Source organism: Phasianus colchicus, chromosome 1 (assembly GCF_987193195.1).
Source record: "Phasianus colchicus chromosome 1, bPhaCol1.hap1.1, whole genome shotgun sequence".
In the NCBI taxonomy this organism is placed as follows: domain Eukaryota; kingdom Metazoa; phylum Chordata; class Aves; order Galliformes; family Phasianidae; genus Phasianus; species Phasianus colchicus.
Window position 1 is genome coordinate 170,986,287 of NC_143436.1, and position 72,089 is coordinate 171,058,375.

At 44.7% G+C, this 72,089-nt stretch overlaps 1 protein-coding gene and 1 long non-coding RNA gene across 2 annotated transcripts; one reads left to right on the forward strand and one right to left on the reverse strand.

Moving 5' to 3' along the window:
* The first annotated feature begins 22,869 nt into the window (after positions 1–22,869).
* On the forward strand, positions 22,870–44,878 carry LOC149920237 (uncharacterized). Its single transcript, XR_016462199.1, has 3 exons — positions 22,870–25,259; positions 40,681–40,872; positions 41,104–44,878. It is a non-coding gene; the product is annotated as an uncharacterized LOC149920237 (long non-coding RNA).
* On the reverse strand, positions 28,146–36,638 carry DLEU7 (deleted in lymphocytic leukemia 7). The gene is made up of 2 exons (XM_031615758.2): positions 36,150–36,638; positions 28,146–28,522 (listed from the first exon to the last, which is right to left on the reverse strand). The coding sequence occupies exons 1-2, from the start codon at positions 36,627–36,629 to the stop codon at positions 28,316–28,318; spliced, it is 687 nt and encodes a 228-aa protein (XP_031471618.1). The 5' UTR covers positions 36,630–36,638; the 3' UTR covers positions 28,146–28,315.
* Positions 44,879–72,089: the final 27,211 nt, after the last annotated feature.

Consider the following 72,089-nt stretch of genomic DNA (forward strand, 5'->3'; position numbering starts at 1 on the left):
TTTTTTCCCCTCTTTGATCCAGGCAGACTCCATGTGCAGCCATCAGGCTGAGCACTGAGTAAACTGCCCCATGGTCTAAAAAGCCAAAATTCCTGAGGTGGCACTAGCCTCTTAGCCACATATTTATCAGATAGGTTTTCCTGGTCTTCTCAGTATCCCTTACTGCCACTGAAGGGACGGGGAAAATTCCATCTGTACTCATGCATCATCCCAGTCTGCTCCCAGTCCTCCGAAGTGCCTTTTGATAGCCCTTAGGATACTCTCAGCAACTTCATTGCTGCCAGCCTCAGATATCACTAAGGGATAACAATCAGCGAGGTGAACCAGGCTAGGGAGTCTCTTAGTAATGTCTCTGACCCAGGCCCCAGGGAGGCAGCACATTTCCCTACAGGTAGGGTCTGCACAACATATAGGGCCCTCTGTTCCTTTCAGAAGGGAGTCACCTACAGCAATTACCCTTCTTTCCTTCTTGGCAGAGGCAGTCTTGAGGTGTGGGGCTGATCTTCTCACTCTAGACAAACTCCTGAATGGACCCTTCCACCTCACCTCACTTACCTGTCACTTGATTTTCAGAGCCTCAAACTTAGTATGCAAGGCACCTGGGAAAGCAAGATAGGTAGGGAGGGGGTTTGCCTGCCATGCCAAAATGAGATCTGTCTCCATTCTTCCCCTCCTCTTAAGTCCCCTCTCTCTGCCTGGTAGCAACAGAGCAGGGGGGCCCCATTATTTGAGGTGTATCACCCTGGTGCCTCATATCTGAGCAAACTTGTTTTTATGATCAGATAGTCATCCATCCAAAACATCTGTAGTCAGGGCTGAATAACCTGAATTAATGGAAGTTGAAATGTAGAAAAGATATTGCCTTTTCTTTATTAGTCAGAATTTCTACTTGGACTGTATTGTTTGATGGAAATCTGTATTTTATTTACTTAGACTATTTGAATGTGTGGTTATGAATATAGCATGAAAATTTTGGTAATATTCTATATAGTAATAAAAGCCCAAATGTTTTCCTTTATGTCAGTGAAATTTCTGATAATTAATTTTGACACCCTATATTAAAATATAAATAGAGAGTCCTTAACAAACTTCTTAGCCAAAAATGTTGGCTTAAGGGATGCTTGAGAATTCTCAAGCTGACAGGTTTTCTATCAGAAAATGTTGTTTGATTTGACCAAATGGAAAATTCCCATGGCACCTCACTAAAACTTTAAATGCAACATTTTATTCCAGCTTTGAAATGTCTGTAAGTTATTGCACTCCAGACTATTCAGAACCTCTGAATTTTGAACCAAAATGCCAAATCCTTGAATGACCAAGGTGGAAAAGCTGCATAAGACCCCTTTCTCACTCTCATCTAGGACAAGAACTGGGAGCAGGAAGGGCAAGAGAGAGTCCGACACATCTAGAAGACATTGGGTTGAAAGCAAGAAAAAGGAGTCTTTTCAGTTGTAAACTGAGGATGTCCTTCAAACAAGAAGTTATATATACTCAAAGTTCTGGGCACAAATCTCTTGAGCACACAAAGACATTAATCCCAGCACAGAAATGCTTTGAGCCTTTTTTTTTTTTTTTTGTACTCTCTGAACATATTTTGATGAAGAAGCACTATTTGCTTTTTGTTTGATGTTTACTATGACAAGTCTGGTTCTGGTCAAGATGTATCTTTGATCTTATGTCCCCAGGGAGGTAGGAAGTGGGATTTCTGGCGTGCTCTGGTAGAAAAATTTTGTCTCTGTGCAGTTTCCACCCATTTGTTCTATCTTCATCTTTTTCAGCAATAAACCAACAAACAAAACATACAACAGTATAGGTCTATTTTGAATAACAACAATGTAGCAACAATATAGTTTTACTGCAAATGATGGAATGTTTTACAGAAAGAAAACAACTTTTACTAATTTTTAAGTTTGATATGTACTTTAAAAGAGTGATGGACAAAATAATGAAGCATTTGAGAGAAACTCCCACTCAATCTCCTCTAAAGCTGCTACCAGCAGGCACTAACAGGACCAGACTTCTTTTTTTTATTTCAGACTAACACTTTGTCCATAATTCACATATAGTAATTTCTGCAAAGTGTACCCTGCACTGTATGGTAACACACAGAGCTGCTGTTCAATAGCCATGAACAATTTACAGTCCTGAGTTCCTGCTATGTAAGTGTATAATCTGGAAGAATTCAGGGCAGGTGTACCCTCAGGTTTCAGAGGAAGGGTTTCATCCATTTCTCTCAGGGGATCAAAAGAGGCTGAAGAGCATGAAAATTACTTAGCTGGTGTTGAAGCCTATATTGGAGATGTCATCTTTATTTTTTTAATGTCCTTGGTTTTTCCTATTGGCGCAAGAACAACAACATTTTACTGTTTTGGAAGGTTTACTTGCTATTATTTTAATACAAGTCTGAAAAAAAGCAGCAAGATTAATCACTCTGGGACTAAGCATGAAAACTTTCAGAAGGAATCTTTACAGTTTATTAAAACTCTTACTAACTAATCATGTGAACATATAATATTTACTAACCCTTTAAAACTTAGATTATTTTTCCAGCATACTGGAAGGTCTTTTAAGATTTGTTGCAATCCAGTACTAAATAATTGTTCAAGGAGACTTCATATCACAAAATATTGAGCTGTTCATCTGTAGGCTATTCCTGATGCATACATGTAGCGAGTTTGCAAGTTTTACGTTGTCATGAATGTTTCTTGAGAAACGGCCTTGGACAGAAGTCATTATTCTAAATTAAATAAATATGTTGGTCTTGATTTTCCAAAACACCCAAAGAAACTAGCTCGCATTCTAGATCAGTGGCCTTCAAAATTTCACTTTGAAATACGATGACATCTTTTACTTAGTGAAACACAAAAATATACCTGGAAACAAAGAAACTCTTTGCAGAGGGTCTGATTCTACAAACTTTACCCTCATGAATTACAGTTCTCCAGATGAGTTTTCCCATTGACTTTAACAGAGCTGTTTATCTAGGTTTTCATGTTAGCTGAGGTGTTTGTACCATTACGTGTTTGATGCTCCATCTTACTACTACAGTTGAATGCACCATTAACGTTGCTTTGTAAGTAAAGCATACAATAGATGCTTTCCAGGATAACTGAATTATTAAAACAAATCGATGGTTGGCTGTTTTCTTGAGAAAAGGAAAATTCTGGTCCTCTAAATGATTGGTTTTCGAGGGTCAAATTCTGAACCAGTTTTTACATGATCCCCAAATCTTTTTCCATGCTGTTGTTTGTATAAATTATGCTTACGACTGCAAGTTAAGAAGTGTATGGGTAGGAAATAAAACCTTCTGAAGGCTCTGACAACTCTAAGGAGAGCAACTCAAACTGAGCCAGGAGCTCTGGGTACAGCAAGCTGCTGTGGACACAAATTTGGGCTGCATGAGGTCTTTCCTGAGTTTGATTCAAACACACTGACTAAAGCCCTTAGGAACCAATGGAAAGAATACCATTGATTTCTGGCAGAGTCTGGATGTGGTTTTAAACGAGCACTTTGGGATAATGGCTTTGTTACAGACCAGGAACAAGAATGTCACAGGATTTTGTTGCTGCGATACTGCAGCATGTTGGAAATGCCGAGGCACAGGTACAGATGCAGCAGCCCTGAGCCATCACATATATCCTCTGCGACAGCACTGAGGCACTGAAGGTGAAATGGGCTCTAGGGTGTTTATGACTTACTGTTTGCTTGCAGTTATACATTGCTTTGGCTTAAATTTCTCTACAAGCAGGACTTTGTCTTGCGTAAGATCCGCTTCTTGTTAGCTTTGGCCAGAGCTCCACAACTACCTCTCCTCTCAGTCCTGTGCCAAGAAGGTAAATTGGATGTGCAGAAAGACTTGGGCCAGCTTCACAGAGTCTTATCCATAGGAATAGAGTCAGAGAGTCATACAGATGTGTACAGAAAGGCTATTAGATCATCAAGCCCCACTTCCCAGGATAAAACAGACCATGGTTTTGTATTTTTTTAACTCAAGCTACTTCCGTGTCACATTGTCTACCTGTAGTTTCTCCTAATCACAGTCTTCCATACAGACATCTGGTCTTGAGGTGAAGACTTCTGGTACTTTGGGCCAATAATTTAAATTATTCCAGCTTTCCAAAACATCTGCTTTATTTCTCTTATGAATTTCATTTTTACTCTCCATTTCTCAGCACAGTAGTTTTCTCCACTTTAGGTCCAGAGCAGTGCCTTGTGCTGCAAGTACTTGTGGCATATTCAAATTACCATTCTTCATCTTTTTGATCCGATCCTTAGGTCTTGCACTGCGTAGATTTATTTTTTTTTCCGCCCTTTGAATACTTTTCCTGGCTCATTTTCTGCATCTTCTTCAGTTTTTCAACATATTTTTATAAATACAGGACAGCCAGAACTGTACATAATGTTCCAACATCTGTGTCACTGTAGCTATGTGCAAATGTAAAATTACATCCGTATTTCCACTATTTGCTCCTCTCTTTTTACATTCGGGGCTTGCTTTAGCTAAAGCATTGCCGTAGGAACTCTAACACAGCTGCACATCCATGAGTCCTAAGCCCTTCTCAGTAGTGTTGTTTTCCCAAGCCCTGTAGGCATCCCTGCCTTCCTCTGTCCTACATGCAGAATTCACCTTTTGCTTAATATTAGAACCAGTGCTCCTTGTGGATCAGCTTCATATCACTGTGTATCAGCCCAGCCCTCACCACTTTGTACCACTCTACCAGTTTTTAAGTCATTAAGATATTACCAGCAGTAATTTATGTCCCCCTCTAGATTATCAACACCAACATAATCTAGCATGGTGCCCAGTACTAATTTACACAGAGTGAAAGTCTGCATTATCATCTGGTTTCCTGATGAAAATGCTACTTTAGGAAGCTTGTGAAGGGTTTGAAGAATACACCCTATGAGGAGCGACAAAAGGAACTCAGGCTGTTCAGTTTGGGGAAGAGGGGGCTGAGGGGAGACATTATTGCTCTCTTCCAATATCTGAAAGGTGCTTATAGGTGACAGGACGAGGGGAAATGACCTCAAGTTGTGCCAGAGTAAATTTAGGTTGGATATCAGGAAACACTTCTTTACAGAAAGGGTTGTTAAGCACTGGAATAGGCTCCCCAGGGAGGTGGTTGAGTCACCATCCTTGGATGTGTTTAAAAACCATTTGGATGTGGTGCTCAGGGACATGATTTAGTGGAGGGTTCTTAGTTAGAGCAGTATGGTTAGGTTGTGGTTGGACATGATGATCTTCAAGGTCTTTTCCATCCTGAGCAATTCTATGGTTCTGTGATTCAGTTTGTTACCTACTTCAGAAGTGCTTCACAGATTCCATATTATGTAATGCTGTATAGACACATGGTTTGATATTAAACCAAGCAGCTTTCAGTAAGCATTTCACATCTGTTCAATGCCTTTTATCAGTGAGCCAATATCAGATGGTGAAACTAGTTTCTTTTACAAGACTTATTTTTCTTTAAGCCATCTTGTCTGGCAGCGTATTCTCACCTGTTATTTCATATTACAGCCAACTGAGCAGTTTCCTCAAGCCTTCTTTTTCATGTTGAAAAATGTAAATGAAAATAGAAAAAGATGTTTTCTGAACATGTGTTAATTTCCTCAAATTAAAAGAGAGAATGGCCTTAAGTTGCACTAGGGGAGGTTCAGTTTGGCTATTAGGAAAAATCTATTCTCAGAAAGAGTGGTGAGGCATTGGAACCCCGGGAGGAAGTGGAGTCACCACTTCAAGTGTTCAAGAACCGTGTAGATGTGGCACTGAGGGTCATGGTTAGTGGACATGGTTGGGGATGGGCTGATGGTTGGACAAGATGATCTCAGTGGTCTTTTTTAACCTTAATGATTCTACGACTCTATGAAATTATTTCAGTTGAAAAAATGTGTATCTGTTATATTGATGGATACAGGGAGAATATGGAAGGAAAAAGGATTATTTTTTAAACAGAGTTTCTAAACAATTTTAAAGACTGTTCATTCTAGAATCTGCTTTAGCTTTATTGTAAGAATATTTTATAGTTGAAAAACAAGATATCTCTTTGTGAGTACGAAAAAGAATCTTCTTCAATCTCAACTTTTGTATTAAATATTTGCTTCACTCTTTTCCTTCCACATGTTGTATCCTGTCACAATTACTTTATTCTCAGTTATCTTTTTCTACTCCTTCCCTGTATGTGAAATTGAAGTTCTTTGGTCCACAGAGTAAATGCCTTCTAAACAACCCCATTTCTCACTATGCTTTCTTCTGCCTTTTCTTTCTGATCAGTGAGGACAAACTGTGTTAGTAATTATTCTGAAAAAGATAAACATTTTTCATAGCTTCAAAGAACCATAGAAATGTTTAAGTTGGAAGGGACCTTTAGTGACTAGCTGATCCAATTCCTCTGCAATGAACAGGCACACCTACAGCTCCATCAGGTGCTCAGAGCTGCTCCAGCCTGACCTTGGTTGTCTGCAGAGATGGGCATCCACCACCTCTTTGGGCAACCTGTGCCACTGCCTCACCACCCTTATTTTAAAAAACCTCTTCCTTACATCTCCACTTGTCCTATCACAACAGATCCTGTTAAAGAATCTGTCCCCTTCTTTCTTGCATCCCTTCTTCAGATACTGGAAGGCCACTCAGTTCATCTCACAGCTCCATGCTGAACAGCCCCAGGTCTCTCAGTCTGTCTTCATAGGAGAGGTGTTCCATTTCTTGGATCATTTTGGTAGCTCTCCTCTGGACACAATCCAACAGGCCCACGTCTCTCCTGTGCTGAGGACTCCACATCTGGATGCAGTACTCCAGGTGGGGTCTCACAGCACAGAGCAGAGGGGCAGGATCATGTCCTTCACCCTGCTGGCCACACTGCTTTGGAAGCAGCCCAGAATATGGTTGGCTTTCTGGGCTGCAAGAGCATGTTGCTGGTTCATGTCCAGCTTGCCATCCACCAATAGTCCCAGGTCCTTTTTGTCAGGGTTGTGCTCCATCTTTGCACCCCCAACATTTTACTGATAATTGACAATGGTGGCCATGACCCAGTTACAAGACCTTGGATTTATTGAACCTCATGAGGTTCTCCTGGGCCCACTGCTCCAATCTGTCCAGGTATCCTTCAATGGCATCCCCGTCCCTCAGGTGTGTCAACCTCACTACACAGCTTGGTGTAATCTGCAAACTTGCTGAGGGTGCACTTGATTCCACTGTAGAAGCCATTGATGAAGATGTTAAAGAACACCAGTCCCAATACTGACCCCTGAGGGAAACAACTCGTCACTCATCTCCATCTGGATACGGAGCCACTGACCACTACTCTCTGGGTATGATCTCATAACCAGTTCCCAATCCAGTCATCAAATCCATATATTTCCAATTTTAGAGAAGGATGTTATGGGGGACTGTGTCAAAGGCCTTACTGAAGTCCAGATAGATGACAACAGTAGCGTTTTCCTTGTCTACTGATGCAATTACACCATCATAAAAAGCAACATTCAGGCAGGCAGGATCTGCTCCCAACACTTTTTTATTTTATATTGCTAGCAGAACTGCATACAAAGCAAGCAAAGCTCACAGGTGTAGCTCAAATTAATAAGGGGAGTCATGGGGAGAACATAGAGTCATAGAATAGAATCATAAAATCGTTAACACTGGAAAAGATCTCTAAGATCATCTAGTTCAACCATCCACCCACCACCAACACTGCCCACTCAACCATGTTCCCAAGTACCACATCTACATGTTTCTTGAATATGCTAATTCCAAAGCTAATTTTTTTTCTAGCTATATTAATTTTCCGTGGTAACGACTTGCTTTTTTTGCCCTAACATTTATGGTTTAAGGGACTCACCACAATTATTTAGGTCACCAACTCTGTCCCATCCCTCGTCTGCTGAGGGCAACCCTAGCTTTGGGAGAGGGCCGAAAGTCCTCCTGTTCCCCATGCTCTCATGCTGGCTAATAGGAGTCACAGCCACAGCCACGGCTGCACAACCCACATCACTGTCACCCTTTGTGTTTGTGCATGACTTATCACAGTGCCAGCACAGGAGAATGCAGCTGGCTTGGAAGAGTGTTACAAAAATCAGGAGCATTGCTTCACAAGTATGATTTCATCGCAAAGAGGAAGAGTGTCCAAACAAAAGTTAACTTCACTGACATTGGTGGGAAAAGCCCTATTGTGTGGAGCTGAGTGTGTAAATGGTAGCTAAAATCACCTCTAACAAGGAGAATCTTAGTACTTAAATAATGGGATCACAGGGTCATACAAAATCCCCTCTAAGAAAGTAGAGTCTTTATATAAATCCTGGGAGCATAATCTCTCCAAAAAGCTCAACTAACAAAGAGGACTCAGTACATAGACGGCAGGACCACAGGTCACTCAAGTTTAAGTCCCTTCTATAAAAGGGGAATTCAATACTTTAATACTGAGAGAACAGTGTCATTGTGTACCATCATAACAATAACTAAATTATTTTTAAGAGGGAAATATGCAACCTCTTTTGCTTCACCATGGAAGACTGCTGATAATGTGACAACACTCAATTCTATGTATCTGTAAAGCAAGAACTGCTTCATAGTCCTGGCCCTTTCCCAAATTATGCTATTGCATATTAGGAAAAACTTCTCTGAAAGAGTGGTCAGGCACTGGAGAAAAAGGTTGCCCAGGGAGGTGGTGGAGTCACTGTCCCTGGAGGCATTCAAGAATCATGTAGATGTGGCACTGAGGGACTTAGTTTAGTGAGCAATATTGTTGGTAGGTGGGTGGTTGGACTAGATGATCTCAGTGGTCCTTTCCAACCCTAGTGATTCTACGATCATGTGGTGTGCTTTGCTAAGTGGTGATCCCCATTTCTGAAGACACGCAGGGCATTTCTTCAGAGGCCTCAAATCAAATTTTGGATTGCATTTACAAGAGGAAGGAGCTCTTGTCTTATCACCATGAATCATCCTGCCATGCAGAGTATTGCTTCAAAAATCACTATGTAGAGAGCATTTAGGCTAAATTTGCAACACACTATATCGTAAGAATCAGATTTCACACAAATATTCTTCCATAAAATGAAGTAAAAGTATTTTATTGTGTGTTCACAGGCAAAACATTTTATTACATATATATAATGCAGTCCTGTCTACATTCATATGTGCATTTAGGGAGAGAAGAGTAAGTCCCATTATGGATGTAACACATACATCTCCAACTCAGATGGGCCCACTTGCAGAGATATAAATCTACTGAGGAGCACGTATTCTGGCAGGCCTTTCATGCGTTCTCTCAGAAGTAGTATATCTGCCTGCTGTAAGGTCAGTGAAATCTTTCCTCCTGAACAGAAGTTACACAGTTGTAATTGAATGTTAAGATTCCTCTCAGTGTTTAACAGGGCTCCATGTCATTATGTGCCATATATATTTCTAATAAAAGCATTTATCTTGGTTTAATTCAATAAAGATAACTTGCACTGGCACAGCTGCCCAGAGAAGCTGTGGGTGCCCCATCCTTGGAGGAGCTCAAGGCCAGGTTGGATGGGGCCCTGGGCAACCTGAGCTGCTGGGTGGCACTGCCATGACTGGGTGGGCTTTAAGGTCCCTTCCAACCCAAGCAATTCTGTGATTCTGTGAACTGCAAAGAAAAGCCAGGGTTTCCATTGTTAAAACCAATACTGACTTCTGCTGAGTTCATAATCATTCTGCACAATTCTGGTGAAACAGTAATAATAGGAACAAAAGTATATGCATGCATGAAGTGAATACGTGTGCCCATATATACACAATATATACGTACTCTTCATATAAGTCCTTCTGAAAGATCATCCAGGAGGCTCAGTGCCTGTGAAAAGGCACAAGTACTTACTGACTTTCTAGTTCTCTCTTAGGCTTGACACTGAATACACTGAAATCAAAAGCAGTGATTTCCACAGTGTAGAATCTGGCCTGCTCTGCAACTGTGGCTGAAAGATCTGAATAAGCTTCACTGGATTAGAAAATAAAGTGGCAGGTTCAATGTGTGGGGGTGAATTTTAAAGTTAATTTCACTCATATAATAATCATAATAGTCATAATAAAATGCACAATGTCAGTTCAAAAAATGGAAAAATCAGGCTTTGGTAAAGTATGCAGGCATGTGGATAACATCTCAGGGAGCAAGCCCATGCAGTGACTTCAGCACATACTTAGAGTTCAGGTGTGTGCTTAAGTGCTCTTTGGGCTGTGACTGATGACTGCTTGTTCGAATCACATGAAGTGGCCAAGGATATGGCAGTGTAATCAGCAATTAAAGAGATGATAAGGAGCACTAGCTAACCTTGTTTTACTTCAATATCATTTGGCATTTTCATTATATTCTAAGTTTTCTCTCTTGTGATCACCATTTCAAGTTTCTGAGAGAAATAATTTTCCACAGGTGTAATCAGAGTAGCTCTGGACTTTCCTATTTCTCTGAAGGAGTTTAAATCAGTAAATCTCTAAGGAAGGCACACACTTGCCAAGATAATGGTTGTGCCTTGGTTTGAAAAGAAGCTGAGAGCACAGTTAAGGGGATGGATTTGGTTGTGTGTCAGAAAGGTAAACCAAATTTGCTCATTTTTTCCCTATTTCTGAACAGGGAACAAGAAATCTTGTTATGATACGGGAAGCTCTGGCCCACATGTGATTTGAGATGCAGCAGCCGTGATCCCATCAGCTGCAAAAATTGCTTCTACAGCACTGAATTTAGAGTATTTTTGTTGCCCACATCTCCATTTCCAACATCTGACCAAGTTTATGGGCTTAATTTTGTTGTCCACTGTAGACTCGATCTCCCATCTCAGTCTGAGAGAGCATTAAACACATCTCCTGGCAATGTAAAACAATGGTATCCAATGTCCTTCTCCCTACAGAAATGTTTTTATATCAAATTTTTGAAACATTTGGGGGGGGGGGTCTCTTAGTCTTCTGTGTCCAACAGTTGTATTTTTTTGGCATTTATGTTGTTTCAAACATACTTGTTATAAAGACCCACCTGTGATGTACTTAAAGGGCACTATGTAAATTAATATGTCGTAAATCATTTCAACAAAACATTTGCTCCTTGGAGCAAAATCAGACTCAAGAGAGGCTGATACTTGAAAGTACATATACATGGGACAATGCAGAGAGAATCCCATTTGTCCTGCAGGAGGCCATTACCTCCTACCACCTGTAGCCTGGGAGATGCCAGGGCCCACCACCCTTGGGTTCTCAAGTGGTCTCTCATCCACATCCCATGTGGGTCAGGGAGACTGAAGGAGGCCAACATTTGGAAGAGAAAGACTACTGGCACAAGTCCTCCCGCCTCTCCCATTTGGATGTGCAACTTTCAGGCATAAAACTATTGTTTTGTTTTCTGGGCCTTCCACGGCGGCTGGGCCAAGCTTCCTGCTAGGAGTCAGGATCTGCAACCTTATGAAAGTTGCAGGGCCCGGCAGGCTGTTGGTATTTTCATCTGGATCAAGCCCAGAACAATTTTATTTTCATCAGAAATGTTCCCTAGCCCTACCACATGTGCAAGCCTACATGAAACCACCAAGGAGGCTCCCTCCCCCAGCTATCTTATTTAGCTCAAATTCAGCTGCCCAGCAGAACTGTTTCTTATCCAAGCCCTTAGAGACAGGAGAGGAGTGCAGAGATTTAATTATAATCTTTCTCTCTCTCCACCTCCCACAGTACACTAATGCTTTTCATTAGCTAAAGCCAAAACCTTGCTTTATAAGCTGCGAGAGCTGTCTTTAAAAAAAAAAGTCCAGCTTTAAAGGAGTTCTGATGGAAGTAACAGCAGCCTAACCTCTTGTCTGCAGGTGTGGGAGATCCACTTGAGGACTGTTGGTAGAGAAGCAACTTTTACTGGAAAGACATCTGATTCCTGATTCTGTCCATTGGCTGATTACCCCTTGTGTTACAGCACTTCTGTGCCCACTGACAATTTCACATTCATATCCAAATGAATGAGAGAAAATCTCGTCATTCAGGAGCTGTGGATGATTTTTATAAGTATCCAGATGTTTAGACTTCTATTTGAAGCTTGTCCAAAAACATGAGGCCACTCCTAGCAGCAGCTTGACAAATATCCACAGCCAATTATTCTGTGTGCATGCATGTGTGTAAGTCTTGAGCATATATTTTTATGGACCTCTTAATGGCATGAGCACATCTGTCACCCACAGAAATACAGAATCATAAAATTATTAAAGTCTGGAAAGACCACTAAGATCATCTTGTCCAACCCCAGTCCATTTGCACCATGCCTACTCACCACATCCCTCAGTGCCACCTCTACACAGTTCTTGAACACCTCCAGGGATGGTGACTCCATCACCTCCCTGGCAGCCTGTGTCACTGCCTCACTGCTCTTTCCGTGAAGAAAATTTTCCTAATATTCAGCCTAAACCTCCCCTGAATATTTTAAAGTCATTCTCTCTCATCATGTCACTATTAACCTTGGAAAGAGGCTGACCTCCACCTTGTTACAATCTCCTTTCAGGTAGTTGTGGAGAGCAAAGAATATATAAGAATGCTAAATTGAGATTGAGATTTTCGACCCACAGTGTAAGTTGAGTCATCTAACAGATGGGAGTTGGGCCAATATGAGGCACTGACTGAATTGTTGTCATTGTCTTAAGGAAGACATAAAGTTGATTTTCATCAATGAAAAATTTAGATGCATTTCCAGTGCTTCCCCAGAACAAAACTACCCTGAGGTCAGGGAGCACTTTGAGGAAGATGGTGAATGGCTTTTCTTAATGACTGATTTTCTTTCTTCTTCCTTTCTTCTTTTTTTTTTTTTTCCTTAAACAAAACAATACTTTTCTTCTCATTGCTTGTGATCTGACAGTTCTAGTGGTGCAAATATTAAAAAGGACCTTGGCAAATCACTCTGATGGCTTCAGGAGTGTTTGCTTTTGGTATCCAGTAGCACTTGGAAGCTCCAACTGCAGCTTTGGTGTGCAGGGCTGTGCAAACACAGTGCAGGAGGAAATTTTGATGTGTGAAGGCCCAGGGTCTGCTTGGGGGGACAGATAAAGCCAGCAGTATAACAAACACCTGACTGCCTGATAGAGGGCAATCACGTGGGGCCACAGGATTACACAGACTGCAGATTGTGCTGTTGGTCACACAGATTAACCAGGCAATTAAAGGTGGCAGGAATAATAAATATGCTTCAGATAGGAGGAGCTGCTGGCTGAGGTGGGCTGCAAGCTGAATTTAACTGTTCCCACCGTAAGCTGGTTTTTCCACAAACACAGAAGCACAAATGCTGAAGAAGAGAGAAAGAAAGCACTTTACAAGCAGTCCCATGAATGGGACAGGCTTTCTGTGATTCCTCGAGAAATTTTACGTAGCTCACTGTTTTTTGGTTTGTTCATTTTATTTTATTTTATTCTTATTTATTTTTCTGTGTACATTTTGATGGTTTCTTATCTTATATTTTAAGAGGAAACCTGCTGAATGTCTGCAATGCCTTTTGGCAGTCAGACGTTTTGTTGCTGATCCCTGTGATTTAAAAGCAGTTTAGCTTATCACGAAGCTTTGGTGTAGATCTGATGCGGTGGGTAGGTTCATTTGGTTTTTAAATGCTTTCTTGTGGATCACTTTTAATCATCACTTACATCACGTATGGCCATTTATGCACTGACAGGTTGATGGGGACTTTAGCATACATAAAACTTGCTCTGTCAGGACTTATGACTCTCTGTCAGATTTTATCCTGCAGTAGAGAGGGTTCGTGTGCAGTTGCTGACAGACACAATAAGCTCCTCCAGCAGCTGCAGTCCTGCCTCCCACTGATCTTTCTTTGCCTGCTGCAGGAAGAAGTGCAGCCTCAGACCCAGAAGATGCTAGATCCCTTGCAGGAGGGTGACACCACCTCTGGATCTGATGTAGATCCTGTGATATCTGGTATTTTCTTCATTTTTCTTTAACCTTGGCTGCAAGAGAATGGCATCAATGAGGAAAAACCTTGAAAAATTTGTGACTTTTCAACCCTGCAGAGATAACTTAAAAAGCAAGGAACCTACTGAAGATCAACAAAACAAATAAAAATATCAGTTTAAATTAACAAATCACTGAAAAACTGAGAAACCACAGGAATTTTAAGCTGATCCCATGATCGCAAAGACTGGAATCATGACTTGAAACTCTTCTGTTTGAACACAGTGCGATTTGGAGGGCAAGCACCAAATGTTTCATGAGCCTGGTGCAGTCACAGGGCTGAGATACACAGATATTAGGTCTAATACTGAAAGCTGCCCAGCATCTGTCTTTCCTACAGAAGCCAATGGAAACGGCAAGTACTCAGCTCTGAAGGATCAGGCCTTTAATCATTAATATGTTTCCAGATCTATAAAAAAAAATGTTTCCTAAAATACTTTATTTCTGCAAGAAATTCCCTGTTGGCAGGAGAATTTTCATAGCTCCTTAAAGACCTATAAGGAACTGTGCAAGAAATAAAGTGAGGCTTTACTTATGGAAATCAGACCTACTGGAGAGCAACTGGAAATGTTTTTTATGAGCCTTCATAATGGAACTACAGTAGCTGCTCCATGTTGATTTTTATTCTAAGACCCTCTGGTTTTTTTCTTCTTCTTTTTTTAAGCCAGTTTTTTTCCCACCTGAAACTCACGTGTGGTCTTTTGGCAAAGAAGAGTATTTTTGGAAAGTTTCAGGCTGATCTGATAAGCCTTTTTAAGCAACAAGATTTGAAAACATAGAGGTATTTGACTTTTAAAAAATCTTCAAACCTTTCCTTGTTCATTTAGAAGCTGAAAACTGCTTATACTAAAAAATTTCCATTTTGTTTTTATATTTGCCCTTAATGAGATACAGCTTATGAACATACTTTTAGTAATTTCAGTGGCATGAATTTGGGGATTTGATTAAGTTCCCAGGAAAGATAACTTCAAAAAGTAGAACAAAAATAGCATAAAAACGAGATGGAGGTGTTGTATTGATAGAAGAGTAAAATATTACACACCACTGCATCACCTGATGTGAAGATATGATGCAGTACAGACACCAAATACAGATAAATACATACTAGAATCCTGGAAAGAACTCTGATGGTAATTTGTATTAAAATTTTAGAATTTAAAATACTTTTGAGTGAAGTTCTTGAAAACAAGTCAAGGGATTTTTATGAGGGATGCACTTGTGATAGATGGCCCGATCACAAATGTTACTGCAAGTGAGCTCCATTCTCGACTGCTTGCTCTGAGCTTTTCTCCATAGCCATGGCTGAGGCCATGCAGCCCCCAGGCATGCTTTCTTCTCAGTATGATGGATTGCTGACCCCTCCTCCTCCTGCCACTGTTTTTGATGGACTTTCAAGTTTCAGCCCACAGAGATTTTGCCTCTATTTCTAAGTCTGCTTCTGGTGAAATTTTGTGCTCTATGCCACTTTGCTTTGTTAAAAACAAAGAACCATTACTGGAGATAAAGTGATTCATTTCATCTCTGGGAAGAGTTTTGAAATAACCTTCTTCCTAGTAGACAAGTAACACCTTTACCATCCGGCCTCTCTTCTCCTTTCTTCCCATTCTCTTCTGTTCTTCCTCTCATTCATAAAACCACTCTTGTTTTTTCTATTGAATTTCTTCAGCAAGGAATCTTCCTCTTCCTTCCTTCCTTCCTTCCTTCCTTCCTTCCTTCCTTCCTTCCTTCCTTCCTTCCTTCCTTCCTTCCTTCCTTCCTTCCTTCCTTCCTTCCTTCCTTCCTTTCCTTCCATCTCATACCTTCCCTTATATTTTAGAGCGATTTATACCCAGAAAGGAGGAAAACCAAGAGGCTTCTCTTCTGATTATGCTATTCCACTTCTCATGCATACAGCAGAATATATACTCAGTTTTTCTCAGTTATAAATCCGTCTAACTCTCAACCATATGCAAATACACCATGCAGATTTGGGAAGGAATTGCCCGCTTGTTGACTTTAAACTTTTGTCTATGTTCAGTGAAGAGCATGTGCAGTAGGGTCTCCTTCCAGGTGTTCAGTCACCAGTATGGAGCTTTCTTGTTCTTCTGCTTTCTTTCTGTATGCTGCTCAAGGGACCCAGGGCTGTATATAAATTTTTTCAGGTCAAAACCTCACTTCAACAAGAAGGCAACTACTGTAGGAGAAGATGTTATATCCATGATGACAGTAACAGCAACTCTATTTCTGTGACAGGGAAAGACCCTAACCACCAACACCAAGGGCAACTTTAGGAAGGCAGACTATAATCAGTATGGTCATTCCTGATAGGAGGGTTAACTTGCACTCCTGTTCTGAGCGAAATACATTTCCACAAAACTGAATCAAGCATACTTTTTCCTTTTTATGCACCTTTGCGTTTATCACAGTAATATGCATGTGCTGCAGGAGTTCCAGTGTCTAATACAAAACTTTTTTCTTCCACCAGTATTTCTGGCACAGCTAGCGAAGAAAATTATAAGCAATCTCATTAGAGTCTATTTGCATAGTTTTCATAAAACTTTCATCAGTATTTAATTATTTTAAGTGACCATGACTCAGATTCAGAGTTGCCTTTTTTTGCTAATCACTGCTTCTGAGATTTGTCATGTCCCCATGTCATGGGTGAAGAGTCTTTTTATAACATGGTGCTCATGGTGAGGCAATGCCATGCAATACATTCCATGTACTATGTGCTTTAATGCCCTCCCATTTCATATTGCATTAATTTCAGTGATTTTGTTGTTAGAAGGCAGGTCTAAATTTACATCTAGATACATAGCTTGTAATTGTTTTTTATATTTGAGTTGAAGGATATGATGGTATATAATAACTGGAGATATAATGTCCTTGTGGATCATCTTTTGATATTGAAGTATTCCTTATGGGGTGCTTTGATTGCACCTTTAAAAACATGATCTGTCTCTCAGGAATATCCTTGTTGAGAAATAATCTTTCTCAGTTCATTAGGCTGTCCACAGTAGAGTTCTCCAGAAGGCAAATGTGGTTGTTGGTAATATATGTGGGTCTGACTGCATTACCAATTTTCTCAGATGTCTTGTGAGTATTGCTGTAATGGCCCAGGGATAGCCATTTTTTATGTTATCCATAGCATCCAGAAAAATGTCAGTTGGAAATCTATCTCAGAGATAAGAGAATAGCCAGATAATGATTATCAAATCTGTGGCAGGAATTGATATGGAAATTCAAGTTTCCAGCTCAAATGATGACGATATCACCTTTGGTACATGCTGGACTTAGTGACAGAGTTTCTGAATGTACTCAGACACTCTTCTAACCTTTTCTTCCATGAAAAGCTTTTCCTATTGGGACTCCTTTTTACTCTCATGTCTGTAGCCATATTCTAGAGGAAGTCATAGGATCATAAAGGTTAGAAAAGACCACTAAGATCACCTAGTCTAACTACCAACCCATCACCACCATGCCCACTAGCCATGTCCCTCAATGCCATGTCTACACGTTACTCGAACACCTCCAGGGACAGTGACTCCACCACCTCCCTGGGCATCCTATTCCAATGCACTACCACTCTTTTGGAGATTAAATTTTTCCTAACATCCAGCCTGAATCTCCTTTGCCCTAACTTGAGACCATTATCTCTCATCCTATCACTACTGAAAATGAAACTGTGAGTGAGGATGAAGAAAATAAGGTTACCACTCCTTCAGGACAGTATGCTGGATAGTGGTCCAACTCAAAAATACTCAAGCCAAGTTTTGGTGTTATCATGGTCTTTACTGTTTATATAGAAGCTAGTGAAATATCTCACACTTCACAGCCAGTAGCGTATTGATGTAGAGGTTGTTTTTGTCATGTATTCTATGTCAGAAGTCTAGAGTATCCTAGAAAATGGTACAAGTAAAAGATATTAAATTAGTGAGGGATGCTGGAGATGAGCCCACACGTTTTTCAGTACAATTCTGCTGGTCATATATTATCAGCCTGCCAGGATTTGAGACTCTCAACAGAAGAACAGGAGATGAGATGTCAGATTATATAGCTTTTTCCTTTTCTTTTTCCATAATGTCTCATTAGATAACTTGAGGCAATTTCTGAACTCTAAAGCAAACACATGGGATTGTTTTTGACTTTCTTTTACTAAGAAATAGCAGGAGGTTGTCTATTATCCTCTTTGCTACAGGTGGGTTTTTAGGTTCAGAACTGCTGTATCTCCTCTTATTCTTTGGCTTAACCACTGATAAAATGGGTCTGGTGTATTCTTTGGACTCAATGGCTACTATTCTCTAAGGAAAGTAGGAGTTCTGATAACAAAAGTATTTCAGGTGTTTTGTACGGTGTTCATCTCAACAGCTTTAGCCATTGAAGGGTTTGATTTCTACTGTTCCAAAACAGATGCGCAAATGAGATAGAGGGGACCTAGGAGAGCAGATAAGATGATCTTTGGGAAGGGGGAAGGGGATACTGTCATGTCCTTCTGGGCAAAGACGTGGTAATCTGTCAATTTATTGTGGTTTTACAATTTATTCATCATCAACTGAGCTACGGTAATTGATTGTGTGCATGTTCCTAGCCCACCCCAGTTAAGTGCTTGCTTTAATCATTCTCTAGAGACACTCATTAAGCTGCGGTAACTTAATCACCTGTGAATGTCTATTCAGACCTTCATTTTTCAAAATGCATGTTCATATTCACCAACTTTGTTCCAAAAAGCCATCTAAACACTAGCTAATACTGTGCAGACAGACAGAGACACACAAAATTAGAAAAATGAGAGAAATAATAGGTCCACAGTTTTTCTTCTCATTCCCAGCAAACCTTCCAAACAAGGAGCAATTCAAACAAATGAAAGTAACAGCATCTAATGTTCCTTTTGGTGTAGAGCTGACTTTCAGGAGGGAGAAAAGCAATAAAGCTATTAATTAAAAAAAAAAAAACAAAACCTTAACGGCCATATTATATTTGTATGTGTTTTCAAACAGGAGCTGTGTGGCTCTGGGAAGGGCTATACTGACCTTTCACTTCTGTGCTCTCCAGCTCCAGTGCCGCCGCAGGCCTGAAGTGAAAATAAGCCTACTGGTCTCATCCAAACCCCGGCGCATGTTAGCCCACAGTGCAAAACACCAGAGAATTTGGCACAATCAGCAGTTTTTGCTCAAGAGAGGCCGAGAGGCCCAGAACTGTAATAGCAGAGGTGTGAGAGATCAGGACTTGGGAACGTTGGTTGACTTATGTGGGAAAGCAAAATATTCGGTCTCTCGCCTTCATTGGGACTGCGTTCACTTGCACAAAATAAGCATACTATGTACAATACAAAAAATATTTATATCACACCAAATAATACTTATGAATAAGGCAAACAGCTCATTACCACCATTCATCCAAAGGTCACAGGCTGCTTTTTACACAAAAATGTAGCTGTGCTGGTGAAACCTTGTAACATCATTCTTATTTTACAGATGGAAAAACTGAGGCACACAGACACCTTTCCCATCCAAGACCACACAGGAAATCTGTGGCAAGACCAGCACAGACTCCTGATCGCCCTGACTGTCTAAGGGTTTGGAGAGGACCACGGAGCATGCTTGCTCTAAAGACTTGTGGCAGAGATGGAGTTGAGGAGCACCCAAGTGAGAGGTCAGCACATCCCTTCTCTTGATCACAAAGCTCCAGTCTGAAAACAAATATAAAGACAATGAGACTTTCCTGTTTTTTGCTTTTTTTGTTGTTGTTGTTGTTGTTGCTGTTGTTGTTGTTTTAATTACTTCGGTGGTACCTTATCTCTATCCCCACAGAATTCAGTTTTGTGCAAAAAAATGTTACACACTGTTAGTTCCATGTATTTACACCATCTTTAATTTGAAGGGCTTAATGAGAAGAAGAAAAGCTGCAGAGCACTGGAGCCTTAGGCTGATGTTGTCCCCTTAGCACCAAGTCATGTCAAACTGTTCCAGCTGAAATGAGTAAGTGCTGCCTTCTCCCTCTTTATCCAGGTTATTGCTTTCTTCCTGATTAGATACCCGCATTACTTCCTCTTCACATCAGCTTAGCTGTAAATTAAATTAGACACTGCTTTGGATCGTGGATTTGTGGCTACAAAAACAGTTGCCTAGAGAAAAAGCTACCATTTCTTCTCCAAAAGTATGCTAAAGCATTGGCACAGGCTGCTCAGGGATGTGGTGAAGTCACCATCCCTGGAGGTGTTTGAGAAATGTGCAGATGTGGCACTGAGGGACATGGTTAGTGTGCTTGGTGGGGATGGTCAGCAGTTGGACTGGATGATCTTAGAGGTCTTTTCCAGCCTTAACAATTCTATGATTCTATTCTATGAATGACTTGGATGCTTGCCAATAAACCACACTGCATTTTGGTGAGTACTGTGAAGTGGGATTACTGGTTGAGGATGCAACCATGCTTGCTAAGCATTAACATGATGTTTACAGTGGCATGGAGCTCCAGAGATTCTCAGGTCTTCCAAGTAACCCAGGGTTCTCTGACAGTCTTTGGCAAGGGAACATTCTGCCAGGGGCCCAAAAGATGCCCTTTACACTGGAAATTGCACTGGACAGCATATTTCAGCGATTTCCCTCCTTCTGCCTGTAGGAATGGGCTGAGAAGCAAAAGGAAATTGCAGAAGTCTTGTTGCAGCAAACATCAGCTAGTTATGGAGTAGCTTTGGTCTCCAGCACTTGCCAGCTAACCGTGGTATCTCTGGCCTGCAGTGTGGAGCACTGGAGGGAAATACTACAGGGAGACCTCCAGGAAGAAAACAAATGAAAGAAAAGTCAGTCTAAGTAAAAGTTTCTTAGTGCTGAAATATCTTATTAACTTCTGAAGCCAAAGCACGGAGGTAGCATTAATGCTGCTCAGGGTGAGGTTAATGGCCCACCTTCTTACAACAGTCATGGGAGACCGAGACAGCCTGAAATGAGAAAAGTTTCCCAAAGGTGAGTTCATAGATCACAAAATGTGGAGATGGAAAGAATCTATTCAATCATCTATCCCATCTCTCTGCCAGTTCAGAATTACTCCCCATGACTGCTTTTCTCATTAAAAAAAAAAAAAAAGAGAGAGAGAGAGAAAAAAGGTTTTCTATCAAACACTGATACTAATTCTAGTGCCTGCTGTTCCTTTCTTCAGATTAGTTCAGCATGTGCCAGGGTGAAGAATAAACCAGTATGTCCTAGAAGTACTCTTCCACCATCTGCCACATCCAGCAACTGGAAAAACCCTCCTGACATTTGTGTTGCATCTGCATTTTCTTAACTGTATTCATTTTTTCCTCCCTTTGCATGAGTTGTTCTTCCATGGTACTATTCTATGTGGTTATAGACTTGCCAATCTGGAAAGCACCAGAAGTCCCCCAGTTTAAAATATTACATGCAGACTGAGATACACCTTTGCTAAAATAATGGAAATAAACCATTAATCTAAGAAGTGGTCTGGACAGTGCGGTTATGAAATAAACCATCCTAGTTCAGCATGGACTTTTGCACCTCTAACGGAGGATTCCTTGACACAAAGCTTAATTTTTTTTGCCTGTTTTAATTTACCTCTTTGTGTTGCAAAGGGTAAGTGTGGTTCAACACCAAAACCAACACCCCTCGCACAAGTTTAATCTTGCACTCTCACAGTCCAGATGTGCTGAGGCTGACACAGTGTCCCATCCCTGGAGGCACTCAAGACCAGGTTGGATGGGGCTCTGGGCAGCCTGAGCTGCTGGTTAGGACTGCCCATAGCATGGGGTTGGAACTTTAGATGGGCTTTAAGGAGCTTTTCAAACCAAGCCGTTTCATGATTCTACCATTCTGTGATTGATTACGCAAGTATTAGAAACAACACTGTTCATGAAAGCAAAGACAATTCACCCATTTTGTCAACACTTATAAATGGAGCTGTGGGGTCTCCTTCTTAGGGATCTCCCAGAGCCGCCAGGACGTGGCCCTGGGCACCCTGCTCTGGGTGTCCCTGCTGGGCAGGGGATGGAGCAGAGGGACCCAGTGGGTCCAGCCAGCCTCAGCTGTGCTGTGACTGTGTGGGTAACCTGTGCTGGGAGCAGGACCTGTCCCAGCTGACTGGCATAGATGCTGCAGCAGGATCAGTGTCAGTAAGAGCCTGGAGTCCATCCATTTCAATTTTGCAAAACATCAGCTACAGGAATTACAGATAACTACTACGCACTGCTGAGGTGTGGAACACCGGTTGTGAATGTATTAACAGCAGTTTTAAAAAATAACAAAAATGTTCCTGTAACGACAGACCGTACTAGAAAGTCTCATTGGGTTCTGCAACATCAGAGCTGACAAAGCTGCACTTTGTCAACTTGCACTACAAAAATGAAAAGCTTCTTGCTCTGTTCATCTCTGAGATTCCTCCCAGAGGAAGGAGGGATGCGCAGAGAAGAGTCGTGTAACAACCCGACTCCTCTGCTTCACACGCAATGGCCCACACAAGCAAATTTCCTACTATACCAGCTTGGTATTTAAGATTAGTTAATCAAAGGTTGGGAAAAGCAAGAGATTTATCTTTCCCCAAGAAAACTGCAGCCAGCTCCAGGATGGGCCTGAGTTTTGACAGCAGAGTCTGCCCACAGACATAAGGTATGAATTGCTTAATTATCTGTGAGGGCTGCAGGAGCCATGTCACGCCTGACTCATCAGGAGTTATTTAAAAAGGCAAAAAGAAAAATGATGAGCAGCTCCTTTAGGGGAGAGGCTCGATCTCGCCTCCATGCGCACATCAGCGCTGTTTATTTACCGGCCGCCTTTTTACCCGCCCCATGCACGGCGGCCCCACTCCGCGCAGCCCGGCGTAGCGCAGCGCCGCGCCCCGTCGGCGACTCGACAGCGCCACCCGCTGGGCGGCCGCCGGAACTGCGCCCCGCGCAACCTCCGCGGCTGCGCGCCCGCTGCGTTGGGCGCTTCGACGGCACAAAATGGCGCCCCGGGGTCGGAGGAGCTGCGCGCCTCTCCAGGGAAGGGCAGGGCCGAGAAAGCCCGGCTTATACCAATATAGAAATATATGCCAAAATCATAGGATGGTTTGGGTTGGAAGGGTCCTTAAAGCCTGTCGAGTTCTATCCGCCCTTCAGGAGCCTTCAGGGCAACGGTTTGTCACAGCGGAGGGCTGCTCCGAAAATAATGCCTCCTATTTTATTACTTTGGCCCACGACTTCAGAGGCAGATGTTGGTGATTTGGCAGCAGAGTTTGTACCTTCCCACCAACGTCCCATTACATTTTGTCGCCGTATGACAGAGGGCAGGAGAAGGGCACTCTGAGAAAAGGGTGTCTCACATGGAGGCGCAGTATGAAAATGGCACCTGTTGACATTCATCAGAGCTTACTGAACATTTATGTGTGGGCAGTGTGGTGCCGTGGAACAGCGGTCACCTCCTCTGGTTCACATTTTTGCAAGCATGGCATGCAGGCTTGTGTTCATTACTGGTGAAAATGCACAGTTAATTGGTGATGGCTATGCTGAAAAAACAGTGTTTTGTAGCCAAGAATTTGCTCAACTGAATAGCATTACTGCACTCTTTGTATCTGTTGTAATTTCCCTGGAAATAAATAGGAGGCACTACTTTTGGAGCAAGATACGTACTTGCACAATGCTGATGTGAGGAGTGAACTGGAGGAACAGCAGGAAAAGGTATCTCTGGCAGCTCTTCTTCCCTTGCTTGCTGTGTGCCACCACCATAACAGTGCTCTTTGCACACTGTCCTCTTCTGTAATTGCCACAAAGGAACTGGAGAGAGAAACCTGAGCACGGCAGGCTGCAGCTACAACAGACTTCTCCTAGAGCAGCTTGGGAAGCGCTGCACTGCATATTTGTAGCATGTGCCAATTTGCACATTACTAAACACAAATGTAGCAACCTCTGAATTGTCTGAATAGACTCAGAGTGACTGACGCTTCTGAGAAATGGTGTATTCAGCTTAAACTTGTTGAAAATACCCGATTTCTAACTGGTGGTGGTCCATCAGATATTGCACATTTAGGCTGGCATCAATCTAGGACTACATATTCGGAGCTGGCTGTGAAGGAAACACACTTCCATGTTTGACAAACAAAACAGCTGCACTTTTTTGAAACTGCTTTGCAGTTTGGAAGGCAAAAGCAATCCCAGAATTAGGGATTCACAAGCACAGGTGTGTTGCTCAGAGGTGAATGACAGATGATATTTACTACTGGGACATAAAAACATTACCTGAATGTGGGACTGGTGCAAGCAAAAACACCTTCAGGAAAAAATGTTCCAAGGTTCTTCTCTGTTTTAAATCTCAGACTATTTCAAGCAGCTAAAATAAAATGCAAGGCAGTCAGCGTTAAGTTTATTTAGGGAAAAAAAATCATCTACTCAAAAATCATTGACCTTCCCTTTTAATTTATTTTTTCAGTCTTGAATTTTCATCAATATTTAGATTTTGGAAATAAAATTCAAGTACTCCTACACATGTAATAAAAAGGGTGTGCATGTACATTTTTATTGCCTCACTACTCATATACATTTTTTCCATTTTCCTGGACCACTTTGCCCCGTTTGTTACCTGAGCCTCAGGTGCTGGGTATAATGGGAAAATGCTTTTATCAGATAGAACCACTGACACCTTCATCCTGAGGGCTTCTTTGCCAGTTCACCTGCTTGTTCACTAATTTCCTGCTGCAGCAAGTGCATCTTGTGCTCAAAAGACAGTGTGCTAGTGAAGAACATGCTGATCCTTCAGATGCTGCTGCAAAAAGACCCAGTTGGAGCAACAGAGCCCATCTTCAAGCAAGGGCTGCTCACGTGGATAAAGATTTGAGACATCAAAGCCCAAAAGGACTGTTAAGGAGGAGGAAGCTGTTCTATCAGATGCCTGGTAGCTGGAGATAGAAATACACAACCCAGCTGAACAGGCTGGCTTTTTGGATCATATGCACAGCAGTTGTGCTAAATTGGGTGGTGGTATTTGGAAAGCATAACAGAAAAGACAAGACACATATGGAGGGCTGTAAAACACAGATGCTCAGGAGCAGGATGTCAAGTTGGTTATGTGAAATCCCAGAGGTGTGAACAGCATTCATTCACCATCAAAACCCAAAGTAGACTATCTAAACTTAAAAGTAAGCTTTCAGGTTGACTGTAACACATGATCTGGTGATATAGCCACCACTGAGCAAAGGCAGCTATTGGTTCTTATGCACCATCCTTGCTTCCCATGTTGGAGGCAGGAAAGGACATTTCAGGTTTTTCTTTCCAATGCTATTATTTTCACCCACCATGTAGCAGAGGACATACTGCAGAGAGCAGCTCAAGGTTGTTTGCTGTGCAGGAATCCACCACAAGGCGAGCTGTGAGGTATGTCAGATGTTAATATCTTCTACCATGCTTCATCTTGATTAAGGCATGATGAAATGGGGCCTCGAGCCTCAAATGTGCCAGAGGGTAACCTGATATAAATGTGCAGCTGCACTGATCTCCTGAAAGGGGGTGAGTTGCACATTTTGCAATTAGGGTGAGCTAATTGTATGCACACAGGCAGTTGCCACAGCTCAGCTGATGGGTGGTAACATATTAAACCACAGTAACATGAGCACTTTAAGTTATGAAACCATACTCAAAGCGTTTGCAGATTCAGAGACTGAGAAACCATTGCTCTCTGGTTTAGAAGGACCATCGTCTTGAAGACAAGGAAAGGGATTGAAAACCTGTGCTGTGCAGTCAGATGCAAGATGACGTTTCCCAAGGGATTCTTAAATTTCTAGCCAGAATTTCAAAGAATTTAACAATGTTTTCTTTTTAAATGACCTTGACTAAAAATATTCATTTTAAGTGGGAATGTTTGGGAAAGAAAGAGTTCTGGAAATTTTCAGCATAAACAGTGATTCTCGTAAAATAACATGGAGAGTAATATTCAGAAGACTGAAATATCCCCTAAGTCTCTGGGTCTTGTGCTTCTTACCTGCTAGGGATCTCTTCAGGCCTAGAGCCATCCAGTAGGAAACCTGTCCAAATTGGTGGAACTGTGGATGGACTTTTTTTTTCAGATGTAACGTACTTTTAATATATAGCACTTGCTAGTTTCTTAGAAGCTTGAAGAGAAAATTACCTGCCAAATACTTTTATACCTCTGTACTTGGTCATTAATTTTGTGCGCACATGCATGCAGCTGAGCAAAGAGTGTTGAAATAAGCCTGATGGGTTTTTTCAGAGCTTTCCAGTGCCAACCACGTTAGCAGCCCTGATGATGTCTCCCTGATGAGACCTTGATAGCATAGCTCTAATTCTGGCTCTAGGAAATCCAGTGGGATTTTGCTTTTTCTCTTCTTCAGATCAGGACTGCCATGTATTGGAGTAGATGAAAGTGATGGGTGCAGAGAGTTCTTGTGAAAGCTTTTCTTTTAATGGTTTTTTAATGGTACTGAAGATAAAAATGTTAGTGTTCAGGCCTAATGCCCTGCTGAAGGAACACAAGCACTGGAATATAGTGCTTGTGCACAAGAACACAAAGTAGTAGAAACAACTGTAGAAATCCAGAATGTGGCTTGCCCAAATGGTGGCTCGGTTTTGGTGGCTCAGGGTTCCAGCTGGTGGCTGTCACACCAAAGCAGGGTGATGGCAGCCCTTTGTGGAGCATAGGGGAAGAGGAACTCAGGGTTGGAGCTGTCTTCATTCAGAGTCCTTCCACCAGCATCACTGTTGCCCATGAATCTCTCCTCTGAGGGATCAACGTGAGGAAAATGGTCTCAAGGCTCATTTCACAAGATTTTTTCAGGCTTCTGTCCCCTTGCTGTGAAGAATGGGCCAGTGACAGCAGATACATGTTCACCAATACTGATGTGGGGATGCAGGTAATACCTTTGTATGAATCCAGCCTTGAGATCCTTGGTTTGTTTGCTTCTTGCTTTTGGGCTCAGAGTTGCCCTGGAAATCACATTTCAGCAAACACTGCTGTATTCTTCTACCGAAAAAGCCCTCTTTCCCATTTCCTTTGGGGGATGGAGTCACATTTAAAAGAGAAAAAAAAAAAGAGATATCTTGTTCTCACCCAATCTTCATGGTTTTTCTTCCCATTTCTAAATGAATTCCAAGCTGTGACATACCCCAGAGTTTCAACTTAGGGCAGTTTTCTGCACTCACACTAAGAACCAGTGAATAAGTGTTTCGAAGTAGCCTCAATTATAGCTGTGAGAATGATACCTGTAACATTTAAAGTGTGAACATAAAATATGGCAAATCAATCAGAGTATGGAAGCACACTCGGAAAGTATTCAGCTGATGATGTTCATGATCACACATAAAATAAAATAAAATAAAAAAGAGAAAGAAAAAAAAAATCACATGTGGAAATTCACTCCTCCGGCCAATGGAAAGAGATACTTTTCTATCTCATGGTCTACAAAATTCCCTCACCTACTACCCAAATCACAGTTAAAAGGAGCTTAATTTATCCCTTAAAAAAAAAAAAAAAAAAAAGGTTTTACAAGCCGTTATTCCTACTCAGCAATCACACAGACATTAAATCTTATTGCAAAAAAGAGGGGGGGAATGCCTCTTTTCAGCATTACAGCTGCAGCTGTTTGACAGAAGTAAGTGACTTCATAAACCCTCCTGATTTGGCAGTAGGAGAGCAGAATTTTATGCTGTCTGCTACGCAGTCACAGGGGCTGAGAAAGCTCTGCAAAGCAATCTTCACAAATGTTTCACCTCAGTTTATAAATACCTTTGCTTCACTGTGTTAATGCCTCTTTTGCTTTGCTTTCCATTCACCTCCACTGGATCATCTACCAAGGCCTTTTATTGCTTTAAAGCAATTGATCCCACAGGTCTCACATATTTTTTCTTCTCTTTTTCTTTACTCAATGGAAGATATCGCACCTTCACCTTTCCATTGATTTGTTGGCTGACTATGGTAAAATGTAATAAAGATTTAGCAGGCTGTCTTTATTTGCAGTGTAATCAGGCTGTATACCTCCTCTTGAAGTGGTCTGTGCTTATACGCTGTATTTTCTCTGTCTCTATCAAGCGTCCACTCCGTAAAGAATTACTTGCAACCTTATTTTCCTGAGATGCGATGAAAATATAAAGATTTCTGATGGTTGTCGTATCAGCCTCTATCATTCTGTCTTCATTTTGAAACTTTATTATTTAAGAATCTGTTCCTGTTCCTCCAGAGAAACTTCTGGAGATGTTCCCAGCTCCCATTTATATGACTTTGGTATGAGTTTGATATGAGAAGGTTGTTCAATACTTTACAGAAATACCATCTCCATTGGGAAGTCTCCACTAATGTAAAGTCAGCGGGAACTCTTGCTACAGTAACATCTCCAGGATTCATCTTTCAAGTTATCTGTGATTTTTACGGAACTATTACAGCTCATGTGCAATACTCGTTCCTTGGCCAGTCTGCTGTTTCACATTGCCAGGAGATTTTGCAGGATTTGTCTCAGAGCAGATCGGACTGGGATATAGGATTCTGAGGGGAAAGCTGCCAGTGAATAAATATGCTTCTCGATGATCATCTTCAGACACTGGTGTGCTTCATGCAAGTCTTTCTCAAATTGCTGTCCCTCTCTTTGTAAAGCCATGTGACTACAGATGTTTCTAAACTCAATGCTATCCTAAAAATAAAAGCAAAAAGAAGTAGGTGAAAAATAATGCTCCCCTGAGTTTTCCAGACAGATTTTCTCAACAGAAACTTCCTAACTATGCACGTTCATCTCTGATTTAGTGTGAAACATCTTTAGTTTTGAAACACATGTAGTGTAACCACTAAATACTGCTGCAAACTCACTTGGCAGAAATCCTTGGGTAGCTGTTTCACCTATTCACTTCTAAGGGTCATTTGCCTTCCCCAGGCATCAGTGATTATGCTTTTTAGTTCTGTTTCTATCAGACAGAGCTTTAGTAGCTGTTCTCAGCAATTCAACTTCCCCTACGCTGACAGGCAAGGGTAGGACCTCAGGAAAATGTTATATCCAGACATCTCCTGAGAGCTCCCAATGGCTCCCAAGGGCACAGTGTGACAGCAGTCCTCTGAAATACCACTTCTGTGGTGTCCTTCTGTGAGGTGACTGGGATTGCCAGTGGGGCAGGATACCCTGACAGCTCTGCTGGTTGTGCAGCATGATGAAGCATGAAGACTTCCCAGTCCCTCTGATGTAGCAAGATCTGGAGCTGAGAAGTGCTTTGATAACAAAGGACTTCTCAGCAGTGCCCCTGCACTGCTGGGGCAAATGCATTTCTTAACCATTCCAGGCAACCTCACAAACTGCAGCTTGTAGAACGTTCTGCCTGCTGGTTTTCCCTGAAAGATCAGTAGAGCTGCTGGCTGTGGGACCTTGCAGGGGCAATCAGTGCTAGACCATCTCACTCTAAATCAGAGATGAATGTGCATAGTTAGAAAGTTTTTGCCTGCCACTGAGCTGGGCCAGTGTAGCTTGTGAGCACATCTACTAAAAGAAGCACATCCCTCTCCATCCCCATCTGCTCCTACCCCTGCCTAAGAAGGTGAAAGGAGCAGGTGGTAGAAGCAGAGTTTTAACTCATGATAGTTTCCCAACCTGATTTGCTTATGTCAGCATGAAGAGAGGAGTACCTCAACAGTGGGAATGCATGTTTGGATGTGAAGAGGACAAAACATCTTCAGGCAATGGGATCAGCCTCTGCCAGCCTAAAATGGATGTGCACATCTGGTCTCAGTCAGAGCTTCTGCCTTCCCAAAGTCCCCCACACAATGAACTCATCTAGATAAACTGCAAGGAACAGAGGAGCCTTCTCCCATAGCTTATGTCACACACCAGATTTTGGCACCTCTTACCTCCTACACTTGATGTATTTACTCTTCTAGTTAGTGGCAGCCTGTGCTTTTAGCTGAGAGGAAATTGAGTTTTAGAGTTATTCTTAAAAGCATGCAGGTTTAGACTTATTGTGGATTTTGCCTTTGTTATTAAAAGAAACAAAGAAACCAGTTTTTAAAACTCCCTGTCACCCAGACAATCCCAGCTTCATAATGGTAACAGCAAAAAGGATTTGCAGTTGAAGAATTGAAATGTGGGTTAACATTGAAAACAGTGCTGCATGGTTACTCCAGCCAGCAAGCAGAAGGCATTCAGTGTGGAAATTTCTGAACTAGCCATCCGATACCATTCTTGGGCCCTTAGGTATTGTACAATAGCAGTTGTGGGTCTGCTGTGAGCAAGGTGAACTCATCGCTCTGGCACGCCCTGTGCAGAAATCCAGGGAGTCCTGAGTCAGGAGGTTAGCTGAAAAGCAGCCTTTTTCACATATATTTCCAAAGTTTCCTTTTTCAGAAAGATTTTGATGTTGCCTTTGAAGGTCACCTTTCAAATCTGTTCTGTAAAGTTGCCTTAGGTATAAAATCCTTACTCAAATATATTAAGAGGTCAAATAAATTGCGCTAAGTAAACAAGCTCGCTTTGCTCGCTTTTGCAGGTGTCCAGCACATGGGAGCTTTAGGATACATGACAGGGAATAAAAACTTGACTTATCTCTCCTTTCAATAGAAGTAGATCATAACTAACTGGAGCAAAAGTTTCAGACCAAAAATTCTTTCCGTTTTAACTTCAGGAAGCAGGGCCCTTGTGAGCTGAACTGATAGCGAGCAGCAGTTCATGTGGTATTTTGCCATTTAAGAGATGCTAACAAGAATATCTGCAGTGATTTGAAGTGTTTTCAATTGCAGGACAGGAGCAGATCCTCCCTGCAGTTTTCATTTGTCAAGATCCATATGTTTAGACAGATGAGTTAATAAAGAACCTCCCCCAGAATAAAAACACCATGGCCTACTAGTTTCAAGGTTCTCTAATTTATGGCTTAAAATTTTCCACTGCTCTGAGTCTGTTTCATGCAGTTGTCACTCAGTGGTAGGCTGAAGTTTCAGGATGTTTCTGATGGCCCAGCTTTTATTTTTGAACCTTAATGTAAAATTGATACTATCCACAAACTTGCTTCAAGTGTATGAAGAGCCGCTTTTATAAAGGCTCCTTTAGAGAAGATACAAACTGCTTGCTTCCATCTTTTATTTTACTCTGAAACACCGACATGACCCATCAAACATATTCCTACAGCTGGCTCTAACAGACAGCTGCCTTTTTCTTTTGCACGCTCAAATTTTAGACTCTGGCCCACTGCCAACCCTCAACATTTTTTCTTTAATCTCCATGTGCCCTTGTAGACAAAATTTCCACTGAGGGCAGAGTGGCGTGGTGCTGCCCTGGTCCAGGTGCTGGATGCTCTCCATGGTCAGCAGACCAAAATTTGGGAATTGGGGTGGGAGTGCCAGAGCTCCTGATGCCCAGTCCTGGTAACTCAGCGCCTCCACCCCCACTGACCTATTTTATATTTTTCTAGAATAATATCTCAGCATAGGTCAACCTCAGGAGGAATAAAATGCTCATTTTGAAAGTGATGTGAAAGTCAGGGACAGCTTCCTCCTGGAGGTTCTTCATGTGGTCAGTGGGGAGAATAGGAGCAGTTTACCAGACCCAGCTTAGATGCCCATTTTAGGATGAACTGAAAATGGAATTACCTCCTTCTCTCTGACGACTCTAAAGAGAAAGTGGCTTGAGCTGCTCATACACAGCTAAGATGCCATGAAGACTTCATGGGTAGATGAAGGGTGAATGGTCTGTAGCATAAGTTCTATGAGAAACAGCTGAGGAAATAGGGATTGTTTAGTCCAGAGAAGAGGAGGTTCAGGTGAGCTCTTATTGCTTTCCACAAAACCCTGAAAGGAGGATCTGCCGAGGTAGGAGTTGGCCTCCCAGTCAACAGTGATAGGACAAGAGTTGATAGCCTTGAGTTGCACCAGGGAAGGTTCAGGTTGGATATTAGGAAACATTTCTTCACGGAAAGAGCAGTGAGGCAGTGGCACAGGCTGCCCAGGGAGGTGGTGGAGTCACCATCTCTGGATGTGTTAAGAACTGTGTAGCTGTGGCACTGAGGGACACGGTCAGTGGGCATGGTGGGGATGGGCTGATGGTTGGACTAGATGATCTTAGAGGTCTTTCCCAACCTTAACAATTCTATGGTTCTGTGAGCCCCATCTCCTCCTATCGTTATCCATCTCTCATCTCATTTTCTAAAACTATTGCAATTGGAAGAGTTTTCCTAAGCCATGTACCATCGAAAAATGCTGGAGTTGTTAATAATTTCTCGTAAAGTTTCTATTTCTGAAGAAAAAATAATCCCACAATCCCCTAGTGTAGTTCATTCTGCGGTTTGCTGTTGTAAAGACTCTTTCTAACACAGCAGGTGCAGATGCATGCGGCGTGCAGCACTATCGTATTAATAAAATTGAACTGCATAAGCATATTTCCTCAGAGCTTCCAGAAAGATCTTGGAGGCAATTCTTCACTTGAAATACTTCAGATCGCTCATTTGTCAGTATTTAAAAAAAAATATCCACAGAAACAAGTATTAATGCCTACAGCTTGCAAATAACTTTATGGAGGGTGAAACAATCTTTTCCACGATCAGCCTTCATATCAATTACTTTAAAAAATGAGCGCTCAAAGCTATTAGGTCCAGGAACAACTTCATAATATCAGTGGCTGCAAAATGAGAAACGTGCATGCTGGCACATTTGTTCAATCCGTGGTGGCAAACGAGAAGTCTGCTGCTGTTTTATGCGAATTCTAATGAAAGCAATTTATCTCGTTTCCGTCACCCCTAAGCCATTATTTATGAATCAGTCTTCAGATCTCTTACAGAGGAAAGACCTACTCACTTTGGAACCGAGAAACCCATCTCCAATTTGTTTCAGGAAATCAGCAACCAGAAAACAAGCTTGTTAAATACCAATAGAAATGTCACTGAGCAACAGCCATCCCTTCCCTATTCCTCCCACAAAACGTGCAGATCCCCTGGGTGAAGAGCCTTGTCTTGCTCTGTGCCTTTGCTGGCTGTCCCACGGGAAGCAGCCTATCTCTGGGTCTCCAGTTCACACGGCCAAAGTCAGCGATGCCTGATTTTGTGCCATTGTTTAGCCTGCAGTGGACTTGTGGTTTCTCTTTTGTCTAAATAGATGGGTCTAAATACAGTAGGAAAACAGAACAAATGACTGGCGCTGCTGCTTGTCTTTGTGCTACTGCTCAAGCCCTGGTGAAGTGACTTACTCCCTGTACAGATGGAGTGCCACTAGACTGACTCACAGCAGCTGCACTATTTCACCTCAGTGGGAGATACAGGGCAAGGGAACTATGGTAAACATGCACCTCTGCTGATGTTACTTTAGATCCCCACCTTCTTCTTCCTCCTCAGCCAGCAGAACAGCAATACAGCAGCACATGGGCAGGAGAAGCTTGCACAGTCAGAAGGTTTTTTTTTATTATCCCGCCCTGCCAATCTGGCACCTTTTAGGGACAGTGTTTTCTTTTCCCCTTTAAAGAAAATACCATGACTGTTTTGCAAATGGGACGGCTATTTTAACTTCTTAGTATGATTTATATTCCACTCCCTGCTGGCTGCCATTGAGATTGGCCCAGTCCAATCCGCTCCACATTTCTGATTTAGTACCGTTTGAACGACCCTTCGGTAACTCCAGCAAAGGAGACAGGATGTTATCAAAAAGCTGGAGTAATGCATAGCTGCACCTGAGCACAGCCAGGGCAAGCCACACACTGCTATTTTGGGAAGGTTTTCTACCTTTTATTTTTCCTTTTCAAATGCACTCAAATTGCTGCTTAAAATACAGAATCTCTCACTCTGTTAAAAAAAGGCCGTTCTGTTCACCTTGGCAGTGTGTAATTACGGGAGAGAGAAAATGTGGTGGTTATTACAGGGCGTCTTTGTGAAGGCATTAGGCGCTAGGAGTTTGCCTGTGGGTGCTGATGCCAACAAACAGCCAGGTGGGCAATGGGATGATGCAGCCAACTGGATCCTGAGGAGAGGGGAAAGGGGCCCTTTGCCCGTCCTATCTTCAGACACACCATTTGGCTAAGCAAACTTTGTGGCGTTACTGCATACAGAATCAGTGATTACGTGCTCACAGTCACTAGCAAAAGACTTGCTCCAAATTCCTGCAAATGTGTCACTTTTCATCAGAAATTAACACATGGTATTAATTGCTGAGGAACTGTACTGTCTAACATACAGTGGAACACAGCAGAGCGTATTTCCAGTACTCACAGGCAATGAACTGCATAAGTTTTGTCATTCCATTTCTCAAGTCTAAATTTTCTTCAATCCTTTGTCTATCTATTTTGGTGCCATTGTATAAAGTAACTTTTTATCAGTTTAGCTGATAAACCAGTACCAGTACTTTAAAAAGAAACCAAGGAACAGACATAGAACAAATGAAAAACAAGAAAGTCAGGATTGCCAAGAGAGACCAAAAACACTTAACTGTACCAAGAAATGAGAAGTACCAAATGCTGACTATGTGTGATTGTCTCTGGGCCATAAAACCAGAATCTTCCTTCAAAAACAGTGAGTGGAAGGACATGTTACCAAGGGCTGGCATGTTGAAGGAATTTTGGCCAACTCATTGGCCAAGAGCTTATTTATAAGGGTTTGTTCATGTGAATTTATGCAGAGGTTATAATATAAATGGATCCCTTGAAATCCAATTTGCTTCAAAATCAAATCTGCAACAGTGAAATTGCTTGCAGCTAAAGGGGTCAGTTATCCATGACACAGAGTCTATAGAAACCTAACACAGAATTTATGTAACCTTCCTGTAAAAGGGAAGGGGGAAAATGTCCCAGAGCTCAATGGGTCATGATAATGGGTTTTCAGTGAAGAAAAATCCTAACTTAGCTTCAAGTGCAATAGGAAAATCAGAATCCAAAGTAAACTATATTCCCAGTGGTATCTAAACACATACTTTCACACAAGTAATATTAAGGTAGTTCTGGGAAAGAAAAGGAAGAAAATAAAACCTTCCTTGAGATGGCTGTATTTCATCAAACCAACATTTGTTTGTACAAAAATAGATTGCATTAATTTTGTTTTGTTTTGTTTTAAATTACAAGCAATGAAGCAGTCTTGCTGTGGAATTAGTATTACAGAAGTCCAAATTATCCCTGCACTCTCATTTTTGAAATGCATTATCTAACAATTTTGGCTGATTTTTACCACACTTATGGATAGCTTCCATTATCACCCCTACCACCTGTAGGCAATTTGGATCCAAATCTTCAAAATTTGCTTCTGAATCTTGGTGATTGCATTTATGAGCGAGTTATATCTTGACTTGAGATAACTTGGATGTGATTTTTCACAGACTGTGAACAATCACAAAGCTAGTCAGACCCACTGCACTGGTCTAGCACCTGTGAAAATAGCATCTTGCAATATCTGAAATTCATTAGCAAAATACTGAGAAACCCAAAGTCATAGTTGTTGCTTTTTCCCCACAAAAAATTAACCATCATATCAGAATTTGTGGCTAATCCTTTGCTGCTTCCCTATCCTTCATCTTCCCATACTGTGCTGGTCCACTTTGGGAAGATTAGTAGAAAGGAAAAAGAGCAGATTTTAATTGTGTCTCAACTTGCCTGACAACTACTAATGGAGTTTCTGTGGTATGCTTCTTCACTACTAATGGCTGATTAAGAACTGCAGTCTTGTTTTACATGTTTTACATGGTACACCTAAAACTCATCCTAAGGTAAGTTTTGAGGAAATGCCAGTATCATCTGACTTAGAGTTAGACATATTGGACTGCTTAACCAACCCCTAAAACCACGACTTGCAAGCTTGTGTCTAAACTTTTTCTTAATTTTCTTTATAAATTAATAATCATGCATAAAATGCATAATCATTGCATTTATTGGAAAATTGAAGATTTTTTCAGGAAAATGTTTGTTGGGTCTCATATTCTGGATGTATGGTATACTGTTATGCCATGGGCTCTGCTGGGCAGTCACATTTCATTTGTAGGTTACTGGTCATCTCTGCATCTTGTGTTGTTCTTTGTCTCATTTAGGGAAATTTATGCATACAAAACTACCTTTTGGAAGATTTCTAAGTAATCTTTCCAGGCAAAAGCAAACCTATGTTCTACCAAAAGTGTTTTTATCCCCCAAATCCTTGTGATGCAACTACACTGAACCATCAGTAGCTTATTAACCGTACTGCAGGCTATAGGTTTAAATGAAAATTAGTGGACGTGAAACACTTTCAGTCCAAAGGGCAAAACCCAGCACATGTAGTTATCAGCGCAGTCAGCAGCTCCTCTGCAAAATCCCAAAAAAGGAGTTATTGTTTTCGTCCCTTACTTACTTTTGGGTGGAGAGGAAAGGGATGCTGCTGTACAAGGGGGAGCAGGAAGGTCTGCTCTGCTGTTACAAGCCGGATGGTTGCATCCACTACTCGGGACAGCTTGCTGCACAGAGCCTTCTCTCGCAGTGTCTCAGGCCTCTTCAACCTGAGCTGCAACTGCTGCTGTGGCCTGGGCTCCCCTAGGCTGACGGCAGTTGGGCTTCCACCCTCCTCTTCCTCAGGACTTTTCCCCGGACCTTTTCTTTCTTTCTCCAGCTCCAAGACCCAGCCAAGCCCAGCCACCTCTGTTCTCCCTCCTGGGCTGGGCCAGGCTGGGCCATGCTGGCCGGCGCCGTCACTTTGGGCCTGGGAAAGCTGTGGGGGGATGCAGGGAGGGTGGGTGGCTGCACCATCTTCCTTGCCTCCCCACACTGCCCGGAGTGTGCGGAGAGCCTCTGCCTGGTGCCCGAGGGACTCGAGCAGAGCAGCCGGGCCGGCCATCAGCCTCCCCTCTCACCACAGGCCTGACTGCAGCCTCTTAAGCCCTGTTGTGCCCCTTCCCTCCTCCGTATCTCTCACCCCGTGGTGGGTGGCCGCTCACCCTGCCCCGCCCCAGGCTTATTTTGGCAGATTTGGGGGAGGTTTGCACATCCCCATCTGGGTGCAGAGCAGGGCGCGGTGCAAATCTCTCCATCGTTCTCACTGGGACCTGCCTTGCCAGGCCTGACCCGTGCAAGGTGCAGCCTCAGCCCTGTGAGGGCAGCTTTATAAAGCTGGGTGCTGAAGGATTTTACAACGTGCTTCCATGAGTAATTTAAAAGGGGAACAAGGAATAATTTCCTTCCAAACCCCTCCCAGCTTTAGGGATCATCAGTGTGGAGCTGATGGAGGCTCCTGCATCTCCAAGTGACACCAGCTGCTGGAAATGCCCAGCCAGCATTTCCATCAGAACTTCTCAGCCTACCTTGGTTTTATTGCTATTATTACTCACAACCCTGAAATGCATCAAATGCATCCAAACTTGTCAGCCTGACAGTGCTGCATTTGGCACACGGGGGGAAAAAAAAAAACTCAAGTAGGAAAACAGTGGGTTGGAAATGGTAAGGCTGAATGAGCCCCACCTGAAATAACTCCAAAAAAAGGCATTACTGGCTTTGGCAAGTCGGCCAGAAGGATCCTATATGTTTTTGTATATGGTTCCCAGAGGATTTAAAACTGTAAGATTTGATGCTAAACCTATTTCTGTGCTGTGAAACCAGGGACAGCTGTACAAATATTTGCTGTTTTTAATTAAACCTAACATTGCTACTTCCTTGATTTAAGTTAGGTCAAAGGACTGGCAATTTTATGCTTTGATAGATGAAGAAAAACAGTTGTGGGTGTTGCGTTTTAGAAATATGTTATAAAATAAGAAGTCTGAGGGAAAAGGCCGCAGAGGCTATAATAGCTCTGCCCTTGTGCTTTCTTCTCAGAGATGTTTTCCTTGTCAAATATTTTGCCTTATCCATATAGCAACTGTTTCTACTGTAATTCTGCTCATTATTTTTCCTTGAAAGACTTTTTTCTAAACTTTCCAATTGCTCTCAAGTTATATTTTAGATAGCGTTCTCACAGCTTTGTATTCTTTATAGATTTAAATTAATTTGCTTTGCAGGGGGGAGATGAGGAAGGACGTATCTGACCACACTCTCTTTGGACTTCTATACATTGTATAAATACCTCAGCAAAGTATCTGACAGCAATTCCCTGTGGAGAATCTCCCACCTCCACTTCTGCTCCTCAAAGCCAGGTTTTACTGTTCCTGTCTCTTCCAAAATCAAGTAGATCAATCCCATCTCAAGGCTAACGATAAACTAAATCAGTTTGGGGGTCTATTTGTAGCTCATCAGAGCACCAGCTTGGGAAGAGCAGGTGGAAAATTCTCCTTTCAGCAGCATGGCTGGTTTACTGCTTGTCCTGAGACCCTCCTGTCACCCACTCTTCTGCTATGGGAAACAAGGATCATGATGCCGACTCCAGCAGTAACAATATAGAAAAAGAGCCAGGTTTTCAAGTTCCTTCAAGTTCAAGCTTTTAAAGAAGAGATAACACAATTTAGAATTAAGCAGGATTTCCACCAAAATAATTTCTTCTGTGAAAAAAACAGCAACAACAAAAAACTCATCAATATGTACTGTCTGTTGGAAAACATCAATTTTCAACAATTTCCTGTTTAAAAATTCAGGGAAAAGCTTCTAGAAAGTCAAAGCAATTTTTTTTTTTTTCAATCTGCATTTAAGGCAAGGTAGATAAAAAAAAAATCACCAACAAGATGTTAAGTGTTTTGCTAGTGTCACTGCGTTAAGTGAAATCAGTATCATAGGGCTTAAAGACACTACAGTATAATTTCAGTGAAGTTCTTTGTTAGTATTATTAATGCTAGTGTATTATATTACTACTAACAACAGTTTTATGTTAGTATTAGTATTGATTTCAAAAGATATTTTGCTTCTTTCCTAAAGGTTACACCTCACCTATTAGTGATTCACAACATTGCAGGACCCACAGCTGGCCATCAAAGCTGAACAGCTGTGATTGCTGTTAGAAGTGATTAAAAGTACCTGTGAAAAAGAGTGGAGAAGAACTGGCTAATGTGCTGTTTATCATCTTGCTCACTTTCTAAATTCTAGAAATATGATCATCTTAGTGGTCCAAACTTTTGGGGTGGATTAACATGTTATAACCCCCCTTTTTTTGGTACTAAAATATACAGAAACTTTAAATTTTTTAACAAGACCTAATCAGGAATTTTGTAAAGAGAACCATTATGCAGACACAATTGCAAAAATGAAAAGTGGAAGTCTGTCTTTATTTCCAACATCTGCTTCCCTGTCTGCTCATTGTTTATCTATCTACCATGTGGAGCCCTGAAGATATTGAGCCATCCATCAAATAGAGAGTAAACCAAGAGGAGATATATCATAACTTAATGTTAAAGAAATCATATGCTGTGACATCTACCTTCATTACTGCTAGTACCTCTCACCTCATAAGTAATACCATGGCAGAATGGGTCTGTTATCTGCCTTTAAAAGGGTTTGGGTGTGTATCCATAAATCCAAAGGTTCTCTTCTTGCCACTAATGCTGGCCCATTTGCTTTGCAGAGTATATCTGAAAGGGCAGAAATGGATGTAGAATCTTCCCCCCCATTCCAATACATATAAGGGAAAGCCAAGTTTGTTCCTACTGTACTTCTGCTATAATTGAATGTATTTTTACAGTCAATGAGCTTTTCTCAATGAGTTAACCATCCTTTCAGAAAAATAAGATGAATAGCTGCTTATTTTAATCTGGCAGCACTTTGAGCAAATACAGCATTTTTTCTGTCTCATATAGCTCAAGGCTAAAACCAAAAGAGCAAGAAAACTCTTCCCCTTCCCAACCCCTTTCAAAATGAAAGTCAAGGTTTTGCGGGATTCAGCACAATCCATGGGATTTATGTTGCACCTGTTGAATTCTCACAAGAAATATCAATTAAAACATTGTGACTTTGGAAGGAGCATAGGAAATCTATGGGGAGACTCAAACTCCATGGATTTTCTGCACCTGCAGCTGTCCCGCCTCGGTGCCTCTCTCAGTAAGGGGGGCTGTCGGGCCAGTGCCACGCACTGCTCCATTTCCATCACTGCAGGGGGAGAAGCCCATTTCCCTGAGCTGCGCCTTGCTTGCTCTCTCTTGTTTGAGTTGGCACCTGCTGACCGTATCTGGATGATGAAGCCTTCCAGGCACAGCACTGGAGCATTTGGTCGCACAGCTCTGGGACGCTGTGCGGTGGATGCAGCCAGCACTTGTGTTGAGCATCAGGGCTGCAAGAGGGGAACAGAAGGCTGAGACGTTATAGTTCCAAACAAAAAAATCAAACCTATTATCATTTTTAACAGCTTGAGTGGCAGTGAGTTCGTAAGCCTTTGTGCTTGGCTCATTTTAGTGGGATTTATCAGGAGAATGGTTGGATCTTGCATTACTGATGGTTATTGCTGTTGCTGTTCACTAGTGGGATGGCCCTGGCACTGCAGAACACATGGGCTCTTTCAGAAGAAAGCATGTGTCCAGCAAATATCTACGTATGTTCCTAGAAGTTGATCTAATTTAGACTTTATTAGTATATCCTAATCTCCTCTCCTCTCCTCTCCTCTTCTTTCCTCTCCTTTCTTCAAGAAATCTATTATTGCTGCCCCAGCATGAAAATTCCGTGGGCTGTTCTGCTACTGCATACTGGCCATGGGCACAAGCACCATGAGTGTTTAGGAAGAGAAATACATGAACACTGAAAATTGTTGGAGCTTAGTAAGAAATGTAATCGAAAAAGTTCCTGAGCAATTACAGATGCACAGTAAACTATCAGATGCATTGTGGATAACAAGCAGAGACTTTCTGAGGTGCAGTTTTGAATGCATATGAATGAATTCTGCTATTTAAGTGTCAAATGCTGTGGCTGCATCTTGAACCTAAGAACAGCTGTGCTGGTTTGCATCACTGCACCCTAATCTTATATTCTGTCTCTCAAAACAGCAGGTGATACCCCCAGTGCTTTCTTCCAGGCTTATCCCCAGCATTTTGGGTGTGCTCATACTGCAGCAACCTCCAGCCAGGCCACTGGTCTGCCTGAATTGTGACAAGGGGAAACCACATTCCTGGCATCCTCCAGAGAAAAGGGAAACAGTGGCCACAAGGATATGCCTGTTGGTGAATGAGAAAAGGCAAGTAAGTCAACAGAGCCTCTGGCCATTCTCAGCAAGGGGTATTTTCTGTGCCTCTGATGTGTTTTGTTATGTTTTGTCTGTTTGTTTACTTTGTTTAGTAACCACAGTTACTCTTCAAGTGCTTATCCACTCTCCCTTTTAATCCACCTAAAATTTTTGGAGCCACAATGCCACTGGCAACAAAATCTTTGCATATTTATTGCTTGAAGAATCACTTCTCCTTTGTTTTCAGCCTGGCTTCTTTGTGGCCCATCATTCTTCTACTGGAAGCAGCAGTGAGTTGCTTCTCCATGAAGCTAGGCCTTTGCAGATCTCTACCATATTACTCCTGTTCTGGGCTGGAGAACCCAGGCCAACATAGTCATGGAAGACTATTAATCATCCCTGCGGCTCTTCTTTGAGCTTTGACATCCTGAGGAGACTAGAAGATTGGACAGGATTCAAGGAGAAGGTGAACCCTGGACTTAAAGATATTCACTGTAAAAAGAGCCCTTAAGGTGTCACTGATCCTTTCTAGCCTCTTCCCCTACTCCTACTGCAGGATACTGCGTTCACAGAGCACCATCCCTCTTCCTGAAAGCGTAGAGTCCACGCAGACTACTTACAAAATGCTAAATACCTGACTTAGCATGAGCAGCTTAGCAGTGATGTGGCAGAGATGACCCACGTGGCCCATTCTGCTGGGTTGGGGTTCTGCAGCCAAAGGCTGAGTTCAGCAGCTGAGCCTATAAACCAGCTGGGCACTGCAGCACTGCCACCGGTGTGGCTCCTCCTGTGGCCAACATTTGACTGGACTTCAGTGTATGTTCCTAGGATACAAACAGAAAAATATTTTCACTCTCCTACGTGTCATTCAGGGGAGAAATTTTGCCCTCATAACCAACCTTTTTATGTAGCACCAACTAAATACACATTTTCATCTAAGTGGAGATACTTCGTTAGAAATAAATGTGCTTATAAGCATTTGGAAGTGTAAAGGTGATATTTATAAAGTGACCAGAACACCCACCACGCACTGTATAAGCCAGTGAAAATAACAGCTGCTGAGTTTTATCAGCTTTAGAGCACCGCAGGAGCAGCACAGAGAGTGGTTCAACTGTGATGTGTCAGTGCTGAGCACAGCTGACTAATGTGCTGCTGTAGCTAAAGACGGGGTAATCATATAGAGACTGTAAGTATGATGATAAAATGAGTCACAATGTTATCCTTTTTCAAATGGTTTCTCCTAATCTCCACATCTGTAGTGTGTTTATGAGAGTAAAAGAAGTGAAAATTCCTGCAGGTCAAAATAACTTTATTCTTAAGAGTATACCTAGGGTGTTGTCTTCCCTCCATCCCAGTGGTAAACATGTTGATGTTGGAGTAGAGGAAGGGCTGGTATTTTTCCTGGATGAATGAAATACAGCTTTATCATTCTGCATTAACTCTTTGGAGTGCTGTGTATACATTTTTAAGCTAGTATGCTGTGTTCTGACTATTTCATTTTATTTCTGAGACCACTAAGAACCTCATGTAAAATCTGGAGGGGGGAAGGGGGATATCTGATAAGAACTGAAGAAAATATAATTAATTACCTGAAATGGCAGTTTTGTTCTTGGAAGAGCTGTCACCATACAATAACTTCATTAATATTTTATTTATTTATTTTCTAGGACCTTGAAATACAATTCGCCTTTCCTTAGGGGCAATTTCAGACAAGTTAATTGAGCCTGCATTTCAATAGAAAGTAAAAGTTTGTATAAAATGGCATGGGTGCTGGAAGACATAGTCCCACCTATCCCCAGTATTGCCTTGCCCACTTCAGCATTGCCTCATCACTCGTATCTGTGCACTGAACTGGAGTGAGTTGATGATGTAAGCTTAAATTTACCCAGAAAAAAAAAAAAAGAATAGTCTCCAGATGGTTTTCTTCCCCATGGAAGCTTGTTTTGCAGATATGCAGCTGCTGTGCTAGCACAGAGGAGGGATGCTGAGGCGGTAGGAGATGGGGCATCATTTTTCTTAGCAATACACGTGCCAATTTATAATGTTCATCAGACTGTTGCCACAACTAACCAACAGTAGCAGTATTTATTTTTGCCAGGAATAAATGGAAATATTTATTTAAAACCATGAATAAATATAGTCGTGTATCTTTAGAAGCAGGGATATAAGAACAGTAAAGGTTCTAGAAATCTAAATATACATTTTGTGGCATGAAAGGAGTTGCTACAGGCTGTCTCACCTGGGCTATAGCTACAGCTTGCAGATGTGCTGAAGGATGGTTCATATGTTAAGAGCAAGTGACTCATAATTGGACCTTCTGGGAAACATTATGGGTTACCTAAATTCTGAAAGGAGTTCAGAGAGAGGAAACCAAGCTTAAAAGAGCTGCGAGACTCAATCTTGTGCTGCATGCAGGATATCAGGTGGCAGGAGTAGGAACTGGCTCTGACCAGAGAGGCTGGAAATGAGCCTGTCTTGGTAGGGGCAGATCTGCAAGACTCCCAGCAAGGACGTGAGCTGGCGAGGAAGGTGGGAGAGAGTCCCTGGATAATTTTGAGCTTTTCATTAATGAATCTGGCTTCCAGGCGGAACGTTCTTGGGAAAACAGGAAAGGGAAGAGGTTGAAGTGGAGCCAAAATTTAGACTGGGTGAACAGCAGGATTCATAAATCTGTGTGCAGTTTTTACCCACTCTTGCAGAACCCCAGTCATGAAAGAAAGTGAAAATTTTGTGTTTGAAAATCCACATAGCAATGTGCGAGCTGTTTATATGGGTGCATGCTCAGCTGAGTATCTGAATGAGAGACTGAATGTTGGTTCAAGAGTTCCTGGCTGCAAACAGACAGTTGTTTACATTAAAGGAGAAAAATGGCATACAAATGTCCTACCATTGAAGAAAAGGTCAGGTCAGATGGATAAGAATCATTGTTCATCCAACAAAAGAGGCTGAGACAGGCCTTCAGAGTGAGATGCGGTAGCAACAAATAAGACTGCTAATAAATCTGTTTTCAGTATTGTGCCCCTGCTTGCTGTTTATGCATGTGGGCTGGGTAAGTGGCCTACTGAGTACATATGTAGCAGCAGATCCCTGCTTTTAGCTGGATAAAAATTAAAAACCACCAGCCTGTGTTTTCCATTTTGTCAATGGAGAGACAAGCAACTTCACAGAGTGGCTGTAGATTGCTCTGCAGTAAAACTTTAAAAAACAAAGCTCCCTATGAATGATGTTTCTAGATGAACTGCTTAGGCCAGGCACTTCTTTTCTAGAGGCTGAGGCCAGGTGGGTGAAGCTACTTTCCTTCAGAGTCATTGTAGAGCTTTCAAAATACAAAACTCATGTCCAAGAAGCGGAACGTAATTTGAAGTCACTAATACTGATCTATAAATATGTTTCCATCTTTCCAAAATTATTTATTCCTGGATCCACACGTCTTCCACATTTATGATGGCAGCTCCCACTAGATTTGACCAAGAGGTATTGTTTTGCCATTGACACTCCCACGATACATGAGTTCATCAGAGTCCGCTGTTTGAATCAAGCATATGAGGGGCCAATTCATTGAGCACAATTTATTCCAGATCTTTGCAGAAATATACAATGCTCTTGAGCCTATACAGATGTCTAGCCAACAGGGAGCTGTCTGGCTACACAGGTTTTTTATATATTTTTCAACTAAATCAGAAATCCAAATGCAAAAGTCAGCACTTGGGGATGTCTACATGGATTTGTGACTCTCCTGCCTGAGTTCTGAGGTTATAAACCAACAAAGGGATTAAACTCATATGTACATTTTTCTTCTTTATGTGACAGACCTAAGATGAATAATATTGTTCATTTACAGAATCAGAGAACATTTAAATGGGAAAGGCTTCTTCAAATAGTTGAAGTAAAATCCTGGCCCAATTGAAGGTGGCTTCAGGCTGGTTTTGATGGTACTCGGTGTCACCATTCTTCACAGGTGGATATCTCTTCTGCTGACTCTGATAGCTTGCCAAGTGCATTTTATAGGGCCTGGTTCACTCCTGTCTAAAAATACATAGAAGCAGAACATATAATGGCAATCCTGAGGCATCTACCAACATAAAGTAAAGGTATTTAATACAACTGTAGTGTAACTCATTTTATTCTATGCTTTCAGAAAGCCACACAGGAAAGAAATGCAGTCTGGAAAAGGAAAGAAAAATGAAGTTGTTAGTAGCTAGTGCACAAATGGTGTGTCTGTTTGAGCCCACAGAAATGGGTTCAGTGAAGATTGCCCGTGTACACACACATTCAGCTCCTGAATCCCATCACACCCATCTCTCTCTGACCCCAGTGCTTCCCTCCTGAGAACTGAAAACCAAAACCACCAACAGCTCATTAGATGCTAAGCCAAATACAGCCTACGTGCTGTGTCACACCTGCTGCAGATCCCTCCTGCCAGAAGCAGGGAGGTGGCAGATCCTCACTGGGCACATCCTGGGAAAATGGGAGCTTTAGCAGTGAGGATGTGACTGCAGACCTGAACTTCTTGACCAGCAGGATCCTGATAGATGACTGACTATACTTGGGATCACAGCTTCACGTAGAGGGAAATGCTGAATTACTGTCCCCTTCCACCCCTGTTCCTACTACTGGCAATTTTCTGTGAGCTGGGAGGGCAGCACGGCACCTTCAGCAAGTAGTAGTGGAGTTCTCCCTATCAATGCACAAACAGTACAGTTCACACTTAGCAGTGATGTGGAACATTTGGCCCAATGTGATGCCCTTCTTGCCTGCAAATGTGAATTGCTGGCAGCAGATATAAGCTGAACAATTCCATCTCTTGAGTATTTGCTAAGGAAAGGAGGACAAGGACTGAGCTCCAGGTCTGGACCCGTGGTTAACTTGGCTTGTTCTCTCTCTGGCTCTACGATGGACCTTATCTACAAGACAGTGCCCAGGCATAGTTTTGAACAAACCTATACTAGCTTTCTTACACTATTCACTAATGCTATTCCAGCAAGCTTTGCATTCCCAAACACTTCTACATGCTTGTATTATCTAGTTCAGGACATGAAACATGGACCTCAATGTCTTGTTGTAAAGCATAACTCTGGTGGGATACAGCCTTGGCTTTGCAGCATTTCAGAAACTTTGTGAAGGCTTCAAAGAACAATAATGACACCTGAGGGCAAGGAATATAACCTGAGGCCTACTCAAGACATGGTGGTATGACTGCAGTTTGCTTGGGAGAAGGCTCCTGTCATGCAGTGAAGATGTAAATCAAATGGTATCTACTAAATGGACAGTTAGACCCTGTGCTGGATCCACATTGACAGATGCTGGAAAAGACAGCATCTGTTCCATCTATCAGGTTATGCCTTGGCATTCCTTTCACCTGGGTGATGCTGGTTACCATAGGGCCATGAAGTTGAGCATCCCATGATGGAGAAACTCTGGAAGAGTCTCCAGGGTCCCACCACTGTCTAATCAGAGAAGAAAGAAGGCTGAATCTTGTATACACATAGCTGGAAGAATCCAGGATGAGAGGCATAAATAGTGCCAGCTTGGGAGAAAAGCCTTATACTTGCAGTTAGTTTTTGAGTGTAGGAAGAGGTGATGACAGCCTACTTGCTTCCATCCAAATCCGTCTGTCATCCAGTCCTGGGAGAGGACTGCGATCTCTACATGGGGCACACTATATTTTTAATCCAATTATAATATGGCTCAGCCTCTTTCCTATAGCTTATTCTGGAGCATGAACACAATTAGACAGCAACTGCGTTTAACAGCCATAACCATAAACTTGATGGTTTGCATAATTTAGATGGGAGTTTCCTTAGAGATTTACTGTAAATGCTGAAGTTCAGGCTTTTCTACTTTCCCCTTTTTCTTTTTTCTTCCAAAGGCAAAAAGAAAGCTCTGCAGCAATTTTGCAAAAGGTGTAAAAATAAAGGTAATTTCTCTAGAAAGAGAGGACTGTGTGGTGCACGATCTTATCTTTCAAACATCATTGTGGATGGTTATTATGCAGCTTTGAAGTAAGAGCCTGCAGTCTACAGGATTTGGCTCATATCTCTGGAAGTGCACATACAACTTTCCCCACATCCAGTGTTACCTGCTTTCACATTGCATTTTTCAGAAAAATGCATGACTTTGTGTGCAATTTGTAGAGTGCCTCACCATACAGTCCCTCAAGTGGAAAACAAAAAGTCTCAATTACTGACAGCTTCCTGGTGCTTGTTCTAGGTGATTTGGTTTTTAATGTTATTATAAATTAACATCCAATTACCATGTTAGGAAAATTAACACAAGCTTAATAATCTTTTTGCTGGCCTGTAAATTTAATGTAATGTGTTTTGTCCATGGAAGTATTTAAAAAACATAATTCAACTAAATTGCTATAGTTAATGCATGTCCCTGACCAAAGAGTACCGTGTTCCTTAATGCTGAAATTTAGACAAAGCATAATGACTTCTTATTACAGCATTATGCCTAAAAAGGATCAAGCTCTATTGGTAGTCACAGAGTTGTACAACACCTACGCCCATTCTGGTCCTGTTAATATGGGCAAGATATTATCATTTTCTTAAATAGTTGCAGGAAGTGGTTAGTTTTCCTATGCAGATCTTCATTCACACGTGTCTGAAGTTGTAATGGGCTATTGGACCTTTCACAATGAATCCTCTGTATCTTCACTCACCTGAACACCCTGTGGTCAAACTGAAAGTTAGCTGGAAGAAGTAAAAAGTCCCAGGGTGTACTTTTCTACTTTCCATTACAGGAAGAAAAAGAAAAGGGAAAAAAAAGAAAAACCCTTCAGTCTCTGGCAGGCTTCATTTGAACCATTGCAAATTTTACTTACCTATAGATTCATACCATGTGGTGGGTTATTTAGAGTTTATATTAAGGATGGTTGTAGTTACTCAATGCAAGAACATTTGTAAAAAAGACATGCACTGGATACAATATCCAGTCTATCTCTTCCCAAGCAGAAAAAACTTGCTGAAATCTTCCCCACAGCCCTCTCCAAAGAACTGGGACCCTGTCCAGGTATCTGTATACTTTTGCTCTGAATTTTCCATCCAGAGCTTGTGAAATGTATGTAAAGTTAATTCTGTAGATCATTCACATGGCAGAGCCTAAGCTTGTTGCACAGGGCTCCCAAACCAGATCAGGCAGTTAGTGAAGCAGGTAAATGGGAAACCAGGCAGACTGCTGCAGCACAACAGCCAGATGCACACCACATTCATCTCACTTCACCTTTGACTTCCACAGAACATACCCCAGTGAATGAGTTCCAGTTCCGGGCCTCATAGAGGTTGTAAAGGGATGGCTGGGTCAGCTGCACCCTCCAAAGACAGTGGGATGCTGCAAAGCATCCAAAGACATCCACACAGAGCTGACGGATGAGATGCAGGACTGAGGCAGAGCAGTGCCTGTGTGGGACAGCAACTGGAAGCCAGGTGAGATGTAGCCTCACATCTCAGACAGCATAGCATGGCTCCACTTTGGCAATGTTGTCTTAAAGAACTGATAATTAAATGTTCCGGGTGAGTTTTTAAAAACTCTAAAACTAAAATCTCTAAAAACTAACTAACTAAATGCCCTCAAATTAAATATTTCATTAAAATTTCCCCAAAACAGTGATTTCCAGTGGAAAAATGTTAGTTTTGTAGAGAGTCCCTTTCTTGTGTGGAAGATCATTCCCAACAGAAAATTCCTAGCAATCTCTAGGCTTAGAAAGAGGTGTTTTGTGGATGCTTTTTCTTTTTGTTATTTTGTTGGGTCCTTTTTTTTTCTTCAGTATCTAAGCCTCTGAAAAGTACAGGCTGGAGCTAGCACGGCTTTTCATAGCACTTCATACTGGCTCATTTGTCTCATTGTTTATGTAGATAGGGGGCTGCTAAGAAGTCTTTTCTGGAACTTCCCATCTCTCATGTCTGGGATACTTTTTACTCCATTTTGAAATCAGAGTGAAGGGTTCTTTTTTGCTCTCTTTTCAGTTCTTATCATCATGCCAAAAGCTGTCTTGAATTATGCAGCTTTTGTAAAACTCCTTGAAATGTGTTTATATAAGAAGAAACCGTAAAAATTGAAGTGAAAGGACCGAATCCTGCACTGCACTTTCCCTCCACTGACAAGGTACTTGGGGAAAGCCTGAATGGCAGCACGTTAATAAGAGCAGAACAGTGATTAAACTACTCTTGAGAAGAGCTGAGGCACCGCTGGCAAGGAATACATCTTCCTACCATACTGCCCTATAGATCCCATATGTGATGGTCGAGTGACATTTCATTCAGGACAATGGCATGAAGTCTCCTGACACAAATGACATAAAGCTACTCCTATAGCTCACGGGCATTTTTGCAGCAGTAATACCTGAGAAATTTGTACTCTGGTAAACAAAACATCTAGGATCTCCCCAGAGAGGACATATATTATAATTGCTCCAGAATTAAAATTTATCTTTCATAGCATCAGGGCCAGATCCACAATTTATGGAAGCAGACATGCATGTGGAGGGACTTATCCCACAGAAGGGACTGGCTCTGCAACTTGAGCCATTTAAGATATTACAAAGAGAGTAGATATACAAAAAGAGTTCTCACTTTAAGCTTCTCTGCATGAAGAGACATATATATGAAACTTATAATATTGTTTTTGATAAACAATTTAATATTGTATGAGAAGTAATCAGGTAATATTTTAAGGGGTGGGCTTTTAGTCACATCTGACGTTCTGTTTATTCTGAAGAAACTAGGAGGTGATCTTTATTGGAGATACTGTGCTTGAAACCATAAATGTGCAACAGCAGAGTTTGTATGGCTGGGAAAGCTCCAAAAATACATATACAGCTCTGCCTGGCTGCTCCTGGCCAGCCTGGCCTCCCCTCTTACCCTCAGCCAGTGTGTAGAGACTATAAGTGACCTCAGCTTGCTGCTGGGAAGGGAGAGCAGAACCAAAGAAGGCTGTGTGACTTTCCTGCCTCCCACATATCTCATCCCTGTTGCAGACCTGCAGGACCACACCAGTGCAGAACTCACACCCTCCAGTATCTTCCTTTGTGTAGCAACAAGAAGCTTCATCACTTCTTGCTGCTGCATAAACAGAGGAGAAAAGTTGGCCTCATGAACATGGCTGTCCCTGATTTCTAAGATAGACACAATGCAACATTTGCAAAGAGTGTTCCTTTCTCCGGCCATCCAAGCTTGGTGTCTGAGGGAGTGTTTATATCTGGGTGCGTGAGATCAAAGAATCGGGGAAACAAAGGCTTCAACAGAAAAAAAATAAATAGGAGACACTTGTGAGAGCTGAACACAGTTGAAAACAAAATGAATAAGAAGATAAATACAGGTTCCTGTGCAGCTGTATACACCAAGGAAGAGACCAGCCATGGATGCTTCAGTTAAGCGCAAAGGCAGAGTGCTGCAGACTACAAAGCGTTTGCAAACCCATGTTCATCAGGGACGGATCTACACAGGGCACTGCAAAACCTCTGCACTGAGAGTCTCAGCCAGCACACAGAAAGAACAGCACAAGTTCTCATTGTGCTCTGGAAGGACCTCAAGCAAGCCCAAAGGAATGCAGGCTGCCAAGCCCAATGTGCTAGCAGAGGGCAAGAGCTAGCAGCTTGGGAACACTGAGCAGTACCAAGATGACATGTGGAAGGGGATGAGCAACAAGCATTTGTATGCTGGCTTGTCCCCTGGTAGCTTACTTCTGTCTCAGCATAGTCCAGTTGCAATGCAAAGCTGCAATGTGATTACACATAAAATCACTTAGGAGGAAAATCCCTCCCAAACTCCTACATAGACTGCACCATGCTCCAACTACCTCTGAAGTTATTCTACTTTGTTCATTCTGAAAACTAGCATAGCAATTTCATTCTATTTTTTTAATTCTATTTTAATCTAGCATTAGATCAGAAAGAGAGCCTGAATTCATGCACTCCCAAGCTCATACAGGACAGAAATAAACAATGTTTACCAGAACTCCTGTTGCAGACTGCAGTAGCTGTGTTCACAGAGCAAAGCAAAGGAAATAAAGGAACTGAGAGCACACAGGCTTGCTGAGAAATAATTGCCCAAGATAATGCACAGCATAGCAAATAAAGCATGTTGAACTGAGATATACACAAAAAATAAGATGAGCAGGAAACAGGAATGGACATATTGCAGGCATTGTGTTTCCCAGTGCAGGACCCCTTACAGGTCATGCACCCAGGGGCTACGTGCTCTTCAAGAATCTGCCTTGACACTGGTGGTTCTTATCTACGTGCTGCTGGGACGTCTGGTGGTTCTGGTTTGCAGTTCATAAAAGCAGGAACACTGAGAGCAACATTTTATTTGTAACCTATCGCGTTCCTGTTTTCCCATTGAAAAAGCCTAAGTCATTTTAGTGGGGGAAATTGCAATGTTGAATCTTCTTTATGCACTTTCACTGTCTTTTTTTATTGTTTCTTTCAAACATTTTCTGTTACATGAAGTATTGTGAAAAATATCAAGAGAATAAAATTTAACAAATGTTATGAAATGTTCAGATAGTAAATGCAATGAACAAACAGCTGAGCATTGGTTAAATTGCACTGAAGGCCTGGAAAATATATGAGAGAAGCTTAAATTCTGATTATTTCAGTCTGAGTTTGGCTAGTCTGCTCTACAGATTCACTGAGTCCAGGTTTATACAGCACAACCACCTAATCATGCCCTTTGAAACATAATGGGTATGGGATAACTACTTCCCCAGTAATGATAGGTGATGAACACTGTTCTTTAACACAGTGTTCACAGTGTTCAAAAGACTTTAATTTTTATTTATTTACTTTTTTTCTGACGCCTCTTGACTTGCCACTCAATGTAGGATATGGCTCCTATTGATGTCTATATGTTGTGTAAGGCTTGCTGAACCATGGAACAGCCCAGGTTGGAATGGAAGTTGAAAGACCATCAGGGACAATATTTCATGGGAAAAGGGAGCTTGAATGAGATTATCTGGCACCCTATCCTATTGCATCTTGTATGCCTTCAGTGATGGGGTTTCTGGTGTGCCCCTGTGATTGTCTCAGTGATGGATTGTTCTCACTGTACAATCCCACTGTATTCAGCTGAAACCTATTCACTGCATTCAGTGGAGCTCATCCAGGTGCCTAAGCATAGGAATCTAATTGAGATTCCCTAGTTCCACTAGGAGTGTACTGGTTTGGGCCCTGCTTTCCTAAATGTGGCTGAACATCTGCCTGCCTATGGAAAGCAGTGAATGACTTGCTGACTTCATCTCAACTCATGAGTTTTACCAGTTTTACCCTTCTGTTTCTCTTCCCCATTCCATATAGGGTGAGTAAATGAGTGGCTGTGTGAGCTGCCCCTTGGTAAACCCATAAGAAGAGTGTTTGACTGTGTTTCAGCAACTCAATGGAGCCCAGTTGTTTCTGGTTTCGACTTTATTCCAATCTGAAAAATTGTACTTTCAAGAGTATAATGTCATCAAGTCATACAGACCTAGTTCTGGCATGTAGGATAATTCAGGAGGGGCTGCACAGAGGTTTTTAAAAGGGTAATGATACTCTGGGCTGTGGAGCAGTGAGTATGGATATCTACATCCAGAAAAAGAAACAGAAATCACACTATTCCTTTAGACTAAATGCTGCTGTAGTGCCAAGGCACTTCAAAGGGAGTTTGGATCAGGCAATTGTACAGCCTCCAGACATCTCTTCCAACCAACATCTCTGTGAGCCTATGGACCTGGTTTACCCAGTTCTAAACCACAAAGCATCTTTCTAATCCCTTTGTTAAGTCTGCTCTGTTCTTGAGTTGAACCAGAAACCAGTATTCATGTTTTTCAGGACATTTCTGCGTGAGTCTGAGTTGATTCATCCATTCCCCAGGCCAGTTCCATATGTAAAGGGTACAGCAGACACTCTTTGCCACATGACCAACAGTGTCTCAACAATTCTTTAACTGCGCCAAAATATATGGAGTCTTACATCAAGAAAATACTTAATCTCACTGTTTTAAAAAAGTTGTGTGGACTTAAAACTGAGAACATGTTTAAGTGGTTTCCAGAACAGAGAAAATACAGGAAATAGTAAGCCTTTTTCTTTTTTTCATCAGACCAACACACTTGTTCTGCACTCAGCAAAGCCTTCCCAATCGTTACAATTTATCGAAGTCACACATCTTGTGACATGTTTGAACTGCTAAGGAGCCTGAAGGTGGGCCGAGGTACTAAAGAGGGGGACAAAGATATGAGTTGAGAACAAAGTTGCAGGCGTCCCCACTGCCTCACTACTAGCTCCTTCTCTCTTTAGCTCCAAGTCAATGGGAGAGACAACAGTTGCAAGCCACGTAAATGGGGCATGGATGGAACCTGTGGGTACTTCCTGTGATGAGAACAGCTGCATCAGCAGTAATGCAACAGAAAGGCTCAGAATAGGAGAATTATATTTCAGTTATCCTTTTCACCTGATAAATTAATTGCAGAACAGAATGAAATTACTGGACATAATTGAGCAGACATCCAGCTTTATACTTGTCTTTATAATATCTGATAACTATATTTTTTTGGAGAACGCTGTGTTGGATTCTCAGTTGGCTCATTCATTGCACAAATATCTATTAGATTTCCAACCACTGAGATTTATTTCTTTTCATTAGAAGCCCACATCATTATTTATATGGTCAAGAACATAAGTAACATTGGAAAAAATAAGTATTAAATTCTAAGAAAAAATATTCAAGTCAATAATAACAGAAGAAAAGAAAAATATATTCTACGTATTAAAAATGAAAACAATTGTTATAAAAATAATGGTCTTAAATGTTTGCTTTTATGTGACAGATGTTTTTAACAAAATGTCTGTGCTGGCAGTTTGAGCACACTTATGATTTTAATTTGTGTAATATTCCCTTTTAGTATTGATGTCTATTTACAACATCTGTGAAGGGTCTGTAACCTGAATGTGACAGGGAAAAAATAACAGACTGCTATTGGAATCTTTCCACTGGGTCCACGTAACAGACTATTAACAAAAATCTTAAATAGCTCTTCTAATCATCAACAGCAATCTTACACAAATTATATCAGACCCAGAGGACCTGATTAACTTTAAAATGCCTTACAGACTCAAAGCATAAATTTTGCTCCTCCTGCCCTCCTCTGTGGAGTCAAAATGGGACTGTGTAACATACATCAGTTCAGCTGGGCACACACACAATCAGGATGCGAGTCAGGCTGACAGCAGGGGTTCCTCTTCTATGGAAAGGAACGTGCATTTCTACTGAAATTAAATGTAGTCTTTTTTTTTTTTTTTTTTTTCTTCACTCTGTTGCTCTGTAATTTCCATCCTGCAATGACTCTTTTTAGCAGCTGGAGCTGGACAAATCCCTGGCATGGGAGGCATTAACGTGTCAGTGCAGTGCTATTATTACAGGGATGCCACTAACAGAGGCAGATGCAGGCTCTGCCAGAGGAGAGCCACGTCTTACTTACCAGGATAGTTTCTAAGTACATACTTTTCTCACAGGGAAGCATGAATGAGAGAACACAAACCGTCCTTTGCTATTAATTGATTGATATTTGCACCAAAATTTGAAACGTTGACTATTATTGTTATGTCCCAGAGGCCTTATCCGGAGACTTGTGCTTGTTCACTCCTTCTAAATCAGGAGCCAAGATTCTCCCCACCTTTTGCCACTTAGGCCCTTTCTTCCCCTCCCCTCCCACACATACCCTTTGTTTGACCCCATCAATACTACAATAACTATTTAATTAACAACAGTTGTTAAATTTGTTTATGGACTGACCTTAAAATGCAGTTTAGCTGGCCAGTTACGATGGAGCCAAATTGTTTTATATCTAAGTTAAGAAAAAAGCCTAGGTAGAGCAAAATTTTACTCTTTAAAAAAAAAAAAAAAAAAAAAAAAAAAAAGCTGTTAGCTTTTGTTTATCATTTTATGTGCATTAAATGTGGAAATCCTGTAAGGCAAAACTAAGACATTGCCCTAATGGTTGTTACAATTCTGTATAATTTAAAACTCCATACTGCACAAATAATATGGATGTTTTCCATATTACTTAGGTTTTCCTCTTTTTCAGAAACTCATACAGTGGTCCTTCAGTCCTTCTTTGGCACCTCAGTGACAACACCTCTCTGAGTCCAGAATGCATTCTGCTGCATAAGCAAAACTGACAATAACATTTTTATTCCATCTCTTTGAAGCAAAATGCAGAGCTTGTGACAGATTATTGCACACTCTGAGAGTGTCTGCACATCAGAGAAGAACCACAGCTTCATGGTGTGTGAATGGAAGAAGATGAAGCAGCTCAACTGCTTCCTTCTGATAGGTTGGTTACTGGCAATGGGGAGAACTGGTTTTTATCATCCCAGTGTCACAGGAACAGGTAGAGATCCTTAAGCACTTTTCATGAACACATACCCTGGCCAAACCTGTGCTCATTTAATTTAAAAAAAGAAGAAAAAAAAAAAAAGCCACAATACCAGCATATCTCTTTTGTCTGTACAACTGAACATGAAATGTGAGACTTCCTCCACTTCCCATTCATGTTTGCATTTGAGCTAGAACAGCACTGGAAATGCCATCAGGGCATCTCCACACCTCAGCTTCACCCCAACAGAGCACAGAGGGACAAAACTGCACTTCAAAATGAAGTCTTATCCAAATGTGAAAAACGAGTTCAGCTTAAAATCAGTCTGATTTTTGTGTATTAGCTCAGTCTAATTCTTATTTTATTTGAACTTCTATTTGTTAATGTCTTTTTGAAATAGCTGTTTTTGTGCTCTCTTTGTGTAATGAGCTGCGTGTGTTCCAAAACAGTTAAATCATAAAACAATGGATGTTTGCTGAATCTGAGTATTACACAAAAATTTAAAACATATTTGGGAGAAAGACTGAGGAATCACATCAGTCATCAATCCAGGTAGATTCAGAAGGAATATTATAAACCATCAAATGGTTCAGATGGTCTTGCACAGCTTTTCTATAGAAGTTGGTGTTCAAAATATTTTAAGTCTGCTCAATTCACTTACATGTGCAATAGAATTAGTTCCCATACCTGAAATGAAATCATAAACTGAGCTTTTCTATGTTTCTTGAATTAAAATTCTTTGAAGCAGGCAAGTTTTAGACCGTTATTCACTTATTCATAAAAAAAAAGTTTTGAACTAAATGAAAATGTATTCTTTGCTGTATTTTGCATTATCTGTAGTAATACTAAAGTAAATAAGTCACTATATTAAATAAACACATTCCCTAATTTTTCTGCTTGGCTTCCCATAATTCTGCAATCAGGCACTCCTCCTCTTCAGTTCTCTTCTCCTAGACCTTACGGCCAGTTTCAGTCAGATTAGGAAGCATAATGCTCAAACTAAAATCTTATCTTAGGTTCCTAACTTGAACAACAAATTTGGACAACTGGAGAAACTCCCCTAGAGCAAGGTCCATTGGGCTTCATGGTCAGCAGAGGTAGATCACTGGAATTCCCTAAAGACAGACCTTGTCCACCAAACTTAGATGCTTAGTCTTAAAGACAATGTTGTTTGTGGAGAAGGACACAGGCACTGCAAACAGAGCTGTTCACTAGCTTCTTTAAATTTAAGCTCAGTTAGGTCCCTAAGTTAGGCAGCCTTGATTTCATCTTAACTGCCTATAGAACAATGAAGATTTCCTGAATGGCAGAGCCCCTGAGACCATTTGTCCCCACTGAGATGGAGGCATTCTGAGCTCAGCTACCACACTGTCTGCCCAGCTGTGGCCAAGGAGCCCAATGCACCGCAGAGGGCAGGACAGGGAAGCTGGGACTGTTACGGTAGGGAGCTGAAGAAAGAAGAGAGAAACTCATAAGAAATAATTTGCTCCTTTTAGGATTTATTTGTGCTCATTAGTCCTTCTGCTCACAAAACAATTTCTTCAAGTATGTCAGTTACTTTTACTTACTCTTTCAAATACCACATGCATTCCATGTGCAACTGTGCAGGAGTAACAGCTAAGTCCCTCCTTACTGTACCAAACATAAATCCTGTAGTAAAGGAGCATATCTTTTGTGGGAGGATTTGCTGATATTGAGTCCAACTGTCTAACTCTTACAGGAACAACCATTGCACTGATTCTTGCTTACATTTTTAATCTTTCTCTGGCTCTTGGCCATTTCCTAAATAAATGAAACATGCCTGTATTGTTCCATCCAGCAGACAAATGATAAAAAGTCTGTTTTGGACTATAGGCAAGTCAGTCTTCGTCGGTCATTTCTAAAGATATGGAATAAATACAGCTCTCTTTAAGTTTAGTCCTACTCTTTCACATTTTAAATCAATTTACAATCTTTCTTTGTAATCAGTTTGGTTGCCTCCCAAATCTAGTGAAGCGGATACTTTATTGCCAATTCTTCATTTCTGGTATGATGTCTTTGACGTAGCCCTTATCAAGAACAACACTTCTTGACCTGTACAGAATTTTTGGTACAGTGTCTCACATAGGCACTTTGTTTAAATAAAGCAGTGGATGATACATATACCTTCACAATTATTTTTTCTAATGATGTCCATTTTGAAGGTTACAAAATACCACTAATGTTGTTCCAAATAACAAGGACTCAGCCTTCTAGACTTTCCCTTAACTAAGTACTTGGCTGAAATCAATTTCTACGTATATTAGCATTATTATCTCTCTGCAGCACTCACAAATGAATGGATTTACTCACTTTAGTGAAGACACAGCATTTCATATGCCAGTGTATAATTCAACTGAGAATTCAAAGATTTTCAGCCTGATTTAAAAGTAATCTCAAAATGTAGCTAGTTTCAACATGATTAACACACACAGCAAGCTAAAGTCACCAAATACCTAATTACTATTAAGAATCATTCTGCACATGAATTCAGAAGACTTTTAAAAGATAAATGAAAGCTGTTGTCTAATGAAAAGCTTTAACGATATGAGAGCTGAAACCACTCACCCAGAATCAACTGAAAACCTGAAATACTAAGTTCAGTATGCCTGATTTTTTTTCCTCCCACAGAAAATACCCTTTTTTCCATCCTATGAAAATTGTGTTGTCAGAAAAATATAGTAATTTGTCAAGGATTTTTGCATGACTGTCCACTCACTTGGAGCTGGAGCAACAGCTCTGTCCAGGCTGTCAGTTCCAGGCAAACAGCCACTGTGCATGCACCAGTAGCCAAACTCCCAGGCAGTTACTGAACAGTCTATTTGCATACATTACAGATGTACAGTGTGCTTTTTGCATGTGCAGTAAGCCTTGCACTTTCAGAAACATCAGGCTCACAGTGCATTAATTGGCCATCTCTACATACCAACCATCCACAACTCCAAAGTACAGATGAGCCACATAAGACTTACTTGAATATTGGCCTCATGTGCCTACTTGCATCAGATCTCTTCAGCAAAAATTCTCACTGGCCACATCATGATGCGCATACTGAAACACAGCTGTGTCTATACTAGTAACTAACCCAAGCAAGAGCCCCTTCCCTGGTCCAAAAAGAAGAAACAACTGTATGCATCTGGAGAATCACAGAGTGGTTTGGGTTGGAAGGGACTGTTAAGATCATCTAGTTCCAACCTCTTGCTATAGGCAGGGACTCCTCCACTAGACCAGGTTGCTCAAAGCCCTATTCAACCTGGCATTAAATGCTTTGGGGGTGGGAGGGAGGGATGGTGCATTACCCTAGAGCATAACCCTTGCATTAAGAGCATGACTACAGATCATGCTTCAGCTCTGCTTATTTTACTTCTGCTGTCAACTATAGTTACAGTAAAGCATTCACAATATAGAATTATAGCCTCCAAATTGCATAGAACCCAATGAATAACCATTAACTTAAAATACATTTATTTTTCTGTGATGGCAGTGTTTCCCTTCTTCAGTATATTTGGCTCTTTGTATTTAAACCTCGGAGAATGAAAAGTGAGATTGGCCTGGCTGTTCTTTCACTTGTACTGGTGATCTCTTTTATAGATCACCCTGCTTTCACCTGCAAGCAATTCTTACCTCTCCCACAGTACTATGCAACCAACACCTATAGCCCTGCAGAGGTATCTTTATGCATGGCCTGCAAGCAGAAAGCAGGTAGGTCAACTCTCACAATGTATTTAACTTTCAGAAGGCAAAAAAAAAAAAACCAAAACAATGCAACAACTAAACCTAGCAGAGAAGTCTGGTTTCTAGTGAATTTGAAGTGTCCCATAGCTGATTGAGTTTTCCCTTGAATTGTTGCATGAGCTAATTAATAGGCATTAACATTGTTTGATCTGAATCTCTATGAAGAGATTTGGTATTCATCTATGAATTTCCTTCACAAAGGTGTATATAATGCCACGTTTTGGATTACAGATGAAAATCAGAGTGATAACACACTATAATAGCTGTTGAAGAGCAGTGCTCACAGAGCAAAGGACACTTCAGTTCCTGGTGACAACAACTGTGCAAATGGGTATCCCATAGCTTGTAGTGTTGTAACTGCCAATAGAAGCTGAGACAAAGAAGGAAAAAAAGGGGACCATTTGGTTGAAACCATCTTAGGAAGAAACAGTTAAACATGATAAGCCCTGCCTTCTGGGACATGACTGAGCAACTGCCTACCAATGGAAAGCAAAAAGTGACCACCGCATCCTGCTTGGTATATGCTACCCACATAAACCACTAACATATCTTTATTCAAAAAGAAGACTTAAAACATATTTACACTGTCAATACTCTATCTCATCATAAATGAGAAACAAAAATTACACCATTAAAAAATTAAACCAGAAGAGAAAGCTCTACAAATAATTCTTATCTTTGAGACACCACCTAAAAAGTTGCTAACAAAAGGTTATACCTGTTGTTCCCACCTGTGCAACTAAAAAACAAAGAAGTTGTTAGAGGAAAATAAGGAACTACAAAGAAGATTAAAAATACTTTAACAAACATTTATTAAAAGAAAACAGCAGCAAAGAAATGTCGGTTTAAGGGAAAGAGCAGCCGGCACACTAACTCGAGTTTCTGCCAGCGCTCCAACTCCAGTTTCTGCCGGTGCACCCTGTCTTCTCCCAGCATACTCCCTCGGACCTCTGCAGATGCTCCCAGTCCTCCCCTCGTGCGCTCCTTCCAGCCTCTCCGGACACGCTCTCTCGGACCTCTGCAGGTGCTCCCCCATCATCTTCAGGCACGCTCCCTCCGGCCTCCTCCAGATCTCCACTGGCACTCCCTCTGGCCTCCCAAGGCACGCTCGCTCGGTGCTCTGCAGGTGCTCCTCATCCACCCCTGTCGTCCCCTATCCAGGCTCGCACAGTGTGCTCCCACCAGCCTCCACAGGTGCTCCCTCTGTCTTCTCCTTGCGCTCCCCATCTTCTTCCAGCGTGCTCCCTCAGAGCTCTGCAGGCGCTCCCCATCCTCCCCCGTCGCCCTCCATCTGGTCTCCACCAGCACACTCCCATTGGCCTCCACCAGTTCACCTTCTGTCCTCCCCCAGTGCTCCATGACTTCCCTCGATGCGCTCCCTTGGACCTCTGCAGCCATTCCCCATCGTCCCCGGCATAATCCCTCTGTCCTTCCACCACACGCTCCCTCGGACCCCTGCAGATGCTCTCCATCCTCCACCAGTGCATTCCCTTGGACCTCTACAGGCGCTCCTTATTGTCCCCCAGTGCTCCCCGTCTTGACTTCGCTGGCAATCCAACTCCAGCCTCTGCCGGTGCTCCCTGTCTTCTGTCAGCATACTTCCTCGGACCTCTGCAGTTGCTCCCAGTCCTCTCCTCGTGCACTCCTTCCAGCCTCTCCAGACACGCTCTCTCGGACCTCTGCAGGTGCTCCCCATCCTCTCCAGGCACGCTCCCTCCGGCCTCCCCCAGCGTGCTCCTTCGAATCTCCACTGGCGCTCCCTCTGGCCTCCCAAGGCATCCTCGCTCAATGCTCTGCAGGTACTCCCAATCCTCCCCCATCATCCCCTATCCAGCCTCCACAGGTGCTCCCTCTGTCTTCTCCTGGCGCTCCCCATCTTCTTCCAGCATGCTCCCTCAGAGCTCTGCAGGCGCTTCCCATCCTCCCCCGTCGCCCTCCATCAGGCCTCCACCGGTTCACCTTCTGTCCTCCCCCGGTGCTCTCTGACTTCCCTCGATGCGCTCCCTTGGACCTCTGCAGCCATTTCCCATCATCCCCTGGCATGATTCCTGGGACCTCTGCAGGTGCTCCCCATCCTCCCCAGTGTGCACCCTCAGGCCTCTCCGGGCGCTCCCCATCTTCCCCCGGCGCACTCCCTCAGACCTACGCTGGTGCCTTCTCTGTCCTCCTCCGGTGTGCTCCCTCTGTCCTTCCACCATGTACTCCCTCGGACCCCTGCAGATGCTCTCCATCCACCAGAAGCACGCTCCCTTGAACTTCTACAGGCGCTTCTCATTGGTCCGCAGTGCTCCCCGTCCTGACTCTGCTAGCAATCCAACCCCAACCTCCACTGGTGCTCCCTGTCTTCTATCAGCATACTTCCTTGGACCTCTGCAGTTGCTCCCAGTCCTCTCCTCGTGCACTCCTTCCAGCCTCTCCGGACACGCTCTCTCAGACCTCTGCAGATGCTCCCCATCCTCTCCAGGCACACTCCCTCCGGCCTCCCCCAGCGTGCTCCTTCGAATCTCCACTGGCGCTCCCCCTGGCCTCCCAAGGCATCCTTGCTCAATGCTCTGCAGGTGCTCCCCATCCTCCCCCGTCATCCCCTATCCAGCCTCCACAGGTGCTCCCTCTATCTTCTCGCGCTCCCCATCTTCTTCCAGCACGCTCCCTCAGAGCTCTGCAGGCGCTTCCCATCCTCCCCCGTCACCCTCCATCAGGCCTCCCCCGGTGCTCTCTGGCTTCCCTCGATGCGCTCCGTTGGACCTCTGCAGCCATTTCCCATCGTCCCCTAGCATGATTCCTGGGACCTCTGCAGGTGCTCCCCATCCTCCCCAGTGTGCACCCTCTGGCCTCTCAGGGCGCTCCCCATCTTCCCCCGGCACACTCCCTCAGACCTACGCTGGTGCCTTCTCTGTCCTCCTCCGGTGTGCTCCCTCTGTCCTTCCACCATGTACTCCCTCGGACCCCTGCAGATGCTCTCCATCCACCAGAAGCACGCTCCCTTGAAATTCTACAGGCGCTCCTCATTGGCCCTCAGTGCTCCCCGTCTTGACGTCGCTGGCAATCCAACTCCAGCCTCCGCCGGTGCTCCCTGTCTTCTATCAGCATACTTCCTCGGACCTCTGCAGTTGCTCCCAGTCCTCTCCTCGTGCACTCCTTCCAGCCTCTCCAGACACGCTCTCTCGGACCTCTGCAGATGCTCCCCATCCTCTCCAGGCACGCTCCCTCCGGCCTCCCCCAGCGTGCTCCTTCGAATCTCCACTGGCGCTCCCTCTGGCCTCCCAAGGCACACTCGCTCAGTGCTCTGCAGATGCTCCCCATCCTCCCCCATCATTCCCTATCCAGGCTCGCACAGTGTGCTCTCTCCAGCCTCCACAGGTGCGCCCTCTGTCTTCTCCTTGTGCTCCCCATCTTCTTCCAGCGTGCTCCCTCAGAGCTCTGCAGGCGCTTCCCATCCTCCCCCGTCACTCTCCAACTGGCCTCCACCAGTTCACCTTCTGTCCTCCCCCGATGCGCTCCCTTGGACCTCTGCAGCCACACCCCATCATCCACTGGCATGATCCCCGGACCTCTGCACGTGCTCCCCATCCTCCCCCATCGCCCCCATCCAGCCTCACGCAGTGTGCTCCCACTGACCCACCCTGGAGCTCCCTGTCTTCCCCCGGCGCGCTCCCTCGCAGCTCGGCAGGCGCCCCCCATCATCCCCCATCACCCTCCATCCGGCCGCCCCAGTGGCCCTCTGGCCTCTCCTGGTGCACCCCCATCTTCCGCTGTGCATTCCCTCGGACCTCTGCAGGTGATCCCCATCTTCCCTGACGCCCGCCATCCAGCCTCCATCAGCATGCTCCCTCCAGCCTCCACAGGTTCACCTTCTGTGCTCCCCCGGTGCTCCCTGACTTCCAACAGTGCGCTCCCTTGGCCCTCTACAGCCATTCCACATCATCCTCTGGCATGATCCCTCAGACCTCTGCTGGTGCTCCCAATCCGCCCCAGTCACTAAGTCTAGCCTCCGCCGGCGCACTAAGTCTAGCCTCCGCCGGCGCACTAAGTCTAGCCTCCGCCGGCGCACTAAGTCTAGCCTCCGCCGGCGCACTAAGTCTAGCCTCCGCCGGCGCACTAAGTCTAGCCTCCGCCGGCGCACTAAGTCTAGCCTCCGCCGGCGCACTAAGTCTAGCCTCCGCCGGCGCACTAAGTCTAGCCTCCGCCGGCGCACTAAGTCTAGCCTCCGCCGGCGCACTAAGTCTAGCCTCCGCCGGCGCACTAAGTCTAGCCTCCGCCGGCGCACTAAGTCTAGCCTCCGCCGGCGCACTAAGTCTAGCCTCCGCCGGCGCACTAAGTCTAGCCTCCGCCGGCGCACTAAGTCTAGCCTCCGCCGGCGCACTAAGTCTAGCCTCCGCCGGCGCACTAAGTCTAGCCTCCGCCGGCGCACTAAGTCTAGCCTCCGCCGGCGCACTAAGTCTAGCCTCCGCCGGCGCACTAAGTCTAGCCTCCGCCGGCGCACTAAGTCTAGCCTCCGCCGGCGCACTAAGTCTAGCCTCCGCCGGCGCACTAAGTCTAGCCTCCGCCGGCGCACTAAGTCTAGCCTCCGCCGGCGCACTAAGTCTAGCCTCCGCCGGCGCACTAAGTCTAGCCTCCGCCGGCGCACTAAGTCTAGCCTCCGCCGGCGCACTAAGTCTAGCCTCCGCCGGCGCACTAAGTCTAGCCTCCGCCGGCGCACTAAGTCTAGCCTCCGCCGGCGCACTAAGTCTAGCCTCCGCCGGCGCACTAAGTCTAGCCTCCGCCGGCGCACTAAGTCTAGCCTCCGCCGGCGCACTAAGTCTAGCCTCCGCCGGCGCACTAAGTCTAGCCTCCGCCGGCGCACTAAGTCTAGCCTCCGCCGGCGCACTAAGTCTAGCCTCCGCCGGCGCACTAAGTCTAGCCTCCGCCGGCGCACTAAGTCTAGCCTCCGCCGGCGCACTAAGTCTAGCCTCCGCCGGCGCACTAAGTCTAGCCTCCGCCGGCGCACTAAGTCTAGCCTCCGCCGGCGCACTAAGTCTAGCCTCCGCCGGCGCACTAAGTCTAGCCTCCGCCGGCGCACTAAGTCTAGCCTCCGCCGGCGCACTAAGTCTAGCCTCCGCCGGCGCACTAAGTCTAGCCTCCGCCGGCGCACTAAGTCTAGCCTCCGCCGGCGCACTAAGTCTAGCCTCCGCCGGCGCACTAAGTCTAGCCTCCGCCGGCGCACTAAGTCTAGCCTCCGCCGGCGCACTAAGTCTAGCCTCCGCCGGCGCACTAAGTCTAGCCTCCGCCGGCGCACTAAGTCTAGCCTCCGCCGGCGCACTAAGTCTAGCCTCCGCCGGCGCACTAAGTCTAGCCTCCGCCGGCGCACTAAGTCTAGCCTCCGCCGGCGCACTAAGTCTAGCCTCCGCCGGCGCACTAAGTCTAGCCTCCGCCGGCGCACTAAGTCTAGCCTCCGCCGGCGCACTAAGTCTAGCCTCCGCCGGCGCACTAAGTCTAGCCTCCGCCGGCGCACTAAGTCTAGCCTCCGCCGGCGCACTAAGTCTAGCCTCCGCCGGCGCACTAAGTCTAGCCTCCGCCGGCGCACTAAGTCTAGCCTCCGCCGGCGCACTAAGTCTAGCCTCCGCCGGCGCACTAAGTCTAGCCTCCGCCGGCGCACTAAGTCTAGCCTCCGCCGGCGCACTAAGTCTAGCCTCCGCCGGCGCACTAAGTCTAGCCTCCGCCGGCGCACTAAGTCTAGCCTCCGCCGGCGCACTAAGTCTAGCCTCCGCCGGCGCACTAAGTCTAGCCTCCGCCGGCGCACTAAGTCTAGCCTCCGCCGGCGCACTAAGTCTAGCCTCCGCCGGCGCACTAAGTCTAGCCTCCGCCGGCGCACTAAGTCTAGCCTCCGCCGGCGCACTAAGTCTAGCCTCCGCCGGCGCACTAAGTCTAGCCTCCGCCGGCGCACTAAGTCTAGCCTCCGCCGGCGCACTAAGTCTAGCCTCCGCCGGCGCACTAAGTCTAGCCTCCGCCGGCGCACTAAGTCTAGCCTCCGCCGGCGCACTAAGTCTAGCCTCCGCCGGCGCACTAAGTCTAGCCTCCGCCGGCGCACTAAGTCTAGCCTCCGCCGGCGCACTAAGTCTAGCCTCCGCCGGCGCACTAAGTCTAGCCTCCGCCGGCGCACTAAGTCTAGCCTCCGCCGGCGCACTAAGTCTAGCCTCCGCCGGCGCACTAAGTCTAGCCTCCGCCGGCGCACTAAGTCTAGCCTCCGCCGGCGCACTAAGTCTAGCCTCCGCCGGCGCACTAAGTCTAGCCTCCGCCGGCGCACTAAGTCTAGCCTCCGCCGGCGCACTAAGTCTAGCCTCCGCCGGCGCACTAAGTCTAGCCTCCGCCGGCGCACTAAGTCTAGCCTCCGCCGGCGCACTAAGTCTAGCCTCCGCCGGCGCACTAAGTCTAGCCTCCGCCGGCGCACTAAGTCTAGCCTCCGCCGGCGCACTAAGTCTAGCCTCCGCCGGCGCACTAAGTCTAGCCTCCGCCGGCGCACTAAGTCTAGCCTCCGCCGGCGCACTAAGTCTAGCCTCCGCCGGCGCACTAAGTCTAGCCTCCGCCGGCGCACTAAGTCTAGCCTCCGCCGGCGCACTAAGTCTAGCCTCCGCCGGCGCACTAAGTCTAGCCTCCGCCGGCGCACTAAGTCTAGCCTCCGCCGGCGCACTAAGTCTAGCCTCCGCCGGCGCACTAAGTCTAGCCTCCGCCGGCGCACTAAGTCTAGCCTCCGCCGGCGCACTAAGTCTAGCCTCCGCCGGCGCACTAAGTCTAGCCTCCGCCGGCGCACTAAGTCTAGCCTCCGCCGGCGCACTAAGTCTAGCCTCCGCCGGCGCACTAAGTCTAGCCTCCGCCGGCGCACTAAGTCTAGCCTCCGCCGGCGCACTAAGTCTAGCCTCCGCCGGCGCACTAAGTCTAGCCTCCGCCGGCGCACTAAGTCTAGCCTCCGCCGGCGCACTAAGTCTAGCCTCCGCCGGCGCACTAAGTCTAGCCTCCGCCGGCGCACTAAGTCTAGCCTCCGCCGGCGCACTAAGTCTAGCCTCCGCCGGCGCACTAAGTCTAGCCTCCGCCGGCGCACTAAGTCTAGCCTCCGCCGGCGCACTAAGTCTAGCCTCCGCCGGCGCACTAAGTCTAGCCTCCGCCGGCGCACTAAGTCTAGCCTCCGCCGGCGCACTAAGTCTAGCCTCCGCCGGCGCACTAAGTCTAGCCTCCGCCGGCGCACTAAGTCTAGCCTCCGCCGGCGCACTAAGTCTAGCCTCCGCCGGCGCACTAAGTCTAGCCTCCGCCGGCGCACTAAGTCTAGCCTCCGCCGGCGCACTAAGTCTAGCCTCCGCCGGCGCACTAAGTCTAGCCTCCGCCGGCGCACTAAGTCTAGCCTCCGCCGGCGCACTAAGTCTAGCCTCCGCCGGCGCACTAAGTCTAGCCTCCGCCGGCGCACTAAGTCTAGCCTCCGCCGGCGCACTAAGTCTAGCCTCCGCCGGCGCACTAAGTCTAGCCTCCGCCGGCGCACTAAGTCTAGCCTCCGCCGGCGCACTAAGTCTAGCCTCCGCCGGCGCACTAAGTCTAGCCTCCGCCGGCGCACTAAGTCTAGCCTCCGCCGGCGCACTAAGTCTAGCCTCCGCCGGCGCACTAAGTCTAGCCTCCGCCGGCGCACTAAGTCTAGCCTCCGCCGGCGCACTAAGTCTAGCCTCCGCCGGCGCACTAAGTCTAGCCTCCGCCGGCGCACTAAGTCTAGCCTCCGCCGGCGCACTAAGTCTAGCCTCCGCCGGCGCACTAAGTCTAGCCTCCGCCGGCGCACTAAGTCTAGCCTCCGCCGGCGCACTAAGTCTAGCCTCCGCCGGCGCACTAAGTCTAGCCTCCGCCGGCGCACTAAGTCTAGCCTCCGCCGGCGCACTAAGTCTAGCCTCCGCCGGCGCACTAAGTCTAGCCTCCGCCGGCGCACTAAGTCTAGCCTCCGCCGGCGCACTAAGTCTAGCCTCCGCCGGCGCACTAAGTCTAGCCTCCGCCGGCGCACTAAGTCTAGCCTCCGCCGGCGCACTAAGTCTAGCCTCCGCCGGCGCACTAAGTCTAGCCTCCGCCGGCGCACTAAGTCTAGCCTCCGCCGGCGCACTAAGTCTAGCCTCCGCCGGCGCACTAAGTCTAGCCTCCGCCGGCGCACTAAGTCTAGCCTCCGCCGGCGCACTAAGTCTAGCCTCCGCCGGCGCACTAAGTCTAGCCTCCGCCGGCGCACTAAGTCTAGCCTCCGCCGGCGCACTAAGTCTAGCCTCCGCCGGCGCACTAAGTCTAGCCTCCGCCGGCGCACTAAGTCTAGCCTCCGCCGGCGCACTAAGTCTAGCCTCCGCCGGCGCACTAAGTCTAGCCTCCGCCGGCGCACTAAGTCTAGCCTCCGCCGGCGCACTAAGTCTAGCCTCCGCCGGCGCACTAAGTCTAGCCTCCGCCGGCGCACTAAGTCTAGCCTCCGCCGGCGCACTAAGTCTAGCCTCCGCCGGCGCACTAAGTCTAGCCTCCGCCGGCGCACTAAGTCTAGCCTCCGCCGGCGCACTAAGTCTAGCCTCCGCCGGCGCACTAAGTCTAGCCTCCGCCGGCGCACTAAGTCTAGCCTCCGCCGGCGCACTAAGTCTAGCCTCCGCCGGCGCACTAAGTCTAGCCTCCGCCGGCGCACTAAGTCTAGCCTCCGCCGGCGCACTAAGTCTAGCCTCCGCCGGCGCACTAAGTCTAGCCTCCGCCGGCGCACTAAGTCTAGCCTCCGCCGGCGCACTAAGTCTAGCCTCCGCCGGCGCACTAAGTCTAGCCTCCGCCGGCGCACTAAGTCTAGCCTCCGCCGGCGCACTAAGTCTAGCCTCCGCCGGCGCACTAAGTCTAGCCTCCGCCGGCGCACTAAGTCTAGCCTCCGCCGGCGCACTAAGTCTAGCCTCCGCCGGCGCACTAAGTCTAGCCTCCGCCGGCGCACTAAGTCTAGCCTCCGCCGGCGCACTAAGTCTAGCCTCCGCCGGCGCACTAAGTCTAGCCTCCGCCGGCGCACTAAGTCTAGCCTCCGCCGGCGCACTAAGTCTAGCCTCCGCCGGCGCACTAAGTCTAGCCTCCGCCGGCGCACTAAGTCTAGCCTCCGCCGGCGCACTAAGTCTAGCCTCCGCCGGCGCACTAAGTCTAGCCTCCGCCGGCGCACTAAGTCTAGCCTCCGCCGGCGCACTAAGTCTAGCCTCCGCCGGCGCACTAAGTCTAGCCTCCGCCGGCGCACTAAGTCTAGCCTCCGCCGGCGCACTAAGTCTAGCCTCCGCCGGCGCACTAAGTCTAGCCTCCGCCGGCGCACTAAGTCTAGCCTCCGCCGGCGCACTAAGTCTAGCCTCCGCCGGCGCACTAAGTCTAGCCTCCGCCGGCGCACTAAGTCTAGCCTCCGCCGGCGCACTAAGTCTAGCCTCCGCCGGCGCACTAAGTCTAGCCTCCGCCGGCGCACTAAGTCTAGCCTCCGCCGGCGCACTAAGTCTAGCCTCCGCCGGCGCACTAAGTCTAGCCTCCGCCGGCGCACTAAGTCTAGCCTCCGCCGGCGCACTAAGTCTAGCCTCCGCCGGCGCACTAAGTCTAGCCTCCGCACGCGCACTAAGTCTAGCCTCCGCACGCGCACTAAGTCTAGCCTCCGCACGCGCACTAAGTCTAGCCTCCGCACGCGCACTAAGTCTAGCCTCCGCACGCGCACTAAGTCTAGCCTCCGCACGCGCACTAAGTCTAGCCTCCGCACGCGCACTAAGTCTAGCCTCCGCACGCGCACTAAGTCTAGCCTCCGCACGCGCACTAAGTCTAGCCTCCGCACGCGCACTAAGTCTAGCCTCCGCACTAAGTCGGACTTCTGCAGGTGCTCCCCATCCTCTCCCGGTGAGCTTTCCAGCCTGCTCCCATGTGTTACCTTGGACTTCCACTGGCGCTCCCTCCAGCATCCCCCAGCGTGCTCCCTTGGAGATCTGTATGCGCTTCCCATCTTCCCCCGTCGTCCTCCATCTGGCCTGCACCAGCACACTCCCTCCGGCCTCCGCACGTTCACCTTCTGTCCTCCCCTGGCGCTCCCTGTCTTCCCTCGGTGCGCTTCCTTGGTCCTCTGCAGGAGGAGTAAGGCCTAAGGGACTAACACAACAATAAGGTGTCATTAGGAACACTTAAAATGACTTCCTAATCATCACTGAAAAATCTAGGCTCATGGGGGAAAAACATCCACAAATATTATCCCCAGGGAGAGATTCTTCTACAGTGGTAGTCAGCCCTGAATTGGGGTCTATGAGAGGTGGAGTCAGGCTCCACTCCTTCCAGTTTCACAGTTGAATTGCTTTCACCTGTGCTCCCAGGGTTGACTGGGACCTTTCCCCAGGTCAATCAGTGGTTCAGGCCATGACTCAACAGTTATCACACAATGACTCAGGGAACTATTTACCTGTCTGCATCTCAATGCTAGGCAATATCATGGAGCAGATCCTCCTAGAAGGTATGCTAAAGCACATGGAAGTGGGGAAGATAATATGGGATAATTAGCATGACTCCCCAAGGAGTAGGCCCTGCCTGACCAAACTCGTCTCTTTATGATGTAACTGCATCAGTGGGCAAGGGAAGCACCACCAGCGTCACCTCTGGACTTCAATAAGGCCTTTGACATAGTACCCCATAACATCCTTCTCTCTAATTTGGTAAGATTTCATGCATGGTCTGCTTGATAGATGAGGAATTGGTTATGAGATCATACCCAGAAGGTAGTGGTTAATGGCTTCTTTTTGTCGTGGTTTTGGTTTTTTTTATTTGATTTTCAATATTCCACATCACAACATCATGTGACAGATTTTAGAAAGAAAAAAAAAAGGCACTACCCAGACTAAGCAGTGCTCAAAGTTTACAAATATCCCAGAATACTGGCAGTACGCCTGGTCTTTCAAGGTCAAGTTTTCCAGCACAAAAACCTGAACTACTGATAATGCTCCCTAACGAAGCTCTCTAAGAGCAGAGAGCGAGATTTGTTCTAAGAGCCAAAAAGCAAAAACAAAAAAAAGGCAGCTATGCCCGCATTCTCCACCAAAAATCTGTCACGGAATTAACTAGATCAGTTTATGCCCATGACAGGGGGCAGTAGGCCCCTGCCCTCCCCACCCCCCGCCTGGCCCCACAAAATGGGAAGGAAGGGGGAAAAGAAAAAAACAGCAGCAACAATCTATGGAGGTAAACTTATTTTACTAACTATGATATCGGAATGCAAAATAATACAATATAATACAATCTAATTTAAATTGAGACTAATAAATCAAATAAGATATGAGAGAGAGCTCCCAAGACCGAGTCAAACCTGAAAAAGCTTGGAACGGCTAGGAAAGCAACCTCCAGCACCCACTGCCAGGCAGTAAGAGACCGCCCCACCCGGAAGGGTCAGATCCCATGACTTCTGTAATATATAGGGATAGGTACGTAGAATTAGAGCATTAACACTTTAATTCCAGTACATGATGTTTTGATGTGGAATATTGAAAATCAAATAAAAAAAAACAAAACCATGACACTTTTTGAAACAGATTTTAGTGAAAAATTGTGTCCATCAGGGGTCAGTGCTCTTTAATATCATCATCAGTAACATCAACAAAGGAATTGTGTGCAATCGCAGCAAGTTTGCTGATTCCACCAAGCTATGTAGTAAGACATACATACCCAAGGGACAGGACAGCAATCAGAGAGACCTGGACAGGCTCAAACAGTGGGCCCAGGAGAACCCCAGTGCAAGGTCTTGTATATGGGTCATGGCAACCCCTATTACCAGGGCATGCTTGGGAGTGCAAGGATGGAGCACAGCCCTGACAAACAGGACCTAGTGGTGCATGGCAAGCTGGACATGAGCCAGCAACATGCACTCACAGCCCAGAAAGCCAACTATCCAACTATATCCAAAGAAGCATGGCCAGCAGTGATCCTGTCTCTCTGCTCTGCACTGGTGAGACCTCACCTGGAGGTCTCAGTACAGGAGAGACACAGACCTGCTGGAGCATGCCCAGAAGATGACCACCAAAATAATCCAAGGGATGGAACATCTTCCCTACAAGGGCAGGCTGAGAGAGCTGAGGCAGTTCCACCCAAAGAAGAGAAGGTGACCTGATAGCAGCCTTTAAGTATCTAAAGGGGAGTTACAGGAAAGAAGGGGACAGTCTCTTTAAGCAGGGTCTGTGGTGATCAAACAAGGAGAAACTGTTTCAAGCTTCAAGAGGGTAGATTTAGGTTGGATATTTTAGGTTGGATATAAGGAAAAAGCCTTTTACAGTGCAGGTGGTGAAACAGGGGAACAGGTTGGTGGTGGATGCCCCATCCCTGGGGACATTCAAGGCCAGGCTGGACTATGCTCTGAGCAATATGACTGAGCTGCAGATGTCCCCATTCATTGCATTGACCGAGCTGGACTAGACAACCGCTAAAGGTCCCTTCCAACTCTAAGGACATCATGATTCTGGCTTGGGCCCCACTGGGCTTTATGCTGCAGAGCAGCCCTGCAGCTGCTCAGCACCACAGTTACTTGCTCAGTCCCCCCAGGGTGGGATTAAGGGAAGAACTGAAAACAAAATAGAAGTTGTGAGCTGTAACAAAAAAACCCATCAACCAAAACAGAAGAGGAAAATAGACACCAAAACATTATAGTAACTATACGCATAGCTATAAAGCAACTACTCACCGTTCACCGGCGAAAACACAGCACCAAACACAGTAGCCGCCACAGCTCACACAGCTGACAACCAACGGCTTCCTTGCCCTCAGCTTTATGGCGTCCGCCTGACGTCACGTGGTACGGAAAAGCCCCCGCTCAGGCCCGGCCCCGCCCCGGCCCCGCTGCTGCCCATCATGGCGGCGGCTCTGCCCCGCCCAGCGGCTCAACCTGGCCGTGGAAGCGGGTCTGCCGCTCAGCAGCAGTTGTAATGCAGGAGCTGGCAGCACGTGGCTTGGACGGGTACACTCTTTGCTGGGTAAGGAACTGGCCGGAGGGCCGGGCCCAGAGAGTGGTGGTGAATGGAGTTAAATCCAGCTGGCGACCAGTCAGGAGTGGTGTTCCCCAGGGGTTGGTGGTGAAGCCTGCCCTGTTCAATATCTTTACTGATGACCTGGATGAGGGCAGGGAGTGCACCCTCG

Bases quoted from the DNA above. Each gene is read 5' to 3' on its own strand.
- DLEU7 (XM_031615758.2), bottom strand. From the start codon at position 36,629: ATGGCCGGCCCGGCTGCTCTGCTCGAGTCCCTCGGGCACCAGGCAGAG. The intron at 28,523-36,149 runs GTAAGTAAGGGA...TTTTATTTTTAG, and splicing joins CCTTTCCTCTCCACCCAAAA to GATAGCATTGAGTTTAGAAA.